This window comes from Juglans microcarpa x Juglans regia, chromosome 1D (assembly GCF_004785595.1).
Source record: "Juglans microcarpa x Juglans regia isolate MS1-56 chromosome 1D, Jm3101_v1.0, whole genome shotgun sequence".
Taxonomy (NCBI): Eukaryota; Viridiplantae; Streptophyta; class Magnoliopsida; order Fagales; family Juglandaceae; genus Juglans; species Juglans microcarpa x Juglans regia.
The window spans coordinates 29,503,934-29,576,022 of record NC_054594.1 but is presented as its reverse complement, the minus strand read 5'-3'; the positions used below and the strand labels follow the sequence as shown (position 1 = coordinate 29,576,022).

Genomic DNA, 72,089 nt, shown 5'->3' with positions numbered 1-72,089 from the left:
CCACCGCTTCCTCACTGCCGAAGACCGCGAAACAAATTGGGAGGAGCTGCTAGAGGATCGGAAGCTTAGAGAGGCTGTCGACAACCTCCATCTAACCAGTTAGCACTTTTTGCCTCCTTCAAGAAAGAGCTTGACCACAGAAGTTCTTCCGCCGAAGTCCTCACCATAGTTGAAGGGAAGAACCTCGTCCAAAGGGTCATGAGATGCAGACCACCAGCAGCTGCCACCTCTCCAGCTGTCATTTTCTACCACCGTCAAGCTTGCCAGCGTCGTCTGTCACTTGGGCGACGATACCTGACCACAACCGTTTTTTCTCTCAACTTATCCTTGTCATAGCAGCACACTATGAAGGTTGTGGAAACACAGGGAACACGATGGCGAGCACAGGGAGGGAACCAGCTCAACCACCCTCAGTTTGCCAAATTTTTCTTTCGCCGGGGTGAAGACTCTCTGCCACCGAGGTGCCAACGCTCGCCTTGGTAACTTCCTCGCCACCAGTGCTCACCACCCCGAAGATACAGCTAGCTCTACGCTAGTGCTAGCCCACAGAAGCTTCCTCGCTCACGGAGGCAATCCCGAGCAACTCACACAAAGAGCAATGTCGAACGGTGACAATTGATTTACAGCAACGTCCCTTGGCGAGAACCTCTCCACCAACACCTCACTAGATTCGCACAAGTACAGATCATATATCCCGATGGTTAGCTGCATACATGATGGGTAGCACCTTGGTGAGCGACAAGACTAGCTCATTAGGCGAGCAACCACACCCATGCCTCAGGTGAGCAACAAGACTAGCATCTTGGGCGAGCAACCAGACCAACTCCTGATCTAGGCGAGCAACAACTCACAAGCAAGACCATGCAAACGACGAGCAAAAGTGGCGAGCATCCAACCTCGGCGAGAAAGAGTTTGGATCAAAAGCAATTGATATGGCAATCAACCAAACCTGCAAAAAATAAAAGAGAGAGAAGAAGAAGAAGAAGAAGAAGAAGAAGACAACAAAGGAATAGTGGAGCGCAACAACAAAATTACTTCGGTTTGGCTCTTTCAAATTTGTTATGTTTACTAACGAAGTTGATTTTTTGAAAGACTTTTCCCATGAAGCTCTTCAAGGTTCCACGAGAAATTTGGCTGCTACATGTCGTGGGAACATACTTCACTAGAAGTGAATTGCATGGCTCGAAGCACCAACAATGAAGCGAATCTCGGGCTCTAATTCTGCATCTCAATTTATCTTCAACAAAATAGGTTGTTCAGTATCACGGGCATCGCTTGTGGGTCACCAAACTTTGCCACACTCAAGCGAGATAGCCAAAGTTTTCAAACCTCAAAACTTGTGGTTTGGATTATTTAACCTAATATGTTTGTTTTTGTTGGTACGATCAATCTCTAGTTGCCACCACATATTGCGGTCGCGCTTTGTCTCCCACCTCAAAGGGTTACACGGTTGAGGCACTCTCCCGCTACACCCATTGCCAAAGTTACATGGTTGAGGGCATCTCCAGCTACACTCACATCGCCAGGGTTACGCGGTCGAGGCACTCTCCCGCTAGCTTAATAAATTAAAGGTAAAATGGTAGAGGGATCTCCAGTTAACACCTTCTAGCCAAAAGGTGACATGGTCGAGGAATCTCCCACTAGCCTAATACTTAAAGGTTAAAATGGTCGAGAGATCTCTCGTTAACACCTTTTGGCCAAAAGGTGATGTGGTCGAGGGATCTCCCACTAGTCTAATACTTAAAAGTTAAAACGGTCGAGGGATCTTCCGTTAACACATTCTTGCCAAAAGGTGATGTGGTCGAGGGATCTCCCATTAGCCTAATACTTAAAGGTTAAAATGGTTGAGGGATCTCCCATTAATACATTCTTGCCAAAAGGTGACGTGGTCGAGGGATCTCCCGTTAACACTTTCTCGCCAAAAGGTTACGTGGTTGAGGGATCTCCCACTAGCCTAACACTTATAGGTTAAAACGGTCAAGGGATCTCCCGTTAACACCTTCTCCTACTGCACTTACATCCGAGTGTCTCATTCGGGAATGAGTCGACGAGCTCAGGAACCGCCTAAGATGGATCTAGGGGTTCAACGGGCACCCTGGCCACTTAAGCACCAGTTACTACAAACAAACTCTTATATCCACATCAAAAAGGAGAAACACCAACAAAAAAATATAGCATGGGACAAAATCCACTAAGGCCACCAAAAACGATCACTGAGCACGGAAATATACGCACTTTACTAACTATAAACATTCACATACAATCATTACACAAACGTTCTTACAAACAAAACTTCACAAAGGCCCATTCTCAAAGGCTATTATTACTAATTTTACAATTTCTTCTTGTGGATCACTCTTGGAGAACTCCATTGCATAATAGTGAAAAACTAACTAGTTGCCAGAATTCCTTTTTCTGCAAGTTACCTCCACCATAGTTGACTTGAAGATTCTCAAGGCCTTCCTGATAAACAAGTTAACCCTAAGAATCGAGGGCATCTGTTAGGGACCAAATTGACTGGGTCAAACCCTTTGGAAATCTATCACTAAGGGAAAAGATAAAACCAAGAGATAAGACAGGAAAGAGATAAGGCAAAGAAGTTGGCTCAAACTCCTAAAAGGATAAGGTATCACAAGTCAAGTTGGACTCTATTACTCCAAAGAAATAACCTCTATATAAGGAGTAGCTCCCCACAATTCTCTAGAGGGACTCTCCTGAGACTAAATTCTCCCATTATATTGAGCGATATGTGAGGCTATGAGATATTGTAAAATTATCACCTGATATAGTGGATTTTGCCCCCAACAACCCGTGGATGTAAACTTTTATGCCGAACCACGTAAATTCATATATCTCCCTTTATTTACTTTATTTGTTTATTTATTATTTATTTCATGGATGAACGCGAAGAGAATTGTATCAAAGCTTGAATCAGCAACGTGGGTCAGGGATGACTCTTTCTTCCTTTCCAATCTGTTATGCAATTTTTGGCATTAACAGGGAGAACTTGTTAACAACAATTAATGAATATAAAGTTTTTTGTTTCTTATAGTCTTAGGAAGGCCCAAAACAATCCATGTTGAGGTCAATATAATTAGGTACACATTAGGTATAGTGATGGTGTGGTTGTTCTCACTCAATAGTCTTAAAAGGTAAACACTATCACCATCACACATAAACTCGAGTGTGGAGGGATAAAATACCAAGCCCAAGATTAGGCCCAGCCCATCAGGCCATCACTAGGGACAAGAGAAGAAAGGTGTAGGAGACAAGAAGGGACATGGAGCATGCATATGTCAGGAAGTCAGAAAAGAAGTAGGAAAAGGAGGAGTCTAGACAAGTAAAGACTCTCAGACACGCAAGGGAGATCAGTCACATCAAGGTAGGCTGGAGTGCGTAGTGAAGGGTTAGATAAAAGCGAAGGACCTCTCAACTTCTACTCAACTCCTCTTCTTCAACCTTGGCAAGGAGAATTCCAGAGGGATTTTCTTCTTCAACAAGTAGATCTCTAGTTTTCTTTGTATAGTGAGATATGAGGGATCATGAGTGAATGTAAACAAATACATTATAGTGAAAACTCCCCTCCCCAATCCCCCGTGGATGTAGGCCTAGTGTCGAATCACGTAAATCTTTGTGTTCATCTCTCTTTACTTTCTTTGCACTTATGTTCTATCCACTGCCATGTACGTACGCGCCAACATCATACAACTGTACCGGAACACTGTCAGGGGCTCCGAACAACACTGATCGAGGCCCAAGTTGCCCCAGTAGGCCGAAAATGACTCTTTCTCCCATTCTGGTCTGTTGAGCGATTTTTCCCGCATCAACATCAAGATTCCCAAAGCAAGTTATACGTTCAAGACTACATATTGGTCAAGAGAAGGGATATATGGTTGAGAATGCACTTAATGGTGTCAAAGGGATGCACGTTGAACTGCTTGTGTCTGTGGAAATGTAGTGCTTCCTTTAGTACACTAGCTACGTTTGGATGTTGAGGTGATCTAGGATCACCTTACTAACCAAACATAACCTAAGTGATTGGAGTCATGATCATGGAGCTAAATCCTCTCACAAACATTGATGGAATGAGGGAATTTTGATTATTACCATATTGGCTCTTCCATTAAAGATTTTTATATTCATGAATGTACAAATTGTGAATTTACAATTATTTAAATATAAATGGTTTTCATGTAGGAAATTAGCATATAAAGTGCCCTCCTGGTTTTATTCTACTAATTTCTAAAAGAAAATGCTCTAATATTGATTATATTTTGTTGATTTTCAAATGAAAACATTCTCTTGATTTATGTTGTGATGATTAATGAATGACTTATTGATTGTTGTAAAATAATCTCCTACTAAATTTTGATAATTTGTTCTCTTATTTTTGATCTACTCAAGAGGAGTTAGAAGTCTCACACGGCTTAGGAACAAACTCATCCTGATCTTTATAAAGAGTTACCACACTCCTTTTTTTATTTTTATTTTTAATTTAGAAGAGTTAAAACCACATGTCCACGAGTGGCCCTGTCCAAATTTTATTCACTTAAGGTGGAGGAATATCGTGGAATCAACTTTACAATTGAAAAATTAAAAAATCAAACAATCCCAATCTATTTCTAAAAAAAAAAAAAAAAAAAATAACACTCAAAATAGAAAAGACTATACGTATGACCGAACACTCCTCATATAAGGACATCCTATCTTCTCCAATCTAATAATACCTTTAATAGCCAAAGGTAAGTCGGAAAATGAAAACCATAATCCATTGCAACCTTTTGTGCCACAACGAGCCAATCCATCTGTCACTGCATTGATCTCTCTATAAGCATGATTCATAGAAAATCTAAGTCCGTCAAGTAATTGCAAAATCTCATCCCAATAATCCTCCAAATACCACAGCCCACATCTCTTAGCCTGCATCCAGTTAATTAATAACATAAAATCCATTTCAGTTACCACACTCCTCCTATTAGGCCTTTTATGAGGGAAATGGGTGTCTCTATATGGTATCAGAGACAGGTTAACCTATGACCGATGATGGGCTCCTGCGACCTATCCACGATGATGGTACCGGAAATACCGGCCCACATGTGAGGGGGTGTGCTTAGATACCCCACATGACTTAGGAATAAACTCATCCTGATCTTTATAAGGAGTTACCTCACTCCTCCTATTAGGCATTTTATAGGAAGAAATGAGTGTCTCTATATTAAACTCTTACACTCAAATCCACTTATAATGAGGAAGAGTTAAAAATTTTTATTTATTTTATTATTTTTATGGGATATATACCTGTTTTATTTTGATGATTTGAGCATTACCCTAATAACTGTCCTGCCTTATTGGATGTTATAGTATAAGGTTTTGAATTAAATTATTCTGAATATTTGTATCTATTGTTAAAGGAAAACCCATGCTCTCTTTAGAAATGCTTTCCCAAATAAAATACTTCTTTACGCAAATGTGTAAAAATACTATTTTTTTTTTAGAAATTATTGTTTTGGAAAATAATATTAGAGAAAAGAGATTTTAAAAGAAAAGAAGGGGGCTCACATCACAAACTAATTCGATTAACTTCTATTTACTATTAAGACATGAGCTTATATTATGTATTAAATTGTGAACTTTTATAAGCATAGTTACAAGTGGAGGAACCATTCCTAAAATATTATCCTTAAGTTGTAATCAGTTTAGTTTTAAGCTGACTGATTAACCGAACTGAACCGGTCGGTTTTGTAATTTTATAATCGAAATTGATATGTTTATCAAGATCGAAATATTTATAGGAAAATTTGGTTTGGACTTTTATGTTAGACTGGTTAATTTTGTTACACAAATGTAGACTTTTTCTTGATCCAAATATCGATTTTTAGAGACAAAAAGTAGTATTTTTAGCCCAAAACAACGTGCATATATACTAGTTACTACATATTATATAAATTATATAAATTAAATTCCTTGATCTAGTTATGTTTAATAATATTAACTGCTACTAGATTTGAATTGGAAGAGTTTATGCAAGGTAATGATAAAAATAGTGATTCTGGTGCAGGTGAAGTTGTGAGATCAATAGAGCTAGATGGCAAAAACCTGGGAATAAAATTTATAAAGCTAATTGGGATGCTACTATTCACGTGGAGAATATGAAAATGGGGGACTGAAGTTGTAATAAGGGATATTGATGGGAAAATAATAGCCTCATTGTGTATGCCAAAATGTTTTTGTCAAAAGTGCAATACTTGCTGAATTTCATGCTTTCTAGAGGTCTTTGGTTTTCTGTACTGAGATAAGGTTAGATGATGTTATATTTGAAGGTGATGCTTGTTCAGTCATCAAAGATGTTCAGAAGCATAAAGAGAATTGGACATTGTATGGCCAGATGATTGAAGACATCAACTAGGTACTAAGTGGAAGACCAAGTTGGAGAAGTCATCAAATATTATAAAATTAAAATATTGTTATAATATAATTGTTTAATATAATTTTTATTTTGTGATTTGAAAATGTTAAATTATTTTTTGTATTTTATTTGAAAATTTAGAAAAGTTGTAATGATTAGGTAATGATTAAATAAAAAAATAAAAAAGTTGAAAAAATTGAAATTGAAATTGAAAATTGTTTATGTTTGTGGTGTTTGGATATTGAGATGAGATGTGATGCGATAAAATAAGATAAAATGTGTTATGGACGTGTTTCACACTGTCACACACGCAGTCACCTACAACCAAAGAGAGAAAAGGCTTAAGGGGTGTGTAGGAACGCCTCTAATACCTAAGTCAGGAAAGATAATAGAGATCTCTTAGTCAATAGAAGATGATGATGGTCATACCTGGGTGGCTATAAATAGAACCCACAATGCCTTTTATTTGGTGTTATAAACGCCTAATCTATCATTTGAAATTCAAGTGATGGAATAGCTATACAAACTTCCCTTGCCTTTGAAATTGTTAACAGATAACGACTTACCCAGGATTCTAGGGTGGTTATCACCATATCATCTCAATTGGCTGAATCCTCGACCCAACGCTTACCGAGCTAGGCTTGGGCTTAGGCCCACGATACGGTCCAACAGGCCCCTGAAATGGGAGGGGATTAAATCTCTTCCAGTTACCTCGCGAAGTCACATCACACATGACATGATGGGACTTATCATGATGGTGTCACTTCGTATTCTGGGTTTTTTCCCTTTGGCATTGCCCCTGTCAGAGTGTCGTTCCACTTTTGCGCCTCTTCCAATTTCCCTTTGTCGTTTTACGTTCAGTTACCTTTTTCCTCCAAACACTCCTTCATTTCTCCTCACTCCAACCCTTTTGGTACTCTTCTCTTCACCTCAGATACTCTACTTTCTTTACAGTTATCTTTCGAAATAATGACTTCTTCCAAATCTTCTTGCCCTTCATCCTCTCGAGTAGACAAGCCTTCACAACCCTGAGATCCTCCTCCTCCCTCTGAGGGGGTGGTCGCTAGTCCTCACTCTGCCTTTGAAGGCCATCGGTGGGTTCCGTTTGCAACCCACAACGAGCTATACTCTGCAAGGGATTGTTACGGGATCCTTGATTCTGTTGTTTTGGGCTTGCTTGAGCCGCGCCGTGGAGCCGTGGACATGAGAGATTTGTATACTTGGTTATGTTTTCAATGGGGCTTCATTTACCCTTCTTGGGTCTCGCTCTTGCCCAACTCGTACCTAATGCTTGGTGCATTTTGGTGGCTTGTTGCGTTCTTTGGCAATAGGTTCTGGAGCCCACATGTGATGAATCCCTCGATATAACTACCTGTGAGTTCCTCTCCCTGTGCAGTTTTAGGCTTTTGGATGGGAATCTTCATAGTTTTAGGGCTCACAATCGGTTGATTCAACTGGAACGCAAGTATTTCCACGCCAAAGACTGGCAAAGGAAATTTTTCTTTGTATATGGTGAAGGTTGGTAGTTTCCTGCAGATGAAGTGATGAACCAAGAGTTTCCTATCAGAGCCTCATGGAGCCCTGTTCCTAATGACTTTGGTTTTGAGATTATCCTCTTTGACCGAAAAGAGGCTCGCATCCATTTGGTACAGGTTTGGGTGGAGAAGAACAACAATTCCACCTGGTCGGATGTTAAGCTAACCCGTGCCAATATTGATAGATTTGTGATGACGCCCAGTGAGGCACATGTTTTGGTCGCCAATTTCTAGGTGCCCTTTCATTGTCCAGTGGTTCCAAGAGAGGTCTGTCATCGGCGGCGGAAGGCAAGAAGGCAAAAAAGGCTCACTTAGGAGCATCATCTTCTTCTAAGGTTGAAACAAAACCTTCAGACGAATTAAGTTCCACCATAGGTAGACCCTTGCCGCCACCCTTAGCGAGTGGTAGAAGAGACTAGAGATTCTCTCAAGAGTATGCAGCCAGTTCTCTTAACAAGATTATGGCTCAAGCTGAGGCCGATTTGCAGTTGGTGATAGAGGTTGAGTTTGCTCTATCACCTAGTGTTCCACTCAAGAGTGTTCCTTCGAATTCCCCCCATGTGACAACCCAGGCGGATGACTCTAGTTTGGATGAGGATGAGATCATCGCGACCTTAAATCTAGACTTCCTGGGAGCCCTTCCTATCACATTAAGCGGCTTCTCTTGTCCTTTTGATGCCTTCAGTGAGTCTTTTCAAGTTGAAGAGGCTAAGGGCCCTATCAACAGGGGTCACTCGTGCTGCATCTGGTTTGCCTGTCACCTCAACATTTTCCCTACTCTTTCCCCCATGGGATCCTTGGGGGTCGATCTAAGTGGGAGTAGGGTGTTAATCCCTTCTCCACCCTTCAGCGTTTCCCCATCATGGGTGGCAGGTCCTCTCCTATTTTCCCAGTTGACCATCCTCTCGTTGAGTCTTCTCGGGCGTCACCTGATCGAGAAAACATCGTGGCCCCTCTTGGTCATCAACCATCATCTTCTCAGGTAAATGCACCTACTAATTTTCCTCCTAGCTCTCCTAATCCTGCCATGGCTTCGTCCTTGCCCGTCCAGAGCTCTTTGCCTCTGGAAGGTTCGATACCTTTCACCGGTGTGTCCTTCTGATCCATTTATTTTTGTGGTTCATCAAGTTCTCTCACTGACGGTGCATCTCGACCCTCAAGTGCTTGTCGGGAGGAGGCCTTTCGCACCATTGTTCGTAATCTTTTTAGCATCCTGTCTCCAGTAAGTTTCTCCTGCATTTTCACCTTTTCATGGTCCCTACACACTTGATCCTGATTTAGTCGTGTTTCTAGGGGTGGATCGTCTTATGGCTGCTTTGGTTGACAACTGCTTGGACTTAGAAGAAGAAAACCAATCCATGTGTTCTTTTATTGGTCGTGCTCACAACGCTATTCTAGTCGCCAGAGTAGAGAGAGAGAGGAGATAGCCGAGGGGCTATCCCAGGTGGAATCTTACTCCCATCAACTTGAGGATCAAGTTGCATCCATGCGCGGGTAGGTTGATCTGCTCAAATCAGAGATGGCGCGCCCTTGGAAGAAGATAGTCAGCATCGTCGCGAAGTAGATGCTAGGGAAGCAGAACGGGATAGCCTACTTGCCCACCTTAGCTAGATGGAGAATGAGGCAAAGGCATTAAGGCAAAAGAATGCCGATTATGCCACTCGCCTGGTTGCTTCCAATGAGGGGCGCCGGGAGACGAACATTTGGCTGGGTATTACTGAGGGCAAGAAGGTCAAAGTGGAATAGGAGCTGGCGACAGCAAAGGCGGAGCTCAATGACCATGATCACCATTACTTGCAGCTGAGTGAGATCCTGGAGTCACCAAAAAATAGTTGTCAGAGTCAGAGTTGAAGGTAACCGAGTTGAATGTCGAGCTAGCTCGCTCTCAAGGTGAGGTTGCTCTCATTCTCCCTCAACTGACAGCCGCCTACTCCTTTCGGAGCCATGCCTAAGGCCTTGGATACAAGCTCAGGATCAAATAGCTGAGGGAATTCCTGCTCGCCAAGTCGGGGAAGGATCTTGGCACTATGAACTAGAAATCGATTTCAGCCAGCCCCTTTGCTTACCATGTTTTCGACTCCCTTGGGCGAGATACCTTGGGCGTAACTCTGGTGATGAGAGTGTAGTGACTAGTGAGAGGGTGCCTTGACTGTGTAATTCTAGCGATGAGAGTATAGCGGGAGTATGCCTCAACAGCGTAACTCTAGCGATGAGTGTAGCGGGAGGATGCCTCGACCGCATAACTTTGGCGATGAGAGTGTAGCGGGAGGGTGTCTCGACCGTATATCTCTTGGCGATGAGAGTGTAGCGGGAAAGTGCCTCGACCTTGTAACTTTGGTGATGAGTGTCGCAGGAGGATGCCTCAACCGCATAACTTTGAAGATGAGTGTCGCGAGAAGATGCCTTGACCGTGTAACTCTAGCAATGAGTGTAGTGGGAGGATGCATCGACTGCGTAACTCATAGAGATGAGTGTAGCGAGAGGGTGCTTCGGCCGTGTAAGTCTCGCAATGAGTGTAACGGGAGGATGCCTTGATCGCATAACTCTTTGCGATGAAGTGTAACGAGAGGATTGCTTGACCACGTAACTCTAGCGATGGAAGTGTAGCGGGACCACATAACACATGGCGATGAGAGTGTAGTGGGAGGGTGCCTCGACCACGTAACTTTGGCAATGAGTGCAGTGGGAGGATGCCTTGACAGCATAACTCTTTAAGATGAGAGTGTAGCGGGAGGATGTCTCGACCATGTAACTCTGGCAATGAGAGGGTAGCAAGAGGGTGCCTCGACCGCATAACTCTGGCAATGAGTGTAGTGGGAGGATGCCTTGATCGCGTAACTCTTTGCGATGAAAGTGTAGGGGGAGGATGTCTCAACTACGTAACTCTGGTGATAGGAGTGTAGCAGGAGGGTAGCTCGACCACGTAACTCTTGGCGATAAGAGTGTTGCGGGAGGGTGCCTCGACTGCATAACTCTTGACGATGAGAGTGTAGTGAGAGGGTGTCTCGACTATGTAACTCTAGCAATGAGTGTAGAGGGAGGATGTCTCGACCGGGTAACCATTGGCGATGAGTGTAGCGAGAAGATTTCTCGATCTCATAACTCTGGCAATGAGAGTGTAGAATAGTGAGACAACACTTTTTTGCAAATAAACAAGTTTATTCATTGTACCGATATTATTACAGCATGAATTAAACAAAATAATTTCTTAAGTGCTCGGCATTCCAAGGGTGAGGTAGCCCACGCCCTGTGGCGACCTTGAGATGATACGCTCCAGGGTGACGACAAGCTATCATGACATATGGTCCAAGTTTTCCTTCTTCTACTGTGGTTACTCTGATTTCTTTATGGACTAGGCCGCCCACCTTGAAGGACCTCGTTCTTACCCTCTTATTGAAGTATTGCTTCGTCTTCCTTTTGCAAGTTGCTACCCTAACTTCAGTGTCTATCCTCATCTCCTCCAACAAATCTAAATTTTCTTCCAACTTCTTGTTATTTGCCTCTCCTTCAAAATTTCTCATTCTATGGATTGGCAACCCAACCTCGACTGGTATTACTGTTTCTCTTCCATAGGCCAAGGCGAAAGGTGTTTCGCCAATTGAGGATTTTGCCATTGTTTTGTACACCCATAATATTCCTGAAAGTTCGTCCGCCCAAGTCCCATTTTTCTCGCCTACCTTCTTCTTCAATGTTCGCACAATAGTCTTGCTGGTTGCTTCAGCTTGTCCATTTGTTTGTGGATGCCCCAGAGACAAGTATTTTACCTTGATCTCCACCACCTACAAATAATGTTCGGAATGAAATTGTTTGCCATGGTCAGAGATAATGCTTTGCGGTATCCTGAACCTACATATTATTGCCTTCCACAAGAACTTAGTAACACTTTAGGTGGTCACCATTGACATCGTTTCGAATTTTGCCCATTTCGTGAAATTATCAATAGTGACAATGATAAACTTAGTTCCTCCCTTACTTGGAGGCATGGGGCTGACTAGATCTACACCCCACTGAGCAAACGGCCAAGGGGAGACAATTGATTTCAGCCTTTCAGGCATATTGCTCGAGATTGGTGCATGCAACTGGCACTGGACACATCTTTTGACAAATTCTCTGGCCTTTTTAGGGTGTTATGCCAATACTACCCTGCTCTCATGACCTTTATTGTGAGGGCTCTCCCCTTAGTGGTTTCTGCAGATTCTTTCATGCAGTTCCTCCATGACTCAGTTGGCCTCTTCTTTCAAAAGGCACCTTAATAGTGGCATCAAGAACCCTCATTCATATAATATCTTGTCCATCAGGGTGAAATGGGTAGCCCTGTTTTTTACCTTCCTTGCCTCTTCTCGAGGGGTGGGGAGGTTCCTAGTTTCTAGGTATTTGTCTATGTCATCCACTCACTCCAGTGTGCCTTTACCTACCTCCAGAATCTCAATTCCTATAGATGGAGTATTGATGGCTTGGGTGTTGACTTCCCACAGTAAAGCCTCTTCTTGCTTTGCTGAGTCTGCTCGTGCTAATTGGTTAGCTTTCTAGTTGTCAGACTACGGGATGCGCTCCATCAGGAAATACAAAAGGCGGTTACACCCCTCATGTACCTAATGGAGATATTTTATTAATTCTTCAGCCTTCATCAAATACTCATGTGTTACCTGGCCAAACACGACTTGCGAGTCTGCCCTCATTTCAACCTCCCTTCCTACCGAGGTCTCTGTTATAGCTAGCCCCGCAAGCACGACTTCATATTCAGCTTCGTTATTTGTCACTTTGAAGTTTAATCTTATTGCATGGTGCGTCTCTACCCCCTCATCTATTATCATATGCACGCATGTTCCTCCTCCTGTTCTACAAGATAATCCATCCACGTATACTTGCCACGACTTCCCATTAGGGGCTATTGGTACCTCTTCTTGAAAGTTCGTTAGCTTTGCTATGAAATCAGCCAGGATTTTCCCTTTTACTGTTGTTCTGGAAACGTAGCTGATGTCATACTTGCTAACTTCGATGGACCACTTGACTAGTCGGCCTGAGGTGTGGGGTTGTTGTAGCACCCTCTGCAAGGGTGCCACAACTCTTATGGGATGCACCTGAAAATAAGGTTGTAGTAGGCTTGCGACTATTACAATAGCAAAGGTGATCAATTCTATCTTTGGGTATCGCATTTTAGCTCCCCTTAGAGATTTGCTGATGTAATATATAGGCTTCTGCTCCTTTCCTTCCTCCTTTACCAATGCGGCTCAGCTGCGTAAATGCTTCCTCACATTTGGCGTCCCAATCCCAGACTTTCTTTAAGACCTCGAAGAAGGGAAGACACCTATCTGTTGAACGGGACACAAACCGGTTGAGAGCCTCTATCTTTCCTGCCAGCTTCTATACCTCATTCAGATTCGTGGGTGATTTCATTTTAATGATTGCTTGTAACTTTTGGGGTTTTACCTTGATAACCCTTTCTGACACCATGAATCCCCTTTGTGGGGGTTTCTTTAATGAATCCTACTACTAGCAGTCGGTCTACCTCTTCCGCAATCGGTTTGTACTTCTCGGAGCTAAAACTCATTTTCTTCTGTTTGATTGGTCATGCACCTGGGCTGACGTTCCACTGATGCTCTATAAATTCCTCGTCAATTCCGAGCATGTCTTTGTGACTCCACGCGAAGATATCCTTATGTTCGGTGAGGAGCTGTTTCAACTGTCACCTTTCTTCGCTCACCATCCTTGTCCCAATCTTTATGGTGCTCGCTGGTTCAGCTAGGTTGAGAATGACTAGTTCCAAAGGCTCATCGGCTTCTCCCTACTTCAAAGCATCTTTGTTGCTTATCTTTGCTTCAGTCATCAGTACTTTTAGCGGGGAGGGCGGGATCATCGAACCGCTTTCTCTTGACTGGAGCTCAACCGTCTTCACCTCTCTTTCTCCTTGCCTGAGTTATTGCACATAACACTCCTGGGCAAACACTTGTTCACCGCGAACTTCTCCTATCCCCGTTTTCGTGGGGAACTTCATTTTTAAATGATAGGTGGAGGTGGAGGTGATCGCCCTCAGGGCATTTAGTGTAGGCCGACCAACGATTGCATTGTACACCAATCGTGTTCTCACAATGAGAAAGTCTGTCATGATGGTGGAGATGTAGGGTTCTGTTCCTACCAATACTGGTAAGGTGATAGACCCCATGGGCTGCACTGCCTTTCCAGTAAGAAAACAGTTGGTGCTAGATACAGTTGGTGCAAACTTATTCCCATCTTTATAAACGCGTCCCAAAATAGAACGTTAGCTGAACTTCCATTACCAATTAGTATCCTTCATTTAATATAATTTGCTATTAACATCGTTACGACCAGTGTATCATCATGCAAGTAGACTACCCCCCACAATCATCGTTGTCAATAGCAGGCAAAACCTGTACCAGAGGCTGTTTCACCGGTCTCCCTACATTGTAGACTTCCTCGTATCTTGCCCACCTAGCATACACTCTTCGCTGGAGAAGGTGGGACCCCCCCACCCCCGCGTATCCCCCGGCAATTGTGTGTATCTCGCCCAAGGGCGGGTTCCCTCAGTTTGTGTCACTCCTAGGAGGTCGGTCTCGTGACTCTTGGGACCACCTCCCTCTTCTTGGTGAGCCTCCTCTCCTTGGGCTTTCGCTTCGTTGGCATTTCCGATCATGCCTCTTGTCACCTGGATGCTGTGATGGGGTGGTGTTTCAAGCAACAATGCGCTTAAGCTCGCCATTGTCTTTCATCTCTTCAATTTTTTTTTTCAATGTATGGCAGTCCTCAGTCCTATGTCCACTAACGTTGTGGTAAGTGCAAAACTACTGGATCTAACACCCCTGCTCTTCACCATGCCTAGTTTCTTGAGCTTTGTCTTAGGTATGCATGCTATAGTAATGCACATGAGGGCCATTGTGGCACCCCATGTGAGCCGTTGTTCCCGCCTTCCTTCGTGTTGGCCTCTTCTTCCTTTCGGCCGCCTTCTCAATCTCTCTTTGACTCCCCTTTCGGTGCTTGTCCCTCCTGTCGCTCTATTCCTGATCTCGTCGGTGCCATTAGGACTAGCGGCGTATCTTCAGCATTGACAAGATCGTCTGCCCTGTCCATGAACTCTCGTAGAGTGGAAGGGGTCTTACTTGCCAGTTCAGCCATGAAGGGGCTTCTTGGCCAAATTCCCCCAAGCAAAGCTGCCAATATGATCTTCTCATCTTGGTCGTCGGCCGTCATTCTTTTCCTATTGAACCATGCCAGATACGCCTTCAAGTTTTTGTCTTCCCTTTTTTTCATAGTTAGAAGGTATGATGCGGGCTTTCTTCGCCTACGACTCACCATGAACTGAGTTAGGAATTGTCAACCCAATTCTTCGAAACTATCGATGCAACTCGGCTATAGCGCTCAAAACCATCCTCAAGCCATTCTCTTCGGGGTCAAAGGGAAAGCTCTGTACGCAATTTCCCCAGGAAATCCATGAAGCATCATGTGAGCTTTAAAGGTCTTCAGGTGTTCCACAGGGTCTTTGGAAAGTCGTACATGTCTATCGCCGAGACTTTGAATTTTGGCAGGAGTGGCACCGCCATGATCTCTGCACTGTACGACAGATTGGTGTAGGTCAGTAACTGGTCAACTGAGGAAGATGCCCCTATCTTATGGGCTATTTCTTGGTACTTATCCATCAGGCTGTGCAGGTCGTGATGTGTAACACCTCACCTAATTACCCATTAGGATTAACCCTTAATCTTCCTTAAAATGAGCTTATAATGCTATATTATATTTTTGGGCTTTATATTTTTTTTTAACATAAGATTTATTATTTTAGTGAGTAAATTTGATTTGTTTTACCCATTAAATTATGGCACGAATGGGTGGTTTAGAAAGCGAGCCCTTAGTACTACTCTTAAGGTCCTAAACCTTTAGAATGTTATGGGCCAAGACTTAGAAGTCTTGAACCAAGCCTTATAAGAGTTCAAGTCTTTGTGGGCTAGCCTTAGAAAGATTTGGCCCAACTGTGAGGAAGGTATAAGGCCTTTTGGGCCTAACTTGGTTTGAGCTTTGACCCATGGCCCATTTATGATAAGGAAAGCATTTCAAGCTCCATCTTGATGGATCTTGAGGCCTCTCATGACCTCTTAAAATCCAGAACCAATGTCTCTCATCAACTCACACCCAAAGCCCAACAAGGCCCAAAGCCTGGTCTTGCATTTTCACACTTCTATTTGAAACCCACATACACCATACATTAGTTTTCTCAAGCCCATATTGTGCCCTGTGCCCTTGAGGATTTCTTTGGACCCAAATTGAGTTTTGAACTAGTGTTAAGAGCATTGATCAACTTCCACATGATTAGTGATATCTAAAACCATGTTTTAAGCTTAATTTCCTTTTTAATTATTTCTCACCCTTTTATCTGAAATTTTCTTGTTTTATTATCTAATTTCATCATTCTTATATCATACTAGAACCCTAAATAAATCTCCACACATGTCATTAAGGGTAATCACATGTCAAAACCTTAAATCCACACCAATCGGCACATGTGTGTCCTTGTGTGTAATGGACTGAACAGTCCTAGCCCAAACTTTTTGTGCCTTTTTCTCAAGGGCATTATTGTCCTTTGGCACCTCAAAAGACCCTTCTCAAGGCAGACTTACGGGTGGACAAAATTGGTTCCTACAACCAAACAAAAAATCCAAAACCAAATGCACCTAAACACTAGTTGGATGGAAACCGAATGCCTTGCATTTTGGTTTGATTTTCTACTCTCAAATGATCCACACCCTCACGCCACCTCCATCACCATCCAATTCCCAAGAGACCATCAAATGTTTATAGGAAATTCACCAAAAATTTTCCCGCAAAAAATTACACAAAACCAATGGCATCAAACCATCACCACTCGACAACACCCCTCCCTTCACCTTTTCCCTTTGAGCTGCCAATTCATCATCACTTGGAAGCCAATACCCCCACCTTCCACCACCTGAAAAAGCCTTCCAATAGTGAATCATGACCTGCATAAAACAACCATAAAGAGAGGACAAGATGGTGAGTCAAGGAAATGATCAAAACTGTCAAAGGATTTTAGCCTTGAACCCGACAACTACTATGCTTGATGTCATAAAACTTTTTTTCATTTTTTTTTTCTAATGATGCACCATGGCAACACTTGCACCCTTTCCTTGCATGGAAGCACCTAAAAATGAAGGAAGTCATTTGATTTGGGTCAATATTCACCTGCACAAGGTGATGCAACCAAGCTATAAATTTAAACTCCTTCACCACCGCCCGTCTTTGTGGTAGGTCTTTTTATAAAATATTTTGAGAAAGGACGACGGGAATTACTGTCCGATTTAAAACTTTTTGGTTCTTCCCAGGGTGCAAGACTCTATGTTTATAAAATAAAAATGTACTTATACAATAAAAGAGGTTTACAGCGGAAAACATCATTTTTAATAATAAAAAGGCCTCTCTTACATTTAAATGCTCGTGCCTAGACTTTCATGCTCTTCCCCATGAGCCGTGTCCGTCCCGACGCGTGCTTCATTTCCTTCCTGTGGGGGGGAGGAACATGCATAAAAACTAAAATGAGTCGAAGACTCGTAAGCATTACTTCATGCAATTAAAATATAATAACGTAGGTTTTCATTCATGCATTCATCATTCATACATACTATACTTACATGCATGCGTGCATACGTGCGTTCATTTGAAAACGTCACTGGACAGGGTTTTCCTTTCTTTTTGTAAAACGTGTCACCCGTCAGTGCCTTCATTTCTTAAAGTGCGTTCGTGCATTCATGCATACATACATACATATATACATTCTTTCTTTTCACTTTCATAGGCCAGTACACACTGTTACGCCCCGTGTGTTAGCGTTAGCAGCCCTATAGCCAATGGATTCGCCCGTGGCCACGGGTTGGAATCCCATTCCGTTAGGGTGCAGCACTGGGTGCACTACCAGTACTACTACCCGACATTGCAATCTGCCCATTCATTAGTACCCTTTCATTCATTCATGTGGCCGTTACGTATCTTCATACATTTCATGCTTTCATTCATTCTTTCATTCGTTCATGCCAGCTCTAAAGAGCTGGAGCTTTCATTCAGTTCTTTCTTTCATTTAACATGAGAAAACATTTCTTTTCATGAGAAAACGTCGTTTCGTGAGCATGGGCTTGAACGTCCTCTTTCATGATGTCCACGAGCATCACCTCGCGGCATTCATAAAAGTGTCAGTTTGTACCGTCCATAAAACATAAAGCACGGGCTCAAACTTCGCCTTTTACGGCATCCGTAAGCATCACCTTGAACATCGGCCTTCACGGCGTCCACGAGCATCACCTCGCGGCGCTCGCGACAGCATCGGTCCGTAGGATCCGTGAAGGTGTCGGCTCAAGCTAGTCTTTCGTGTATTTACATCAGTTCGTTTCTTTGAAAATACATACAATAGATACATTTTATAGTCATCCATTCGCATGCGTACAATTAATAACTTTGGGTGCGTAAAAAGGGGCTTTCATGGAGGGGCCGTACGTACTTATACATTTGAAAGCATAGCATCTTCTTTCGTAAGCATGTTCTTAAGGATAAAAGCTTTTCCTTTTCGTTTCGTAATTTCTAGAAAACTCTAGAAGGGCATGAACGTAATACTTACCTGGACTCCATGCTACTTTCATACCATGCAGTCCATTCATGCGCGTGTCAGCTGGCAACCTACATGCATACATAACCTTAACGACATTCTCTATCTAATGCATAAGCAACTGAACTAGAATAGAACTACACTATACTTGAAACACTATTATTCTATCTCGTGCACTTACGTGCCCTTTACTACGTTAAAACCTTCGGGGACCCATTGCGGTCACCGTATCTTCCAACTCAGGTCTTGCCTCGAGTGCTCATTCACTAAAGTGAACCCATGATTTACCTTAGGATTAAGACACTAAGACCTCTGTCTCATTCTTCTCATTAACCACGTTCTGATGTATGACTCAGACCAACTAAGTCACGCATCCCTTCCTTAGACAGTACACTCGTCACTATCTTCATGCATCTTAGCTCATACTAATCCTCATTCCCATCCATACAAGACACACGGTTCTATGCTAACTCTGAGGCTTAAGCACCGTGTAACTATGCTTAGGATAGATTACCCATTACATATGGTGAACCCATCCGGCACATGTGTTTCACCAGTTCACACATGTACCTTACCCATTTATCACCTAAGATCAGCATATAGCACGTTGATCACCTGCTTGTGTAAACAAGCACCATACTCCGATACCAACATTCTCTTAACCCAGCTAGCATGACTCTTCATGCTACCCGTCCCTTCGACAGTTCATCCTAACACTTAACATAACAAGACTTCGTTCACAACCATGCCTTGCGTCACGTCACATAGCTCGAGACTACTCTTAAGCTACACCGTGACCTTGTCATGTCACCTGACATCCTGTTACGTCACTTCTACGCCAACTTCTAACTCATCACGAGTACGGTTCCTCACGTACTCCCGTCATATCGTGACATCTTGTCACGTTCCCGTTACACCATTCCAAAGCTAACTCCTTATCCATCGTAAGCATGATTGTCAGTAACCACGTCACTTCGTGACGTTGCCCAGTCATGCTTCCGCTGCGTACTCTTATATTTGTTCTGCTACTTCACGCATACTCCTAGCCATAAGTCCATCATGGTGACACTTGTCACTTCAGACTACAGGCTGCACCATAACTACTTTGGGACACTGTTTCACAGTTCCCGACACTACTCATCACGTTTCACGCCCATCAACTACACAACCATCCTTATCTCTGCGACAAGTCATACGGAGTGTCGCTGCCTCGTGGAGTACACTCCACGTATACAACCTATCATCAATATGGCATATCCGCCATACTATGCATCACTCCACCACATGGAGTACAACTCCCTTCACATACTCCATTTACATGCACTACGCCACATCACTCTTATGACATACTCGCTGTATGGTGCATCTCTCCACCACATAGAGCACACTTCATGTGTATTCCATTCACACACCACGCCATACAGAGTACACTCTACGTGTACTCTTCCCATTCCACAATACGCCAGGAGAGTATATTCTACATACACTCTCTTTATCTCACACTACGCCACACAGAGTACACTCAGCATGTACTATTCCCACTCCACATACCACGACACCAATACAGTGCATGCCCCACAACTACACTGCACAGCACAACCATGCCATCATTACAACACAAACTCCACAACTGCATTACACAGCACAATCCACAACATTTCACACATACGCCCAACACTTCACAGTACATCACACCTCCATACTACACAGTCATTCCTCTAATACTAACAGCACAGTCCACAACCTAGTCCACTAATCAATATCTAACATAATTAAAAGGAATAGAGAGTTATACTATCGAGAGGATAACCCGTGCGTTGCTCGCTGCTCGTCACAGTCGATGACGTCGGAGAGGTCGTACCTGGTGGCTAACCCACGTACGTTGACTGTTTGGGCATTTGGATAGCTAAATGTGGTCTTGGAAGGGCTCGTGAAGGCCTTGTGATGGTGGCAAGGAGCGTAACATGGCGGATCTAGCCGTGTACAGTGGCGGTCAGTCACATGCAGTGACTGTCCATCACGTGCAGTGGTTACCCACCACATAAAGTGGTGTGGTTTGGGACCTTGGGCTTGGCTAAGGGAAATGCGGTGGAACTCGTGGTGGAGCCATGGTGGCTCACGGCGGCGGATCTGGCCACACAGTGGAGGAGAAGCCGTGTGAGAGTGAGAGAGAGTGTGCGTGCATGGATGACAGATCGGGGCCGTGGGTGGTTAGGTTGGCTTGGTGGTGGCCTGAGGAGGCTGAAGGTGGCGGTCATCTGCCGTGGGTGGTGGTGCACGGCGGTGGAGGAGTGCAAAGTCATGCGTGCGTGAGGAGTGTCTGTGCATGGAGGAGAGGCTATGGGCCTCGGGTCCAAGGGAGGAGGAAGGGGGAGGCAAGAGGAGTCTCACGGTGGTGCCTGGTGGCCGTGGGAGTCATGCACGGTGGAGAAATGGGTTTTTACTTGCCGTGGAAGGAGAGGGAGGGCTGCGTAACAGGGGCTGGCTTCGGTGGAGGATGATGGCCGGTGGCAGAGGAAGCTGCCGTGGAAGCGGTGGCGCTGGAGAGGAAGAGAGAGCGTGAGGGAGAGATACCGGGATGGGGGAGCTCGCTGGAGTGAGGTGGAGCTGGTGGTGCCGGCGGTGAGGGCTGCCAACGCACGGCAGCGCCGAGCTGAGGCATGGAGCATTCGGCAAGGGAGAGAGGGGTGCTGCGTGTTGTGCAAGCCGAGAGGGAGGAGAGAGAAAGGGGAGGGAAAAGTGAGGGAAAGAGAGAGGGGTCTGGGTATATAATCCAGTCCCTTCGTCTTGGGGGTCCTCAAAACAATCTAACGTTGAGATATTAAAATATTGATTTGAAAATACGTAAACGTTAACTTAATTAAAAACACTTAGAAGAATTAAGGTAAATATTATTTTATTTTAAGCTAACTTTAGTTTATAAAATAATATTTCTTCATCATTAATAAAATGATGAAGTCTTATTTAATATATTTAAAAGGATGAAACCATTTAATTTAATTAAAGCTTTCAACATACTTTAAATCCCAATAATATTTCAAATAACTAGAATCATTTTAATAATTAATTTATTAAAATGATCTCCGAAAATTATAATATTTTGGAGCTCTTCAAAATATTATAATTGTCTCTTTTAAAAACAAGTTTAACTCAATGATATTAAAAATACCTCATATAAATATTTCCAGTACATTTAAAACACTGGGCGTGCCTTAGAAGTCACCTAATATCTTGAGTCACATCATCATAGTTCGGCACACATAACGATGCTCGCAGTCGCCAGAAAGAATGGCAGACTGTTGCATAATTCCGTCATTAGAATTTGCTTACGTTAGAAAGGAGGAGCCTTACGTAAAAAAGAGAGAAGCTTACGTAAGAAGAAAGGAGCGGGGTTACACTGGTGGACCCACTATCATTCCACTCGGAATGATAGAAGTTATGCAGGACCCGACGAGGAAGGACCAGTGGATCCGTTTGATTGAAGAGAGCCGGATCTTTGCAAAAGATTAGACCTCATTTTGATTTTTATAACCCTAACCCTTTGTGCATTAGAATGCATGAAGCAGTTGATTTAGCCATAGAGACTTTTTATCGAGAATAATTGTACTAAAATTATGCTACCTTCTTATTTGAACTTATGATGGTTATGAATAATATTGGGATGTTTTAGCTTATTCTGACATAAGTTTTATTTAGTCATCTCTATTCTGTTACAGTTATTGCATACTGCTAGATACATGTATAAGATGTATTGCATATTAACTATCATAAACGGGGGTATGTAACCTTGTGTGTTTCGACGCTTCTAAGTCTCCGTTCCATCCCAAGCAGAGGTTGGGAGCGTCACAAGATGCATCTTCCTTGTCTCGTTTTCATAGGGAGGTCTGCATGTGCTCTGTGCTTCCGTCTCGACCCTGTCGGCCTGGCTAGGCGATGTATCTTCCCCTGACGGTCTATTCCTCACCTTGAGGACTTCATTTTCCTTTCGGAGTGATTTGACTTTGGTGGTGAGCTTTTTCATGATCTCCTCCATCTTTGCAAGTCTTCCTTCCATATTTCAGGACGATGTCTCTTAGTCTTTGGTCGTTTGGGATTGAGTGGTGGCGGACATGTAAAAAACACACTAGTTATAGGAAAATATCTCATAGACGGCGCCAACTGTTATGGACGTCTTCCACACTGCCACACATGCAACCAAATAGAGAAAAGGTTTGAGGGTGCGTGGGAGTGAACTAGGCCTGCAACCTGACCACTTTTCTTCGGGGCTGGAGCCGACTCGACCCGACCCAAACAGTGCAGGTCAAGTTAACAGTGCAGTTTTTTCTTTTTTTTCCTCCATAATTACGTACATCGGAGCTAAATACAAGTTAGGAACAACAAGCAAAAGAATAAAAGCAATGGGCATCCAGTGCTGCTACAATAAAACCAGTTAAATGCCTATTTCCTCTGTTTCCTAACGGACCAATGGTGATATTTCAATGTTAGACAAACTCCTGCAGCGTGCATATCTGGAGTGAGACTTTGAATCTCTATGTCATTTTTTACATTTGCAGTCCTAAACAATATACCTTTTAAAAAGTATATTTTGCCACTTATCAATAGAAAAAATCTATATTTTGCCAGCCTCTGGACCCTGTGACTAATGGATCCTTCTTCAGGTTTCTCAATCCAGAGGAAACAACATATATCAACATGAGAAATAAATGAAAGAAAATGGGTGTGCGATAAAGGGGAATAAAGAAAAGAAATTATCAAATAATAAAAAAATCTAATAAAAAAATGTACAAAAGCTATCTATTACAAAAACTATCTAAATTACAAAATATAAAAATAAACTGATAAGGATTAAGGAGCATCCAACGATCAAATTATAGCAGCTTCTCATCTCTTCCTCCATATCTGCCATTATTAAAAAGTCAACACCAAATCAATAATAACACATCAAATAATTCAAGTATGTTGGAATATACACCAAGACCTTCATGTATTATGCTTAGATGTAATAATGCAGATTAATTTAATGCAGGTGATGATTGCATTTCCATTGGACCCGGGTGTTCAAATGTTCATACAAGCATAACACTGAAAAAAGCAACAGGGGAGGATAGCACTTGCATTGAATTCATCTAACAAAAGAATTAAAAGAAAAATATACCCATAAACAATGTTGCATTTAGATTTCAAACTCAAAACATATATATGGGTCAGAAATTAAGATGGGGATGCCGTATTTTTTTTACAAACAAAGGGTTGCTCATATGGGTGGGATTAATTTAAAAGTAGAAGGATGGTATCCAAGGTTTAGCTTCATATTCCCCTGACTGTCTCTCCCCCACAAATAGAAAAACATCAATTATCTCAAGGTTAATGTTGTTCTGAACTATCGTTTTACATTTAATAAGATTGCATTGCATTTAGCGATCAATGGCCTTTAAGAGATCAATGGATGCAATTCTGGAGCCTAGCCACTTGAAATTGAACCAGAAAAACAGGGATGTGGTAAATACAAGGTGGAATGTTTCACGTTCTCAATTTTCGACATCTTCAAATAATCCTATTATTATGCATCAGGTTCCCAAGTCATGTCAAAAATTGACAGCCTAGTTTCAATAAAAAAAGTTTTGCTCTAACAAAGTTATAAAATACACATCAAAACGATACATCATACCTTTCCCAGCTTCACTGCATCTTTTATTCGAGTTTTGTCCTCATGATACTGTAAATAAATAACTAAAAATCTTAGTGATGAGTAACAATCTATTGAAAATGAGAACAATAAATTGTACCCATATCCACTTCTACCCCTTCTCAAAGATTGCTCATAATTCTCCAAATTCTGGGCAAGCCCCACTCAAAGAACCAACTCCGTGATTCTTCACAGCCACAGTAGAAAATAAAAGGTACCCGGAAAGAATAATAACCCAAAAAGCTCATAAACGTACAATAAAAAAAAGGTAACTACTAAGCCAAAATACAATCTGGTTCTCTCTTTACAAATATCGAAGACATTGAAGAAGCTTAGATCATCCCCAGACAAAAGAATATACAGGAATTCAGATCTATTGAGCCAAAATCTGATAAGGAAACATAGAGATCCCACATAATTTCGCGTAAAGGTGACATTTCACCCCAGTCGCCCAGAGAAAATAGCAATCGGCCCATTTTTTCCCATTTTTGTGCATGCAATCGGCCCCAAAGAAAAATAGCAACTCTCCCAAATGGCAAATATCATCAGGAAATATAACAAAAATCAATACAATGAAACGTTCGAGAGAGACAATGACTCAGAATGAAACATGGAGACAAAGTTAGACCTTAGAGAGAGAGAGAGAGAGAGAGAGAGAGAGATTACCAGAAATAACGAAAGCAAGCTTTTCTGTTTTACTTGAGGGACTGAAAAAAGAAGAAGAGAGAATCGAAACAGAGAGAACCGAGAGACAACCTTGAAACGAGGTAGTGGAACGGAGGCCTGGAAGCTCAAAGTTGAAGAACGATGATGCGACAGCGACGGAGAACGTTGACGGTGATGGAGAACGGCGACACTGACTAGGGTTTGCAATGGAGAGAAGACCTTTCGCCTTTCGGTTTTAATGGGTTTCAGAAGAGAGGACTTTCGGTTTCGACGGGTTCGACGGGTTGATAGTTTAAAACCCGCTATCAAACTTTGACTCGATGAGCCCGTTTTTATTCGGGTGGACTAAGTCAGTTTTGACGGACGGATCGGGTCCAAGGCCTTTTTTGCACAGCCTTAGAGTGAACACTTTTGATACCTAGGTCAGGAAAAATAATAGAGATCTCTTAGTCAGTATAAGATGATGATGGTCATACCTGGGTGGATATAAATAGAACCCGCAATGTCTTCTATTTAGTGTGATAACTGCCTAATCTATCACTTGAAATTCAAGTAATAGGATAGCTATACGAACTTTCCTTATCCTTTGAAATGATTAACAAATAACGACTTACCCAGGATTCTAAAGTCGTTATCAACATATCATCTCAATGGGCCGAATCCTCGACTTAGGGCTTATCGAGCTAGGCTTGGGCTTAGGCTCATGATATGGTCTAGTAGGCCTCCGAAAGGGGAGGGGATTAAATTCCTTCGTGGATGAGATGAGAGTATCTTGGTATCTAAACCAAGCCTAAGTTTAGATCAATATGTAAGCATACATAATAAGGTAAAAATTTTATGTTATAATTATTGTCTTTATAATATTTATCATATATTAGAGAATATAATACAATGATGATATAATATATGTTCATGTCCTTTTCGGTCCACTCATGCCTTTGATGATAACATAACCACAAGTGAATTTCCTCATTGGCACGAGCGGGAGGCTTTCAGATACTCTCCTTTTGTTTCATAGGCATCATTCATCAAAGTTTAAAGACGAGATTAAGGAAGGAATATAAATTAGAAGTCTTATATTTCAAAAGTTAAATACTTGAAGATGTTTATAAAGATAATTATACACTCGAATTCTCTCGATCAGTAAAGAAACAACGTAAGCAAAAAGAAAGAAAAAGCTAAAAACTGAGCACAACTCTAATGAGTAGATTCGTTTGGATTGTATGATGATCTCATCTCATCTCAATATCCAAACACTTTAAATACAAATATTTTTTCAATTTCAAATATTTAATTTTCTCATATATTCATTATCTAATCGTTACAATTTTTTCAAACTTCGAAACAACACATAAAAACAATTCGACTTTTACAAATTTCAAAATAAAATAATATTAAAAAATTATATTATAACAATATTATAATTTTATAATATTTTTATTCAACTTGTTCTTTTTCTTTTTTTAAAATTTCATAAAATATTTTAACTCAATCAATTTCACTATTATTAACAAATTTCTTATCTCAACTCGTCTCAATATCTAATTGAGTTCTAAATAAATCCCATTTTGATTAAGGTCTCGTTCACTTTTATAAAACTTTTCATCTCATTTCATTTCATCTAATTCAATCATTATAATTTTTTCAAATTTTTACACAAAAGAAAATAAACAATTTAACTTTTTTAAATCCAAAAATAAAAATATTTAAAAAAAATATTTTAATAATATTTTATTCAACTATCTCAATTCAACTCATTTCATCTTAAACCTAAATTATACATAAAATATATCTCAAAAGTGAAGTGCTATGTCTACCACAAGAATTAGGTAAGAAAAGTTTACAATTTGACGTTTCTCAACTGGGTACATTTCTTCCGGTGTAATGCTAGGTCTATAAAAAGAAATATAAAAATAATATTACAATCTAATAAATCTTATCAAAACTAGTTAATTTGTAAATAACTTTTATCCGACTTTTTATCGGGGAAATATTTCTGAAAATGTAAGTTTCTAAGTTCTAACCCAAACCAACTGTATAGACATCATATGCTTCAATGTCGTTGGTCCGTCCTACCATACTGACCGTCGGATCCCAGATTCTCCCACTCCTGCCTCTCCCCTCCGGATCTGTGTCCTCTCTGTTTACACCATCGATAACTTTCACTGTTGAAACTCAGCCCAACACACAGAGCCGCCCAAAGCTTCCGGTCCGTCCATTTATGTTTCAGAGTAAGCTTTCTTTTTATGAAAATTTAGTCTTTAAGTTTCACTTTTTTCCCACCAGGTTTATCGGATGTTTTTTTAATCTTTTCAGATATGTCTATTTTTTAGAAGTTTTCTTTAGATTTGTTAAGTTAGTCTATACATGTCGGAATTGAATAAGATTTCTTCTTATTCTCTTTGTTTTTTGGTAAGTGGGATTGAATCAGATTTCATACGATTTATGAACATGGAATATAAACTGGTGGTGAAAATTGAAATGAATCTGCAGAATATGGATGTGGGGGGATCTTCTTTGGTGAGCTGAAAATCCATACATTGTGAAACGGTTATATATAGATATTAAATCTTTAGTATTTTTGGAGCGTAATGGCTGGGATCGCTGGTGCACATGACCTTCTAGGCAGTGATGATGGGGTTTCTGATGAGGAAACCGTTGAAAACGCTGGAGAACTCGAAGCCACAGAAGATGGGCTATTGCAGCATTGTTATTTAAACAGTGTCTCGAATGATCATTTGAGTCTAATAGAACCTTCACGTGGAGATTTAACTGTGGAAAGCTTAGAACCATATATTGGGATGGCTTTTCCATCGTTGGATGATGCAAGGGATTTCTATTATGATTATGCCAAGCAGATGGGTTTCACCATAAGAACAAATCGGATCAGACACTCACTAAAGAACACGGCTATAATAGGGAGGGACTTTGTTTGTTCAAGAGAAGGATTCCGTGCTGCAAAGCATTCACTTAGAAAAGACAGGGTTCTTCCTCCGAAGCCAATTACGCGAGAAGGGTGCAAAGCGATGATCAGGCTGGCCGCAAGGGATGGAGGTAAATGGGTTGTTACCAAATTCGTGCGAGAGCACAACCACAAGCTGATGACTCATTGTAAATTTTCTGGTGAACTGCCTATCGTAAATATACTTAGTGAGGTATGCCTGATGACTGATATGCATATGGTATTATGAATCAATTTTAACTTATTCCAATTACATTATGGATTTATAGTTGCCTTAATTTGAAGTACCACAATTTAGCTGTTTTTTTTAATAAGAAACTCACGGCTTCAATTGGAAACTCTTTGAGATAATTACACCCTCTAGTGAGTGTCCAATTACAGAGCTTATTGCCTGTTACATTGTATGGGTGGTATCCATACTCCATAGAGCAGCAAGTAAAATATAGAGGATTTTTCTTAGGCTCCTTATAGTGGCCAAGTGTTAGGTTGAGTTCATATCTTTCACCTATAATCCTCAATATCATAACCATGTGAAAGCACATAAACCAAGGTTTTGATGGGATAATGAAGATGGTTTCTGTGGCCCCCTAAGATGGTCCAGTGTGGCTTACTCACCTACTTAATAGGGTCTTAGGGAGGAATGTCTTGGAGATTTTATTTGGAATCTACTGCTAATACGATACTCATGTAACAAATTCACAATTTTAGTCTGAATAATTGTGGCAGGGTGGCTTTTTAAAGTTTGATGGATGAGCATTTCTGTCAGTAAGCCACCTGTACAATTTCTATAGACTAATATTGGAAGACAAACTTTCTAAAATAAAATTTGTACCAGGGATAAAAATTACGGAAAACTTCCATCGTAGTGCATCATGATTGTTTGGTCCAATTCACTTCATTTTTACTCTCACTGATTTCTTTTATGTGGTTTATATTGTTTACCTCTCAGTTTGATTTAGCAGCTGCACTTCCATTAAATGGTTAACGTTATATCATGTGGACAGGCTGTAGTAAATTTTATCTCCAGTGTACAAATATAAGATGCAGGATGGCCTGCAATGAGTGAGATCTGTTGGTGTGAAATACAGGGATAAGAAAATATAGTAGCAGCTTTAGTTTTCTCTTGTCCCTCATTTAAAAGTGTAGAGCATACACCTTTTCACTATCACTGGAATATTCTGAAAGTTTTGGAGTATCCTATTAAGCATCTAAAAGTTGATATGTATAGACTGGCAAAAGCTGCTATTAGAAGAGATTGGAAACATATTAGGGCATGTGGAATGCCACAGCAAGGCAGCAGTTGAACTGTTCAGGTTTCATGTACAGTTGAGAGATCATCTCAGTAACTATCTTTGATGCAATGAAGATTAATTTGCAACTGTATTAGAAAAGAAACTGTAATTTACATCTGTATTCTAACCATTTAGGAATGATAAATAAGATGTATCCTTCTTGATTGATAGTTCCTTCCCTCCTAACCTAGCCACTAGCTCCATAGGGACATCTGATAAAATAAAATTTGAACAAAAAAATTTCTTCACTACAATAAAGCATTCAATTTCATTCCTTCTGAATGGCCCAGTTTACTCAATAACCCTACTTCTTGTGCCTTGAGATCTGAAACTAATACGAATCACAATTCCATCCACTTTTGCCTGAACCAAGCATGGGGGCTGCATAATTGTTGGTTTCTTAGCATTGAACAGTTCCTGGGGAAGAAGTGATTGGGAATAATCGACAATTAGTATAACAAAATACACAAGGCACTCAAAACCCATGTAATCTCGAGATTGTGATGTTGAGTTACATATCAATTGTTCAGTACAGATCCCTCGTTTTAAATGCTTATATATTCATATTCTCCTCTATTTACACATGTATGCTCTTTTACAGGGGCTAACCGCTCTAGTGTTAAACGTGTTTTGCAGGAAGAGAAGGATAAGAAGATCCAGGATCTACATGATGAGCTTCAGCATGAAAGAAAGCGATCTTCAGCATTCCGAGAACAGCTATGCTTGATTCTCAAAGATATTGACGAACATGCTCAATTTATGTCCTTGAGAGTTGAAGACATTGTTAATAGCATGAAAGAAATTGAACTCGGCAATACATAGTTTCAAGCATGAGTTTTTGAAATTTCGTACTGATCTTTTGTTTGTAATATGAAAGAAGAAATACATTGCTGGGGTCCTGGCAAACCGAAGAAAGGAAAAAGAAAAACATGTTGACTTCTCTAATGTTTTCCAATTCAGTGAGGTTCAGTTTGAATTGAATCAGGTAAAGCTGGCTGATGTTGAGCTTGGTTCTATTTTTTTTTCTCTTCCTTCGCTATACTTTTCAGTAGAATATAGTGACATATTTTCTTACTTTGGAGTTGACTCTTCAAGAAATTCCGGTAGAGGAAAGTGTCTTGAATGACAGCACATTCAGATTGTGACTTTGGAGGCATGATAATAACATCGATTTTGTATCTCTTTCTTGCTTTACACCGTTTGTCTGGCAAGATCGGTGCGAAGTATCTATGCAATTGACGAGAATTAAACTGATCTGGGTGCTTTCTCCACCTGCATTCGGGCTTGTAGAATCCTCAAAAACATTGAATCCGTGACATCACTAGTCTATGATACTTCTCTATACTACAGAAGTTAAACACAGAGTGTTTGTTAAAATGCCCCAGTGAAATCGTGAGAGCATTGAGAGTCTATTTGCATTATTTATATGATGCATTACATCAATACAAGAAGTATTGTACCGTTGGATACAAGAGCTATACAAGGAAATTTTACATGAATAAAGATTTGACAAAGTACGGGAATTAGCCGTTGCATGGATTGATGTTGCTAGGGGTGAGAATCGGCCGGTCCGGATTGGAAAAACCGACCAGACCAGCCACTTTGGTTTGGACCAAGATCGACCGGACCAGACCGAATGAATAAATAAAAAATATATATATTTTTTATAATTTATATATTAATTATATAATAATTGTATAATTTATAATTTTAACTAATACTAATATTTATACTTTTATAATAATAGTAATATTTATACTAATACTAATAGTCTAGACTCTAATATGGTATAAAAAAAAAATACTAATAGTCTAATATAGACTATAGTTATACTTATACTAATATAGTTATAACTTATGCTAAATCACTATAACTGATATTACTAATATATAGCTATACTATATTACTAATAGTCTAGTACTAATACTAATACTATTATATAGTTATACTAAATTACTAATCATAATAAGTTAATAACTAATCACTATAAGTCTATAGAGTATAACTACATATATTTAGTATCAATGTATTATTATATTCATTAATGCATTACTATTACTATTAAGAGTTATAGTATAAATTATAATATATGTATAATTTATAAATTTATAATAGTATGGATAATTAAATATTTTATGCTTATTTATAATAGTTTGTTAAGTATGTATCTTTTTCAATTATGGATGTAATATGTATGGATAATTAAATTATTTATGCTTATTGCTTCGTATACAAAATATTAAAAGTTGTATATGGCTCATTATGCATTAACATTTAACATACTTTAAGTTAGTAATCAAGTAATAATTAACATCATCAATATAATTATAACTAAACTAAATCACTATAGTCTATAACTATAATTATAAATTATAACTAAATTACTATAAGTCTATAAGTCTACTGTCTGTATATAGTATTAAATTATTAATATCACTATGAGTCTATGAGACTATGACCATATATTATTATATAGTATTAATATCACTATTAAATTATTAATATAGTATATAGTAATAATAGTATTAGTAATCATTTATATCAATGTATTATTATATAATATATAGTATTAGTATCAGTATATCATTATAATATATATATATATACACACTATAAGTCTATATGTAGTAGTAACAGTAATACTATAATAGTATAATATATAGTATTAGTATATATTAATATATTATAAGAGTTATAGGATTATAGCATAATATATGTATAATAGACTAATAGTATAGTATTAATATCACCATAACTATATATACCTAATAGGCTTATAGGCTAATACAATGATTTATTAATCATAGTATGTCTTTATACCATATTTAATTACATATACAAAATGTAAAAACTTAAAAGTTTAAAATATTGAAAAATTGAAAATTATCATAGATTCATAGAATCATAAATTATAATACATTGAGTCATTAACAATTTGACATACTATAAGTTAGTAACAAATTAACAATTAACATCATAAATATAATTATTATTAATTATTTTTTTAATGAGTTAATTAAATAATCCACATTAAATAGTTTGTTTAATTTTAATTTTGCTAATTAAAATAAATTTTTTAATTAATTTATGTGCCAAAAATATACAAGTAAAAAATACACATGTGAGCTGCCTTCCCAGAAACGGCGCCGTTTGGTATAAAATTGGACCTAAACGGCATAGTTTTTGTCACTGCAGGCAAAACAAATAATTGGGTTGCATGACTCAATTATTTTTTTTTCAATTTAACGTTTCTAAAACGGCGCCGTTTGGGTCCAATTTTGAACCAAACGGTGTCGTTTCGTTCTAACCCAGCATCTTCCCTGGCCCCCTCCCCCCGATTCATTTCTTCTTTTCATCACTTTTTCCCAATTCTTCGTGAGAAACCCTAAGCGCCGCGATCACCCCTCTTGCCCCTCCGTTCCCTCCGTTGCAACAGGCTCGCAGCTGATTAGTACCCTCTCTCTCTCTCTCTCTCACGACTCACAGTCGCAGCCCCTAAAGCCGATTGTTTTGAATCTTTGATCTTGAATCATTGGTGTATTTGTTATGTATTTTGTATTTGTTGAGAACTTGAATGTTGATGTATTTGTTGTTATGGTTTTTTATCTTGATGTATTTGTTTTGATCTTAAGTATTTTAATTTGTACTTGTATTTGTTGAATCTAAAAACCCCAATATAGAACAGTACTCTTACATATAATTCGTACTTGTATTTGTTTTGATTTTATTTTCACTACATGAGTATAATAGTTATGATCTCATCTGAACATAGCCATTGGAATTTATTCTTAAACATAATATAATAGTATAATAGTTTTGAACAGAGCCACTGGAATTTATTCTTGAACAGAGCCACTTTGTATCCTCAATTTATACTTTCATGTAAAATTACTTCATATGTTGGTAATTGAGTTAAATGGATTTCATTTGAACAAAGCCCAATGGAATTTATTTAGACACTGAATTTTCATTTATTTTGATCTCATTTGAACAGAGTCCAATGGAGTCTTCTACAAATAATGTGCAAGAGTCAACACAAGATATGCCTCCACCCCTACTCCCATCCAATGTAAGTAATAAATTGGTTGGTGAGTCACTAAGTGGTAGAGTTAGGTCAATAGTTTGGGATCACTTTACAAAAATACCAAAAGGTGACCCCACTAATCCTAGGGCTGCTTGTAATTATGGTCGTGCTTCATATGCATGTGATACGAAGATCGACTGTATGAAGTCCATGAAGTATCACATTAAGAAACAATGTAAGAAATGTCTGTTTAAGAAGACGGATAAGTCCCAGACGATTCTTAGTTGGAAGGTGGAGGGAGGAAGTGGTAGTGGAGGACTTGTGCCCATTTCATTTAGTGTTGAGGCTTGTCGACAAGCCATAGCAGAGATGATTATTTTTTATGAGTTACCATTTAGGCATGCTGAATGAGAGGGTTTCAGGAAGTTTATGCTTGTGGTTTGCCCTAAGTGGGTAGGGATTCCATCCCATATGACGGTTGCCAAGGACTATTTTACTTTATTTTTTTAAAGAAAAATAAAAGTTAAGAAATGCTCTACGAGGGTAGCGAATTTTCCTCACCACGGATACATGGACATCCGTGCAAAACCTAAACTATATATGCCTCACAACACATTTTATTGATGTTGACTGGAAATTACACAAGAGGATTCTTTCATTTTCTTTGGTTGAAAATCACAAGAGTGATACACTTGGTAAGGGTATAGAGGTGTGGTTGCATGATTGGGGACGACAAAAAATACTTGCACTCACTCTTGATAATGCAAGTTCTAATACTGGGGCCGTTTCTTTTTTGAAAAAAAAAAAACCAAGTATAAGAGAGACATGGTCTTGGAACATGAATTCTTGCATGTTTGATGTTGTGCCCACATTTTGAACTTAATTGTTCGTGAGGGGTTGAAAGAATATGATGAGTCTATTACGAAGGTGAAGGGTGTTGTGAAGTATGTTAAATCCTCTCCTCAAAGGTGGAGTATATTTAAGAAATGTGTGAGGTTGGAAGATATTTAATCCAAAAGCCAAGTTTGCCTAGATGTACCGACTAGGTAGAACTCCACCTATCTTATGTTGGAGAGAGCTTCAAAATTTTAAAAGGCTTTTGATTGATTGGAGGAAGAAGATTCGTGCTTCCTTAGTAGTATTGGAGATGACGATGTCGATGATGAAGATGTGGTGAATAGGAGAAAGTCAAAGAAGTTAGGACCTTCCAATGCATCTGATTGGGAGAAGGTAAAGTTGTTTGTAAGGTTTCTTTAATTATTTCATTATGCAACTTTACGCTTCTCGGGAGGTGAATATGTTACTTGCAATATTTTTTTCCTGGAGTTGGTTAGTATTAAAGATGCTATTAACATGGACTGTGAAGACTGAAACCTCATGGTGGGATTAATGGCCACAAATATGAAGAAAAAATTTGAAAAGTATTGGAAGAACTTAGAAAATCAAAATATATGGCTGTATGTTGGGGTTCTTCTTGATCCTCGCTACAAGATGCGATATCTTAATTTTGGGTTGGGACAAATGTATGCACATGATTAATAAAAAAAAATTGATTTCAGTTGGAGGGTGAGAAATGCATTTATCCGCATGTATGAGACATACAGGGAAAATGAAGGAGAGAGTTCTCCTCATAGTCAGTGCGCAAATTCTCCACATGAAGATATAGATCTTTTAGTTGACAAGATTGCGAGTAGAAAGGCACATTTGATAGTCCAATTTAAGCAACAGTTACAGTCAGAAGACAATTTGAAAAGTAACTCAGAGGTTGATAGATATCTAGCTAAAAGATGTGAAGATCAAGAGGATAATTTTGACCTTCTAAATTGGTGGAAGGTGAATTCAGTTAGATATCATGTACTTTCAAAGGTTGCACGTGATGTACTTGCAATACCGGTATCTACTGTAGCCTATAAATCTACATTTAGCAATACAGGTCGTGTACTTGACCCTTTCTGAAATAGTTTAAATTCAATGAGTGTTGAGGGTCTCGTATGTGCATAAAACTGGCTTCATTCTTCTTCTACTCTAATAAGTCTTAGGACTTTAGTGGATGAAGTGGAGGAATTTGAGAAGCACTTGGATATGGGTATGTAATGCATTTACTTTTGATATCTTTTGTGGTTTATTTTGTTTTATCTTCTATATTATATAACTTTATTTAACTTGTTTTGTTTTAAATTTTTATGGATAAAACTTGTTAGGAATTTTGTTGATTCTGTGGAGGCATCAAATACAATGCCTACCGGCCCTACACCCAATACTGATTAAAAACTAAAGAGGTGAGAAGATTGTTGGTTATGGTTTTTTAATCATGATTAATTGTTGACTAGTAGAAGAAATAAAGACTAGTATGAAACTTGATTGGGAAATGGTGATTGTTCAAGTAGATTTTTCTATTAGACTTGGAAGTTTTGGCAATCAGTGAAACTTCCATTAAAAGAACCTTAAATCCTTATGATCTTATTCCTTCTTCAATTAAGATATTATGGGGATTCAATTAATTACTTGTCAGCCATACAAAATTATATTATCTATTGTTGTCTTGGTAATTAATTGGAAAATAAAATATATTATAACTGGATATATATATATATATATATAATATAATATATATACACTACGAAATGCATGCCCCCTAGCTAGCTTGGCATATATATTAAGAAGTACTTTTAACACTCAAAGTGCTGATCCACAGTATAAATTAATCAAGCATTAGTTCAGACTTCAGATTTATATAAAAATTGGATGCATATATTGCATGATCTCATTAATTGTTTCTTTTTGTTTTATTACAAGCTGACATCATCTCATGTATTCGCTTATTTACTTTTATTTTGTATAGAACCATAAATAATAAAAGGCTGTATTTTTCCATAAGTTCATAACAACCCAGTTTTTACATGCATAAGTGCATAAGTTCATAATAGTTTTAACCTCTTGTTTTTTTATAGGTAAACTATAAACATTGAAGACTTAAGTGATGAAGACTTGGAGTAGGTTGTCATTGTGCAGATGTGTTCTTACAGTGATGGAGTAGGGTTGCAGACTGTAATGCATTGTTATTTGTTTCTTTAATATGACTAATGTAGTAATGTTTAACTAATGTTTTTTATATTTGTATTAATATGACTTTTTGGTTTATATATATTTGTGTTTTGTATTGATGTAAATATGAGAGGCTGAGACAGTGAGAGCTCTGTATTGATGTAATAATGTAAATATGCCTTTATTTTTTCTTCTTTTTTTATTCGGAATTTGAAATTTGGATAAATTAGATGATTAGTTATTTGTTATTAGTTATTAGAGTTTTTACTAATTAGGGAATGTTTTAAATTTCTTTATCTCTATTTTTTTAATTTTATTACTATAATTGATAATCTTGTTTCGGTTGTTTGGATGGATATAGAAAATTTATATTATTTTGTAGTAAATCCTTTTATTAAAGTTTATTGTATATAGACAATTTTCTTTCTATAATTATTTTTATTTTCCTTCCAAATTCTTTTTTGGTATTTTTGGACTTAAAATTAGATAAAATGTTAGTGGGCCGAAAAGTTAAAATGACTTTTGGGTTGAAAATTATAGGATTTAGGATTGGGCTATTGGCCCATTTGGCCCGAATGGACCAAACGAGACCGGACCAGACCGAAAGGGACGGGACCTGTTCCAATGCCTATCCAGTCCGGTCCAGGGTGGAAAAACCTTGGACCGAATAGGTCCGGTCCGGTCTGGTCCCCAAAATCTACAGGAGACCGACCGGACCGGACTCGACCGAGATCACCCCTAGATGTTGCAATATGGAGTGATGTAGCCGTTGTGACTGCTGTCCTGGGTGATGGGTATGCTCTTGGTAAGTTTCATTTTGTGCACAAATCTGGTGTTGTGTTATCATGGTTAGTATGAAGTTCTGGAAGATTGTTAGTCTATTTACTACTTTTATTACAATGCTTAATATACGCAATCCATTCTCTGTGGCGAGACAGGTAGCAATTATTCACGTTTGCTAAGGCATTACTACCGCACGAAATAATTATCACAACCATAGTTCTTTGTTCTCAAGAAACCAAAAACAATAATCATTAAAAAACCATAATATTGTCTTCCATACAGTTACAGAAGTGCAATGCGTCCAGTGAGACTATCAGAATCAGTTTCGAGTAAGGAGTGGTGTAATTCATGGGAAAATTGTTTGTAATATCTATCTAAGAAAAGATCTTTATTTTGTGGAAGTGGTACCGGAACGTGGGTTCTTCTTGGATCATTAATCAAATCAATAGCATAAACAACTGGGAAAAATAACACAAAGCAATAGGAGAAAAACAACCAAACCAAACCCAAATGTCCAATACATAACAAAACTCACATATAAAACACAGTCACGTTCTTTGGTGATATGGTTTCACTTTCCCATTACCTTCTCACTCCCTTTCCTTCCCTTTCCGGGAAAAAAAAAAAAAATCTATATTAGACACTGTGTCCGACATGTGCTCACAGTCCAATGCCCATCCATGCCTTCAATTGATCGGAATGTGGGATAAATGCATATTCCCGGCAAGAACGAATAGAATGATGGCACGTGCGCACAATGTACAAAGCAGAGGAGTACATAAAATTTCCAAATAGACCCCCTCAAACCCAAATGTTAACAGTGTTATCCCAATGCACTAAACCCACCACCCTTCATCATTTGCTTAAACTCCTTATAATTTACCATACCATCTCCATCCACATCCACCTTCATTATCATTTTCTTGCAATCCTCCAAGGCCCTACCTTGTTTAAGCCCAAGAGAGGTTAGAACCGACCTTAATTCATCGACGGTGATAAATCCGTCACCATTTTGATCAAACACTTTAAAAGCATCCTTCATGTCCTCCTCCTCATCTCGCTCCTCGATTATCGTTTGGTACAATTCTCCAAATTCATCAATATCCACGCAACCATCTCCATTGACGTCAATTTTCTCGATCATTTGGGTTAACTCCTTATCTGGGATAAAGATACCCAAGTTATCCAACGAGTCATTCAATTCTTTTTTTGAGATACGTCCATCTCCATTTCGATCGAACAATTGGAACACACGCTTTAGCTCTACAGGATCCATTATCTTCTCAATACGAGAAGATAATACAAGTGGTGGTAAAGATGACAATAACAACGATGTTGTCAATATTTTGTTAATAACAAGAACCTTGACGACAAAAGAGAGGACGAGAAAATCAAGGAGTTTGAGGAAAGGAAGAAAATGGTTAGCAAAATAGTTGGGGAAACGAAAGAAAGAGAGAGAGATTGTGCGGTGGGATGTTGTTTGCCTCTTGGTATTGTTGAGAAAAGCCTGGAGAGAAATTTGGGGTACTTAAATAGGGAGGAAGAGAGAGAAGTGGGAGGACATTGGATCCATGTTAGAGCAATTGAATTGATGATGTTGTTGGGACTTTAGAGCTGTCCTTTTGTGGCATTTTTTCACGCGGTATTAGATGGTATTATTACAATTAAAAATCTTACAAATTTCAAAGTGCAAAAGACGCGTAGCTATAATTGTCATTGCTGCTTAGGCCGGGTGTCACCTTTTAAGTGCAACTAAAACAATTGCACAAATGAAAATGTTAGGTTGTCTGTCTAAGTTGTCCCCCTCAAGTGTACTGTTAGAATAGTTTTTAAGATGTTTAAAACAAGAAAAAATATTCTCATTAGTGACTATACATTATTACATATTTCACACTCTATGACAAATATCTTCACATTTTATGAAAAAAAAAAAGACTGTAAGTGTAAGGTATGAAAGTAAATAATGACTGATAAGTAGAATTTCTCTTGAAATAATTACTAATAATAAATTTGTGTATATTTTTTTAATATTTTAAAAAAATAAAAATACATTAACGAGAGAATAGAGCAATTTGAGGAACTGAGTAACAGCATCTTTGTACAAACATATGATTGGGTTGGAAAATGTCTCCGAAATTGTTGTTCGAGAGAGGGAAATGTCATTAATTCTACAATTTTAAAATAAGAAGACGCGTCTTTATAATTGTAGCTGTTGGAGAAAGTGGTGGCCCAGCTGCAACCAAACAAAGCAAAATTATATAGAAAATTAAAATGGTGAGAAAGAGACATTTGACCGTTGATAACGGATCTGTATTTTGGAAAAAGAGTTAAATAGAAGAAAGTAACGTTGGGGATTGAGTCGCGCCAAATAAAGAGGCCGGCCGTAGTGACCGTTGGATGTTCTCAACGGCTACTTCTGCTTTGACTTCTGGGGTGGCGACACGTAGGAGCGGTGGCCACGAGCATTGGTTGCCAGGTGGATTGATGGCAAGCTACTTTCGGTGGTGTTTGGTCATTTGATGCTGATCCGCTGAATCTTTGGACGGACGATTCCAAGAACCATATATAGCCTCTGTGTTTCGGCTGAATTACAAGTCGCTCTCTACAATGATCTCTACAATGGTTTGGAGCTTTGGATAGCAAATGATTACGCCAAAAGTTTATAAAAGGAATTTAAATAATATAACAAGAAAAAAAAAAATATTTTAGCTACAAAATAATTTTACAAAAACTAAACTATAAACTAATATATTAAAAGTTTATTTGACTTGATTGACATAAACTCTCAGTCTCTAAAATGAAAGTCTTAGATTCGAAACCCAATATATATATAAATTAACATGGTTTAATATGATACATCATATTATAAAATTATTTTTTCTTATAAAATATATCTAATATATCACATGAACTCACAATAGTTTACAAGTTTATTTTTGTAAAAATTTTTTACGAGTATAATACTTTTGTTTTAGATAAGAATTTAAAGAAGCCGTTGGAAATAATATAAAGAGAGGTTTTTAGCAGGGTCATCTTCATTGGTGGCTAGAAGTCTTAATTTAAATTTTTAAAATAAGAACACAAGGATCAATAAGTAATTATGCATTAACATAGTTAAATAGAAATGAGATAGAAGCCTAATATATAAGTCATAGCAACAGTTGGAGATCAAGCTACTTGTGCTTAGCTACTCCCTTCTCTCTTGTATAATTTAGTTAGCACTAAAATAGATATTGTTGGACTAATTAAGCTGCAAAAGAGACAAGTAAGGTCGCTTTCACACATTTGAATTACAGCTGGCCATTGGATTAGTAAACATTATCTGTCTGCATCTGCTCCATCGTGAGCTGGTAATTGGTATCTTTCTCTTAGCGCTCGTGCGCACGCACATTACAATGGAATCTAGCATCTACTTCGGCCTTGAATCACGGAGGCACGCACACCAAAGCTAGTAGGCGATAACAGAGATGTCAACGGCCACCTTGCTTGCATACAGTTACTTAATTTAATTGTCCCTGTAGTCAAAAGGGTATTACAGGAATAATAAACGCATGGTTTGGCTTGCAAACTTTTTATGGGTTTGCTATATATCCACACGAGTAATTAAAGAGGGAAAGAGAATTACTAAATGCCTCCACAATAGCTAGATCTGTTAGAAATGCAATGGGAATGGGGAACCTCTTGCCATTAACACACCTAGCTTGATTTCGTTGACTTAAAAATTTATGTTTACTACAAGAAGTAAAGATCTTGTTGTCTAGGGCAACCTTTAAATGGATCTTTTGAGTAAGGTTTATAAATTGATCACGAAGATTAGTTGGTCATGCGGCCTGGGGCAAAAGGGAGAGTCTTGTAAGACCATGATCACGAAGATATAGCGGTCAAGGGCCCATTATGGTTTTTGGTGGGAGAAGCTTTCGAGCCTAATTTAGCTTATGGAGCAATAAAGTAATTAAAACAAAAACAAATACATTAGAAGAGATGTGGTTTCTAATGTGAGGACTCCGCCGAAACAAGGGAAGCGATCTCCTCCCAAAGATGAAGGATTGGCGAAGAAGAGGCAACTGGGTGGGCAACATATAACCGAAATGAAAGTAAGGCGAGCAACATATTGTAGAAAACCTAGCTAATAAGGTCCAGCAATGGGTGATCAAGGACTTTTCACCCTATGCCATTTGGGAAAATACTATACAAGGGCGAGAATGAAGAGCTGAAGAGACTAGTAGTTTTGAAAAAGGACGTCTCATAGTACAAGGACGAGCAATGGTAAAGAACTAGACCGATAAAAGGGTGAGAGCTCTCCAAGATAACATAGAGGTACTTAAAGATGGCAAGTGTCGTACATAGAAGCCCATACTCTAGAAGAGTTGTCATGTCTGGAGTGAGCTCGCAGAAAAAAGATTACGAACCTGCAAGCCATATTGTCTGATCATAGAGGTATGGTTTAGCACCACATGGAAGACAGACTACAAGATTTGACCAAAGGCAAACTATAGAGGACGTGCATGCCTAGGAACTATCAGTCTCTACCATTTTGTAAGGCCAGAGGACAAATGGATGGATGAGATCAAAATCTGGAGTCGTACGGACGTTAGAGATACGAGTGACAGTTCTCCAATTTAAAATGCTTTGAATAAAAGTCAAAATCTCACTTTTGTGGTTGTTAAGTGTTTGCCCTTGCATCCAATCAGGGTTTTCAAGAAAGCAAGTGATTTCAAAGAGTGCGATGGAAGGAGCAGCATTAGCGATACCATAGTAAAAGAAATATTGTTCAAGTAGGTTAGCTCCAACAACCATACTGAAAATGTGGGGTAAATGTTGTGAGTATGTCATAAAAAGTTAGGCTTTGCATATTTGTAACTTACCCATTTTCTACATGAAAAATAATATATTTTCTTCACTATATTTATTAATTATCTTTATGATGTGATTTTGAGATGATGAAATTGAATGATGCGGGCTGATGATATTGCGGGTTGATGATGGGTTGAGGAGTCCCCCTGCCATTCATACAGCATGTTGCCACGAGTTTCAAATGGGTAGAATGAGTCTACTTGATGATCATAGTGGAACGTTTTCGTATTGACCTCACTTGATAACACGAGTAGAGAGATTCTCCAGGTTGTTCATGCATGGTGTTTTTGAGTCAATTGACCATGTATAGAGATTCCCTACGTTGATCATGTGTGTTGTCTTCAAGTGTGTTGACCGGTTTGAGTATTTTTTCGAGTCGGTTGGTTTGGTTTCAATGAATGAGCTCATGTGTTGGCCAGGTAGAGTGAGTCCCTGAGTCAAACGGTTGGAGCGATTTCCTGCTATGATTTATATGATGAGATATTGTGAACTTTATGAGATTGGACAAGAGGGTGATTCCTCGCATTGATAATTATATGCATACATAAGTTTGTTGAGAGGGTGATTTCTTGTCATACTTATATATTTGGGTTTTATTCAGAAGGTGATTCCTCACCATGACCCTTGAATACATGATTAAGTTTGCTGAGAAGGTGATTCCTCGCCATACATAAATATATGTTTTCACTTATTCACTTACATGAAATTGTGCATGCATATTCATCGTCATTGTCTCTCATTAATAGTACTTTCATGGGTTTTAATCTACTGAGATTTTTTAAAAGTCTCACTGCAGTGGTCCCACCTCTGGTTTCATTTACCGGAGCTGTAAAGCTTGATGCAGATGTAGCTCAAGCGGAGTTCCTTGAGGAAAAAGGACTGATCTCGCCCAAGTTGTAGATACAGAACCTTGTCTACAATATTAGATATTTATATTTGTTAAGATGTATATTTTAATTAGGCGATGAACCATGTTTGGTTCGCTGTATTTAGATGTAAGTGATGACCTGCTGAACTAATGACGATATAAAATTTAATTTGGAAAAAAATTAACAATGAAATATGTATATTATTATTATTATTATTATTAATGGACGAGCTTCCTATTGATATAAACCTCTAGTATAATTAGTATTAGTCTCTAACTAATCATTTACTTATTACGCTGCGACTTATTTTACTTATCGCATACTCAGATTATGAGCCTAGACCTAACAAGCATAATTGAGGTGTTGCTGACCGGCTGATATCCCTAGCACCACGGATCCTTTCTAGACTCTTTACAGAGAAACAGAGTGCCACACCCAACAAACCCCCAAAGCAATAGACCCAGTGATAGAAATTAAAACAACAACAAATTGGGAAATGGACCAAATAAATAATCTGGTCTCATAAATGGTATTCATCAAGGTAGTTTTTGGAGCAATACATTGGTCATATTGTTTTAAAACGTCTATTATGAGAGAGTCACGCAATAGGAAGATGCATTGAATCTAGCTACTACACTAAGACAATGCTTGAGTATCTTCTGATGGGCACTAAGATGGACCTAGTCTTAAAGATCCTTTGCAAGTTTCAGATGGACTAATTACAAGGTCAAAAGCCAAAAGATCAATGAGGCAATGCAAGGATTAGTGCAATCCACTTGGGATGAAGCTAGCAAGACTCCAACACTCAAGATGGGCTATAGAGAAGGAGATCCAGTTTTGATCCACTTGATACAAGCTATGGAAGACATGAGCTAGAGTTATTGTTTGGATCTTGTTTAATTTATTAAAATGAGTTATTTTATTAGTTATAGGAATTAGTCTAGAATAATGGGGCTTGAGAATGTTTGATCTACATATGTTTTATGTTTTATGAACTAGGGTTCCAGGAGAAGTTTTTAAGGGTAGTTTAGGTGTTGTTTTAATTTGCAGTTAGAGTTTCATTTGGGAAGGCCTTGTATTTCGTCCAAGGGTATTTTGAGAAAGGATTTTACGTTAACCTAGAGTTTTTAGGGGATTGAGATATGTAAGTTACTGTAGCCAAGTACTGTAGTCGCGACATTATTCACTCAGGAGTATTTTTGGAAGATGAGTATTTATTTTGGTTAGGGTTTTAATTAGGTTTTAGTTTAAATACTCTTTGTAGCCTTATTTTAATTAGTTTTATGAAATTTGATGAATTTATTTATTGTGAGTTGAGTTTATCTCCCCTTGTTCTTGAATGAACTTTTGAATTTATCAAAGGCAAATCGCATTCTTCTTTATAATTTAGGTTCTTGAGGCAAGTTTTTTAATGGGTCTAGATTTTCATATAATCTAGGTTTTTTAAACGAGTTCCTCAATGGGTCTAAACTTTTCATTGGCTTATTTTGGCTTTCCTGGGTGAATTTTCAAATAGATTGTGGGTTCAAGGAATTTCATTCCCACGGATTCATATCATCTTCAATCCTATATCCTTTGAATTATCGTATAGAGGTGGGTAGGCAAATGCCACTACTTGACTGAAGAGAGCATTGATGTACTCTCAAAAAGTGTAAAAAGCTTGATCCAGTGGTAGATTGAGCTCTCAAAACACCTAAAAACCAAAAAAACATATATATGCTTTTTGGATGGGTGTGAGAGGGGTTGAAAAAGGTATACGGCGGCCAGAAGTGTAGGCGAGTGTGGCTCACTCATCGTACAAAGAAAAGATATGAATGGTGTGCTTCACGATCTTGGTTGGAGTAACAAATGGGTAACCAAAAAAAGAGTACCAAATGGGGTGGTGCATGGGAAATAGTGAAGGCTAGGGAGGATCAAAACTAAAAAGAACTACAAGTTATGGGAAAACCAAAAATACAAGAAATACTTTAATAGAGTGGTCGGTTGGATATGAGCTAACCAATAAGGTGTTTAGATTGGTTTATTGGTTTATTTGGTTGGTTTATTGTATTGGTTTTTATTTTTTTATATTTTTTATTTTTAAATGGTTTTGATGCTTGGGATGATTTTAGTGAATATTTGTAAATCTTAAGTGTCCAGCTTGTTATCACGGTATTCCTCCGTCATAAGTGAGGGCAATAAATAAAATTGGGGATATCTTCTCTAAAAAAAAAATTGAGTAAATTCCTCTCTCTACCCTGATGAAGTTCAGGAAAAGGTAACCAATGGAGCTTTCTCTTTCTTGAGAGCTCTCTCAGCTAGGAAAGGCTTGGGGGAGGGGGGAGGAAATGTGATGCAAGGGTCTTGTCTTATAGAATTGCTCCCCTGATCAGATTTGTTACCCAGTGACGCAGTAGATTATATTGAGCAATAGAGAATTAATGTTGAAGTAGAGCGTGTCAATAAACCACATTACATAATCATGATTGACTTTCCCTTGAAGACATGGATTGAGCCCAATTCTCGACCTTGCTTGTGACTTTGTCTTCTTAGTAGAGGTGTTAAACAATCGTGAAAATTGATCAAAATGAACCTAGTCGACCGGTTCAGTCCAATTCTATATAAGATTCACGGTTGGATTGGTTACACAAAACCAAACTATCTTATCCCATCTCATCATTACAATTTTCTCAAACTCCTACACAAAATATAATAAACAATTCAACTTTTTCAAATTTCAAAACAAAATTAATATTATAATAATATTTTATTCAATTTTCAACAAAACATCTCATCTGAACTGCGTAACTATATGAGGCCTCAATCTATTTCAGTTTCTAATTTTAGGATTTTATAATATTTTTGTTCGTAACTTTGAGTCTTTTTACACCGGATCTAACTGAACCGAACATAATATACCACATAAGTTTTTAAATATTTTTTAAAAGATAATAATTATAGCATAAAAATTTGAACTTTATTATTTTTGCTTACCTATTAATATAAACTTATTCCTATGCATGAATATTAATATTAAGTCATTAGTTTGCTACTACATTTATAATATATTAGTATTATAACTAAGTTATATAGCATCATGGTATATATTGTACGTACAACATGTATAAACCAATCCAAATCGATTGAAATTGAACCATTCAGTTTTACTACTATATCAACTGGTTTCTATTTCTAATACCGGTTGGACTAGTTTGCCAATTTGCTAAAAAACCGACTGAACTGAAATGATTTCAACCCTACTTCTTAGCTTGGGAAGTTCTCTTATTTGGGCTTCCTATTGGTTCGGGTCCTACTCGGAGGTATATGCTTGGATTTGACACCCTTTAACCCAATATTAGGTTTCCTAATTTTTTATTTTATTTTTATACATGGGGAGGGAGATTTGATCCTTAGTTCTCTTAGAGAGAAACCAAGATGTTGCCAATTGGTCCAAAGGACCTCAGTTTCCTAAATCTAATTTATTGACAACTAGCACTTGGAAATGAGTATTGCTACTCAACCGCCTACTGTTCAGCAACCTCCACACACCGATTTTTTTTTTAATCAAAACGTTTCATTTGAAAATACCCCCCCCCATATTACATCTCCCCCCCTCCCCCCATATTACATCCCGATTTCTCCCCTCGCCCCCAACACGATTTCAAATTTCAAGCCGGATTCTGCGTCGTCCTTCCTACCACCTATTACTCGTCCTGCATTGTTTTGTTTTTTCACAAAAATATTAGTTTTGTCTCTCTATTTTTATCATTTTGTGTGTTTTTGTGTTTAATAGATATGTGAGTCTGTGTTTTTTTTTTATCTGTATTTTTGTGGAGTTTTGTGGGGGTGTTGTGTTCTGTTTTGGGAGGTTTGTGGGATTTTGGGAGGTATTTTATTATGTTTTGTGGAGCATTTTATTTTGTTTTGTGGGGTTTTTTGTTCTATGGGAGTTTTGTGGGATTTTGTAGGACTTTTTGTTCTGTTTTGTGGGAGTGTTGTATTCTATTTTGGGGGTTTGTGGGGTTTATTTGTTCTGTTTTGTGTTATTTTTTACACAGAGAAAGGCACGAGGCTACCTAGCTAGCTAGCTTATGTCTTTAATTGGTGAAATCTTGTGAAGGTTTTTTTTTTTTTGGGAAACTGCTAGGAATCACCTATTGGTTGGTTTATCAATTATTGGGGTTGGAGAAAAAAAAGTACAATATACAATAAAAGACAAATAATAAACAGAAAGAAAATAAACCCCATGAAGTTTGGTTGACCTTGGATGCATGGCGAGGGGTGGGGTAGGGTTGGGATAAGTGTTTGTTGTTTGTACAAAATAGGTTAATGGTATATTTTCTGAATTTTCTCTTTGGTTGCTTTTCGTGAGAAAATGAATGACAATCATGATTTTGATTGATCCATCTATCATTTCAGTGCTGTGGCCTCTATGATTTTAACATCTTCCTACACTTTATGTTTGCGTGTGCAGTTGAAGAGGTGAATATTAGTCACCTGTAATCAAATTTGAGTTAAATAGCGTGATGGGCGATGGAGAATATAAAAGGTCACCCATGCCTTTGACATCGATTTCACCAAATCAGGTATGATACACATTATTAGTTGAAAATGTTGTTAATATTTTACATTACAACATTAAGTTAATGCATTTTTTACACTTTGTTATAAGGATACCATGATTCGCTAATTCCACACCGCCCGCCATATATGCTACCATAAAATACATATCCAAATTCATATTCATATTCATATTCTTGAAGTAGCTAGGTAGACATATTTTTTTTTTATTAAATATTTTTTAGTTGCATGCTCTATAATGGGGTCTTTCTAACACAGTTGGTAATTGCAGCAACTGCAATTCCACCATTTCGACCAACTATGCCTAACCCTCATTCGAGTAATCCGGAGGATTTGAGACTTGTTGAAGATATGATAAAGGTAGGTAGTATGTTTTTATGTTCAAGAAATGTTTTCTTGTACATGCGTGCATCCGATTTGTTCTAACCTAGTGGGTATTTGCAGCATCCAACGATGCCACCATGCGGACCAACTATGCCCTACCCACACTGCCCAAATCATTCATCAACTATGATAGTTAGTGCTGAAAGTGAAAAGCATGTTGGAGATATGTCACAACTGAACGATCAATATTTTTGTCATATTCTTTTAGCCGAGCCGGATGCGGAGGGGACAAATGAAGTATCACAAGATGATGAAAGAGTTGAGCCTCCAAAATTTGGGATGATGTTTACAACTGATAAAGATGTTTTAGTCTATTACAAACGATATGTGAAGCAAGAGGGCTTCAGTGTTATCACAAAAAGGACGAAGGGAGAGGTAGATGAGAGTGCGAAGTATGTAACGATTGGATGTGCACGTGGTGGTAGGTACTATCCTAGCCACAACAATTTATCAAAGCCACGACCAACAATTAAAATGGATTGTAAGGCGAAGATAAATGCTCACTTGGCGAATGGGGGTATGGATCTTGACCACCGTTGATCTTGTACATAATCACGATACTATGAGCCCACAAAAGTCTAGATTTTTTAGATCTCACAAATATTTAGATGAATATAATCAGAGGATGCTCGACTTGAATGACAGAGCGAGTATTAGGATGAATAAGGATTTTCAAGCACTTGTGACTGATGCTGGGGGGGGGGGTTTGAGAAGTTAGAATTACAAGAGAAAGATTGTCAGAATTTTATTGAGAAAGCTAGACATTTGAGACTAGGTAAAAGAGGTCGTGAAGTATTGAATGACTACTATAAGAGAATGAGGGTGATGAATGATGGCTTTGTGTCAATCATGGATGTGGGTGATGAATTTAGAGTCAGGAATGTGTTCTGCACTGACGCACGAAGTCGAGTGGCATACGAGTATTTTGGATATGCGATCACGTTCGATATGATGTACCTCACAAATAGGTGCGGGATGCCGTTTGCTCCCTTCGTTGGTGTCAACCATCATGGACAATCCATACTATTAGGGGCAGGTTTGATTCCAAGCGAGGATACAAGTACTTTTGTTTGGTTGTTTGAAGCATGGCTAGAGTGATGAATGGACGGGCACTTAAAGCAACCATAACAGACCAAGATCGGGCAATGAAGAATGCTATTGTCATTGTTTTCCCGAATAGCCGCCATAGATATTGTGTGGCATATTATGCGGAAACTGCCTGAGAAATTTGGATCACACGTGGCATACGATACAAGGTTGAAGACTACTATTCAAAGTGTACTCTATGATACACAGAGTTGCAAAGAATTTGAGAAGTGGGGCAATTAGTTCATAAGTATAACCCTACTGATAATGCATAGTTGCAGGGGTTGTATAACGAGAGGTCATTTTGGATACCAGTTTACTTGAAGGATGTATTCTGGGCTAGTATGAGCACTACACGGCAGTCTGAGAGCATGAATGCATTTTGTGACGGGTTTGTGCATTCCGTCATGACACTAAAGGAATTTGTCCATCAGTTTGACAATGCTTTAAGGAAGAAGGTGAAGGTGGAGACGACTGCTGATTTCCATTCTTGCAACCAAATGATACGATGTGTGTCCTCATTCAAGATTGAGAAGCAGTTTCAATCATTGTACACGAATGCAAAATTTAAAGAGGTCCAACGAGAGGTTTGGGGGATGATTATGTGTAACCCTGCACTCGTTAGTACACAAGGTTGCATTTCCACATTTGATGTTTTCAAAGAAATTTCCACCTCCGATGAACATGTAAAAATTGTCAAGTTTTCAGTTTATTATAATGAAGATGAGTGCGAAGTTAAATGCACATGTGCCCTATTTGAGATGAGAGGGATTGTTTATAAGCATGCATTTAGAGTCTGCTGGATGAAGTACATCCATGAGCTGCCAGAGAAATATGTATTGGATTGATAGAGAAAAGACTTAAAGAGGAGATACACATTGGTGAAGAGTAGCTATGATGACTTGAGGGCCAATGTAGATGCATGACGGTATGACCTTGTGGTTAAAAGATGTCTGAGATTGGTGATGCGTGTATCCCCAAGTGATGAACATGTGAATGCATTCTTACACCATTTGGATGACTTTGAGCACAAGTTTGCAAGATTACAACTTGAGTCCGATTCAACCAAGGTAAAAGAGAACACAGTCGCAGACAATGATAAGAAAATATTAATCCCTCATGTAGTTCGGGGGAAAAGGAAGCCGCCAACAAAAAGAAAGGTACCGCCAATGGAGAAGGCTATAACGAAGAGAAAAAACAAAAAAGTATTATGTTTTATTTATGTACTTTGTGTAAATATTAGTTTATCTACATGTTACTTTCTGACGATAAATTTTTTTGTCAATTTAGACTCGCAGGAAAATCTTTGACGACAAAGTACAATATAGTGACCCCCCCGAATCACAAGTAGGTGGTAGTCTTGACGAGACTATTATCCCAACCCAATGTAGTACTCTATCACAACCAACGCCATCGTGCATGCCCCATGGGAGGTAGTGCAAAACACTGGTCGTGTTTTTTTAGCAACAATTAGTTTAGATGGATTACTAGAAGGGGTGTTTGTAAATAGTTGAATAGGGTATGGAAAAATATTTTTGGTGTGGTTTCCATTCTAGAAGGGGTGTGAAAATGATTATAAAATGATTGAATGGGGTATGCAAATTATTTTTGTTGTGACTTACTAGAGCTGGTATGGAAATGATTGTAAAAAAAAATTGTTGTAAATTTTGTTTTGAACTGGTATGGGAAATATTGTAAATATTTTTTAGTTGATCATATATGAAAATTGTAAATACAAGTTATGGTGCAGTGGTAGTGTGTGTAATGGAATTCCTCCAAGTTATGGTGCAGTGGTAATTTTTTTGTTGTAGTTTTTATCACATTTTCTCTTACACATTAATATTTCTATTAGCAAAGTGGAGCCTAAAAAAATATCTAATGTTGCGGGATTTGTTATTGTAACCCCTATGTTTCCATCTGGTATGGGTTTGCCATGAGAGGGTGATGTAAATAAAACTCTGAAATGAAGAACTCAATTATTATTTGACTTTTCTTGAACAATACCTAAAGTATATTGAATGTATTGATGATATATTTTAATTGTTTTCTCATTTAATTGTTGTGTACAATTCTTAACTTGTTTTTAAAAAAGAGAAGGAAAACATTATAGCAAAGGAAGCTTCAATTTTCAACATGCATCACTTAATTGAATTTGAGAAGTTGGCAGTCTAGTAGTATTTTGCATGTGCAGATTTTGCTGCCATGTTTAGTGCAGTAAAGCCAAGATTTCTACAAGTATTTAGCGCCTTTTTTTGCACTATGAACAGTAATGAACAGATTGAGAAGATTGAACAGAACTACATTTTCATAGATTTCTGCAAGGCTACGTTTTAACAACATCATCCTTCGTGTACTTTAGAAATGATCTATTTGCTATCCACAGCTACATTTTCAAAATAGATTAGATTACACTTAATACTATCCACGGAACTATCCACAACTACATTTTCAGTACAGATTAGATTACATTTAAAACTATCCTCATACATTCTTCAGTTCGATTCAACCAAAAACTATTACAAGAGATATGATCTAGTAGAAATATAACAATTTCCAAGCACCCCTATTCTCTACGATCTACCTTTGAAGTTTCTGTTCTTGCTTATGAATCTCTTTCTCTCTCTATTAGTTTATCTTTAGTTTTTTTAACTTCATACTCGCGTAGCAATAAATCATCCTCCCTCTTCCGAACAACATTCTTTCTTTAAAATATTTCCCTCTACTAAGTGCAATATATCTGCCCATATAAAAAATTTACATCTTGCATCTCCCTGCATAGAATTCAAAATTTTCAAGTTTCAAATATAATGCCTTGCCTAATAAACAGTCACAAAAATGGCTAACAAAAATGCTAACAAATATGCCAATCTTGTACACAATGTTTTGCCTAATAATATGCTAACAAAACTGCCAACAATATGCAATGGCTAACAATATGCTAAAAAATTCTAATACATTATATTTCTGCACATCCACACAACTTAAGCACAAAAAGAAAAAAGAAAAAAGAAAAAAAAAAAACTTAGCCAAAATCTACACAACCAAACTGTCCTTATGAACCTTTCCTTACAATACACAACCAAACACTGTTGCCAATACTAATCCTATTACAACCAGAAACAAAAGAAACAATACACAACCAAACACTACTGCCAATACACTTCTACAAACATCACAACAGAAACAAAAGAAGGTCCATTCAACGCAGCAACTCCATTCCATCCATCCATTCAACACAACATTCATTCATTGCATTTTCCACATTACAAAAATTTCCCAACCAGGTTCATAACAACTTCACAATTAGTTTACTACAATAAACTTAGACAAAATCTACAAAACACAGTATTTAATGCAACAACTCCATTCAACTCAACAATTCCATTCAACTCCGCAACTCCATTCCATCTATCCATTCAACACAACATTTATTCATTACATTCATTACATTTTCCACATTACAACAATTTCCCAAACAGGTTCATAACAACTTCACAATCAGTGTACTACAATAAACTTAGACAAAATCTACAAAAACAGTGAACATTCGTACACAAAAAAAATTACCTCAACCGATAATTTTCTCCATCATTTCCTCAATCGGACACCAAAATGTAAAAAAAAAAAAGAAGAGAGAGAGAGAGAGAAATACAGAGAAAAAAATGACCAAAACCCATAGAGAGGGCGAGAGATTGAGACAGACAGAGAGGGACTCACCATAGCACCGAATCTATGTCTGCGATGTTTCAGGGGTGACGGGTTTCAGGGGTGCTAGCTGGGTGAGATGGGTTGCAGGAGAGAGGTCGTGGGCGAGAGAGAAGAAGAAGGGTTGAGGGAGAGGTTAGAGTGAGAGAATGGGTGAGGTCTGGTTGGGAAATTTTGCAGAGAGACCTGGGCGAAGCCACGAAAGTCCCGATTCTGAGAAGAAGAAGAGAAGAAGAAGGGTTGGAGAGAAGAGAGAGGCCTGGGCGTCGAGTCTGAGAACACAATGGAAGAAGGGTTGAGGGCATCGAGTCTGAGAAGAAAAAGAAGAAGGTAGAAGGGTTTGAGAAATGAAAGAGGTCGGGGGAGAGAATTGAGTGGAAGAACCGATGGATGGGGGAACCGGGTTTGCCACGTGTGGGTGGTGTGTGTTAATGAACCGGGGGTTGAATGGTTTTTTCCCTTGGAAATAGGGCTGTCAATCATGTCAGGTTATTTGGGCTCGTGTCAATTTCAAGTCAAGCTGGACCCAATATAAATAACTAACGAGTCAAACCCCTCGAATTGAATGTGGCACGATTATTTAACGGGTTATCCCTACACTACTTGTTTTTTTAAAAAAAGTATTGACAATATTTTCATCATTGCTACTTACTAGTATTATACAAAAAGACAAAGGCTGTACAAGAAGAATTTAACAAAATATTTAAAGCAGAAGCTATATTTTTCAATTTAAGATTCAAATTTCTAGTTAAAATTACATGGTGGGTCAATCGTGTCACGGGTTAACCTGATAGACTATCAACCTAAATAACTTGAAATGATCCGAATGACCATTTCCTTTGGACTAATCAAGCTAATTGGGTCAACCCGTGAATCCGTGGATTAACCTGACATGGCCCGATTAACAATCGGGTCAAACTTGAGTCAAACCAAATTGAACAAAATTCGATTATTACATGTTGGTTATGTCAAAAATTGACAACCTCACTTGGAAGTGGGGTTCACTATAACCTTGCATTCAGCCACTACATTCACAAAGATTTTAATTATAAACAAATTATAGAACAATTAAAAAAGACATAATAATTTCTACTTTAATTATTTCACGTTCATTTTTTTATCTAACTGCTTTCTGTATCTACTAGTTGCACATAATAGATTCATTTCATTACTCTCTACTTTCTCTTTTAGTTATGATTTCAAAAATAATAATTTCATGTACTAGTTAGAGTCAAATGTGATAAGAGTGTTCATGCTAGAGAAAATTACTAGTATTTTCGTCAATTATACAAATGATTACTCTATATTTAGCTATTTATGAATCGTTCACCAAACTCATAAGCCTGATCTAAAAGCTAGAACAAATATGGGGATGTCACATCTTCCTAGTCAACGCTGGCAGATAACTTAATAATTTAGAGAACCCTTCCACGAAGCTTCTATTGTAATCGACTAGTCCCAAGAAATTTCTAACCTCGTGTATCGTGGTAGGACGTTGCCAATCTACCACTGTTTCAATCTTGCTTGAGTCCATTGTGACTATTTCTTTGGATAGCACATGACCAAGAAATTTAACTTCCTCTAGTCAAAACTCAAACTTGTTGAGTTTAGTGAATAGATGTTGTTCCTTGAGCTTTCCTAACACCATCCTCAGGTGGTTCTCATGATTCTCAACATTCTTAGAATATACTAGAATATTATCTATGAACACCACCACAAACATATCCAAGAATGGCATGAACACCCTGTTCATAATATCCATGAATGCTTCAGGGGTATTGGTTAACTCAAATGGCATCACTATAAACTCAAAATGGCCATACCTCTTTCAAAATGTTGTTTTTGGTATGTCGTCATCCTTAATCCTCAACTGGTAATAACCGGATCTAAGATCACTATTAGAAAATTCCACATGTCCTTGCAATTGGTCAAACAAGTTATCTATCCTTAGTATGGGGTATCTATTCTTTATAGTCATCTTATTCAACTCCCGATAATCTATGCACATACTAAGGGTCTCATTCTTCTTTCTAACAAACAACACTGGCTCCCCAAGGCGATGTACTCGGCCTAATGAACTCATTTGTTAACAATTCCTGCAATTGACTCTTCAACTCTTTCAACTTAATTGGGTTCATCCTATATGGTGTCTTATATACTGGAATTGTCCTAGGTTCCAACTTGATAAAAAAAAAAAACTCAACTTTTCTAGGAGGTGGTAATCCTAGTAATTCTCCGAACACTTCTGGGAACTCCCTTACTACTACTGGTATACTTTATACCTCCTTAGGCTCTTTCTCCTTAAACACCAAATGCACTAAATATGCTTAAGCCTTTTTTACAATCATTCTTAGCATTGTTCGTAATTTACTTAGGGGTTGCAATTCGTGTGTGAAGCCCAAATTCTGAAGTTTAAGTGGGTATTTCTTTTTAGTGTGTGTGAGTGTGTGCAGCGGGCCCAACTCTTGTGGGAGCCCATGTTGTAAATTTGAAGCCCAGTCCCTCACCCCTTGAAAAACGGCACCGTTTGATGTTTGAGGGCTAAAAACCCTAATTCCCTTATTTCCATCTTTTCTTCTCTCCCCCACCCATCTCTCTGTGTGCCACACCCTCATCCTCTACAACCCATGACCCTACAGCACTACCTATGCCCACCTTAAGCTTGCCTCCACATGTCAATCGATGCTCAACTCTCTCTACACCTTCCTGTCACTATTTGCTTCCCCAATCTGTGCCGCCCATCTCTCTCTGTCTCCCTGTCATTTTTTATTCATGAACCTACGCACTGCCGCTGTGCTCCAGCCGATTTTGTGCCATACGTTGTAAGGCTTGGACCCTTTTCCATCGCCTCACCCACCGTCCAACGTCCCCAATCATAGCCGAGGGCTGCTTTTGTCGTGGATAGGCCTCTCGACCTATAAATAGGTCGAGCCTCCACCCCTCTCGAACCCATCCATCCATAGCCCTTCTCTACATCTCAGTCTTAGCTTTTGCCTCTCCAAATCTCTCGTTCTCCCTCTTGGCCTCCTTTCCTGTTCGTCTTAAAAATTTTCTCTTAGGGTTCCAATGCCGTCGTCGCTATGATCCCTGAAGGTCATCTGACCACCCACCACCTCCTCCTTATTTCACAGCCTCACCCTTTTCATATCCCATCTTTTGATTTTGGCTTTTCTCTCTCCAAGGGTTTTTGCCGCCACCAACCACTACGGGCTTCTCTCTTTCCGACCCTCTATTCTCACTAGATTTTTCCTTATCTCGTTCCTCATTCTGACACCACAGTCACAGCCCAGATCAGCCACTATTCACGATGCTCACCGCTGCCCTCCTTCGTTGTGCTCCTCCCCTTCGGACACCGCTATAGTAAGCCCTTCTACCTCTCGCCTTGCCATTTTTTTTCTGGCTTGAAATCAAATCTGAGTTTGAAATATGTTATTCTGTGCAGTGCATGTGCAAGCACACAAGCACTGATTTTTAGGAACAACCACGATTGGCAACATAGGACTCAGCACGCTGCGATCATCCATAAATTTTACCTTCGCAATAGTAAGTGGTCCTCGAGCTAAACTTTAAAATGCTCATTGTTGGAAGATTTGTGAATATCTGTTGTGCAGTCTTGTTGGGAAATGTAGAGCCGAGGTCGTGGTTGTGAAGCATTGGGAACAAATTGTAGTTAGAACATTTTATGAATTAGTGGGAACGAATGTAGTTGAGAAATTGCAAAATTGTGAATCTATGAAATTGTGTTATTTTGATTTAATTAATAATTATTGTCATGCCATGTCCATAGGGGAGACCATGTCATGCACCATGGTCTCCCCTATGGACTATCCGCACACTCTAGCTCCTTTCGTCACACTCTGGCTCCCTTCGTCACACTACGGGTAGCTAAAAAATCACTCTTTAATTGTGTTTATGCTCAAGTATAGAAAATTGGTGGTTTTGGTGTCAAAAAGATTATTCTTTGGGTGCGTGTGTATCACAACCCCAAACCAAAATAGGGCATTATCTTAGTGAAGCTCATCTGGTTACTTGGGAGTGTGTAAAACTGAGTGATATCTTTTGGGTTGTCGCCGAGCGACAAAAGGCTCGGGCGAGATGTTAAGGCTATCGGGTTGACTCCATTGCCTTTCTGCTGGCAGAGGCTAGAGGATGTATGGTCACGTATGCGTCAGGCGCGGAGTTGGGCATTGTTCGTTACAAAGTCACATGCACGGTCATTTCTCGTACTGTAACGAAGGGAGTCAGAGTGTGCAAATGGTCCTTAGGGGAGACAATGGTGCATACCTTAATCAAATGGTTATTTTTAGTAATAAAAACGTGATTTTCGAGTGCATAGTGTTTGGTGTGAAATTGGGAAATGTACTTGTGACTGTGTAAATTTGTAAACGTTATAATTCTTTGAATTTTCCATTTGTGCATGACTTCATATTTTTCTCACATACTTGTATTTTGGGTGCTAGTTTTGGTTTCACTTATTGAGATTTTGTAAAAATCTCACTGTGGTGTCTCCACCTACGGTTTCGCAAAATTGTAGACTGTGATGCAGAGAATGGTTATAAGCTTGGAGGTTCAGCTTCGCGCGAGAAGTGAAGACTTGGGGGCCCTTTTTCCCCTTTGTTAAGTGTTGATTAGTTGGTTTAATTTTAAATTGGATGACTATATTATTTAAATGCCAGAGTTTGGAAAACCTGTGGCTTATGGATATTTGTTTGGTGATGTAGTTTTAAATTTTTGGTACTGTTAGATTATGACTTTCCTTTATTTTTCTGTTGCAAATTAACTGCACACTATTTGTGATGCCCCTAACCTTCATTGGGGATGTAACAGATACTTAGAGTGATGGAAAATGCAACACAAGGTTATATATCCATATACATGACAGTTAATATGCAATGCATCCTACAAATGCAACTAACAATTTGCAATAATCGCAGCGAAAAGTAAGCGTGAAAATGAACTTATGCCAAAATAACTAAAACCATCCCAATAATATTGATTAAACCATAAGCTCAAATCATCAGGTAGCTTAATCTTAGTACAAAATACCAAGTTTCTAAAACAAATCTAAACCAGCTAATTTATGCACTCTATGGAATGAAGGGTCAGGTCTAGAAATATCAAAATAAGATCAAATCTCCTGTCGATGTCCAGTTCCTCCTCAATCCTCTTGATCCACTGGTCCATTGAGTCCATCTGCATCTACAATTTCTTTCATTTTGAATGAAATGATAGTAGGTCTACAAAGGATGAGATTTACTTGAAATCTCAATAAGTTAGACAACTAACGTACACAAAGATAGACTATGTATGAAGAATGATAAACATGAAATGCATGCAATGCAGAAAAACTGTATTCGTCTCTCATTCAGATTTCTCAAGAAAAAATGATTTTGATGCACATTTTCTTATAGAGAACATAATTTCACTTCCGTCATAAAAAACTTATTCTTTCATCACATAAAATCATAGAACTAACAAAATATATGATATCATCACAGTTCTCCATATGCAGTGTGAGTACCAGTCAGTGATCGTAGTACAACTCATGTTAAAACTATGTTTTCTGCAGACTTATTCTTAGTGCATTGGTATTTGGTAATATAACATAAAATTGTAAAAATCATAATATATACACCCACCAGCATTATGTGTCGTAACGTATGACTTCACTCCAGCGTTATTTAAAGAGAAACCATTCGAAGCCTTTTGACTATGCTTCATCAACCCGGAGGTTACCACTCTATATTTAATCACTATAGAATGGACATAAGAGTTCCACTAGGATACTTCTCCATCCTAGTCTTTAGGGTTGTGATAAAATAAGTTTTCATGCAATACTTTTAAAAGATAATTTTCATGATATGCATGTATTTGACACATTTCAAAAATGATAGTTGTATGCAAAAAGAAAAAAATGGAACATAAGTTATGACATTTCATGCTCAAAATGACAGTTATAAAATGAATGTGATATTTATTAATAAATCATAAATAATCATCAAAGTATAAGTTAGACAACAACTTACAGACTGTTGAATTTGGAAGTGAGGTCGTGGTTGTGATAAAGATTGTACTAAGTTAGAATCTATACTAGCTCAAGGAAAAATTAAATTTTCGAGATAAAGGAAAAATTACGAAAATACCCCTAAACTTCCAAATATTGCTACTAATGCAAATGCCCTCCAATCTCAACCAAAATTCATGGTCCTCATATCTTGCACATTCTAAGACTGTCTATGCCTTAGAAATTAAAGTGATCTTAGCCTTTTCATCCTCAATTCGTGGCATGCTCTCTAGTTGATGCCTATATGAAATTTTTTACTATTGATCTTCATGAATGCATGAATGACAAATCCTTCCAATAAAATATGATCACTATAAATCCTCAATGATGAAATAAAAGCTTAACTTTGAGCAAGTTCATCCCAATACTTAATCATGCCTAATAAAATCCTTAAATTCTAACTAAACCTCAAGTAATGCACGATATGACCTTTCTATCAATGACATGCTAGAATTAAATCATGTATTCTTCTTATCCCAATCAGAAGATTTTCTAAATGCTCATATTTCAAGCCTAAATAAAATAAGTAAATTTCCTCAAATGAAGCATGATTAAAAGTCAAACCATACATGCTTTGATGATAAACACAAGATAGAGATTAAAACCTATTATGGCATGTTTCTAACCTCAAACTAAACCTTTAAAAATTATTCTGACATACTTGAATCATAGCATGAATTATCAAGGCATGCCATATCTAGTATTTTCACCAGATATGGGTGGAGTGAAGTTTATGTAGGCTCCAAGGGGTGTGGGTGGCATTGGCAAGGTGGCCTCCCATTGGGGGGTTTGGGTGGTGGTGATGATGTCGCCTAGCCTAGATCCTCCTTGCGTGGTTGGCTCACTTGGTGATCATTGCACCTTAGAGTAGGCTGAAATGGCTATGGGGAGAGGGGCTTGCCGTGTGGTTGTGGTGAAATGGTGGTGCAATTAATGCAAAGGCTTAAGGGTTAGTGGTGCCATCGAGTATGGAAAATCACAAGGCAAAACTTTTTGTCTTATTCATTTGGACTACCTTCTTGGCATTTGTGGCTAGTTTAAAGCATACTTGAGTATCCTCTTTAGGTGGTAGACAGTGGGGATTGGGTGGTGAAGTGGTGATCAAATAAAATCAAATAAATGAGAAATTTTCATGGATGGTTGCCGAAAATTCAAGGGCATTTTCAGATTGGACAAAAATTTTGGGGTTTTACCTAGGATTTTCGAAAATCAAGCTTGGTAGGAAATTTCATGAATAAATTAAAGGGCCAATGACTGAAATGTCCTTGATAAAAATGGTATAAAAAATATTCGAGCTAGAGGCACATTAGTCCGTTGCACACAAAAGTACACGTGGGTGCCGATTGGTATGGTTTTAAGGTTTGACATGTCATTGCCCTAAATGACATATGTAAGGGTTTATCTAAAATTCTAATATGATCTAAGAGTAGTGGAAATGGATGACCAAACAAGGAAATTTTAGAACAAAAGGATGAGAAATGATAAAAATAAAAATCAAGCTTAAAACATGGTTTCAAGATCACTAATCATATGGTGATCGATCAATGCTCTTAACCAAGATTCTGAACTTAATTTAATTCTTTCTAAAGCTTTTAGGGTCATGGACTACTCTAATGAGCTAGTCTTCTAAATTAATCTATAGGGATAAATAGGCAGGATGTTACATCCTCCCCCCTTAAAACAAGATTTCGTCCTTGAACTCGGAGTCCTAGCAATCAAGACATACAACAAACACAAAGTCAAGCATGACTCACCAACTGTACTATGATGTTGGGCTCGATGGGGGTCTGTCAGGATCCTCATCAGAAACCTCGTCCTGTGAATGATAGTAATACTCATCGTCATCAGGATCATAAAAAGCATTAACATGCTCCTCATGAAATCTCCACTACCTAATCTTGTCACTCTCCAGCCAAGGATCTCCCTCCTCACGGAATCATGAGCAACTCAGTGAAGAGTCAAAAAGGTCTGACGAGTCGAGAGGTGGGGAGTCAAGACTAGGCAACTCCTACTCAGCCTAGCGCTGCTCAGCAGCTCAGCTTGACTATGGCTAATCAAGTATAGCCGGAGAGGTAATCCTAATATGTCATCTAAACCAAGACACTGTAGACTCATCCATCCACTTAATGGGATCAAGGGGCTGACGCTCCTTGTGCAGTCGTGGTCAAGGATGTAAGTCCTATGGTACTCCAATCTCTCCAGAGTCTCCCTCATATGCTCAAGCCATCTACGTCTCCTCTTAGCTATAAGTCTCCGAAGTCGACTGGGGGTCAAATATCCTCATTGTGCAACTCTGTTAGTTTCGGCCATGGCGTAACTGTAAATGATGAAAGAAGTTGCGGGTCATAAGATAGAAATGGAATGTATGCCATGCGTGCATGAATGGATGCAATGCCTTGATGATGTCATGCAAGTTCACAAGCCAAACAAATAAGGGTATTTGTTTCTCATATCGACTTCCTTCTCCCAAGTTGCTTCTTCGACATCGTGATTTCGCCACAGAACCTTAACTAGAGGAATTTTCTAATTCCGGAGTTTCTTATCCCTCCAATTTGTGATTTGAACAAGAATTTCTTCATAAGTTAGGTCGGGTTGGAGCAAAATATCCCTCGTATCTACAATTGTTGGTGTCTGTTTCTCAAAGCTCTTCTTGAGGGAACATACGTGGAAGATGTTGTGAATTCCCTAAAATTCAGTGGGAAGATCCAGTCCATAAGCAGCAGCTTCTACTTTTTTTAGTATCTCATAGGGTCTTACGTATCTTGCTTCCCCTTCTTCTCAAACCGAAATACTCCTTTCATGGGCGATACTTTAAGATAAACCTAATCGCCAACTCCAAACTCAAGGTTCCTTCCTCAACATTTAGTAAAGCTCTTTTGCTTATCTTAGGCAGCCTTCATCATTTCCTTTGTCAACTAGATTTGATCCTCCATTTCCTGAAAAATTTCAATACCAAGAATTTTTCCTTCTCATACTTCATCCTAGTACAAAGGAGATATGCATTTCCTTCCGTATAAAGCTTCATAAGGTACCATCTGGATGGTAGCCTGAAAACTATTATTGTATGCAAACTCCATGACTGGCAAGAGCTTTTTCCAATTGCCCTTTTCTAGTAATACACATGCCGTTAACATGTCTTACAATGTTTGAATTGTCCTCTCCGTTTTCCCATCAGTCTGAGGGGTGATAGGCACTACTAAATTTCAACTTGGTGCGTAAAGCGTCCTGAAGGGCTTACCAGAAACGAGAGGTGAAACACGTATCCTTACCAAATACAATCATTTTCAGAACTCCATGTAGTCGCACTATTTCTGATATAGAAAATCGAGTTAGTCGCTCTAACATGCCGGAATTCTTTACTGGTAGAAAATGAGTACTCTTAGTTAGGCGATCAACTGTAACCCAAATAGAATTATTTTTTGCTGAGGACCTTAGAAATCTGACTACAAAGTCCATAGATATATCCTCTCATTTCCATTCTGGGATTGGGAGTGGCTGCAATTCTCCAACGGGTCGTTGATGCTCAGTCTTAACTATTCTACAAACAGCGCATCTATCAAAATACTCCACTACATCTTTCTTTAAGCCTTCCCACCAAAAGTGTTTTTTTTAAATCCCGATACATCATTGTGCTTCCTAGATGAGCCGTGTATGGGGTTTGATGTGCTTCCCTTAGTATTTTATCCTTGATCTTTGGATCTGCTGGAATTACCTTCCAGTTTTGGTAATACAGCAACCCATCATCCCTAAAGGTGAATCCTTTTGGCCCTTCCTTCCTTTCTACTTTCTACCTAACTTCTGCCTATTTGGGATCTTTCATTTGCCGCTTTTTTACTTCTTCCCACATAACAGGTACAATCTCTTGTACTGTGGCGAGAGATGCGTCTGGATGAAGATCCTTAATCGGTAAGTTCCTCAAGTTGTGCAGAAGTGATCCTTCTTCCAAATCGATATCGTCATTCCTCAACTTTTGACTTAACGCATCGACTACTATGTTAGCCTTACCAAGGTGATACTTGATTTCACACCGGTAGTCGCTAATCGTTTCTAACCACATTCTCTGCCTCATATTTAAATTCTGCTGACTAAACAAGTATTTGAGGCTCTTGTAATCCATGTAGATCTCACAGGTTGCACCATACAAGTAGTGCCTCCAAATCTTTAAGAGTGGCACTATAGCCAACGAAAAATTGTCTCAAAGGATGTCCCGAATAGTGCATTTCACTTTTTCATTTTTCTTTTCTTTTCTTTCATGTATTTTTTTAATCATCATAAACATTTTCAAAAAAAAAATACAACATCATTAAAAAACATTTCCTTCATAATTAAGTCAAAATATAAAAATATAAAAATATAAAAACCTTTCGGGAGAAATGTTCAGGACTCATTTTCGGGATCCCAAGCATTTCTCAATCTTTAAAGCAAAAACTACGGTGGCTAGCTCCAAGTCATGAGTGGGGTAATTTTGTTCGCGATTCTTCAGTTGTCGTGAGGTGTAGGCAACAACTCACTCATCTTGCATAAGTAAGCATCCAAGTCCTAATTTGAATGCATCGCTAAATACAACGTAAGGCCTATGGGGTTCAGGAAGAGCTAATATTGGCGCGGTTGTGAGTCTTTCCTTAAGTTCCAAGAAACTCCACTCACACTTCTCTATCCAAATGTACTTAGTGATTTTCTTTGTTAGGGTAGTAAGGGGTCCTGATAGCTTGAAGAATCCCTTTATGAAACATCGATAGGAGCCTGCTAATCTTAGGAAACTTTGGATCTCATGCACACTAGTCGGAAGCTTCCAACCTACCACAACTTTGACCTTGCAAAGGTCAACTGATACTCCTTGACTTGAGATTATGTGACCTAAAAATTTCACCCCCTTAAGCCAACATTCACACTTACTAACTTTGGCGTACAACCTATGTTCTTTTAGCATTTCCAAAGCCAAACAGAGATGTGTATGTGCTCTCCTTCGCTCCTAGAGTAGATTAGTATGTTGTCAATGAATACGGCTGCAAAGCTATCTAGATAGGGTCTGAACACTCAGTTCATCGTATACATAAATGCAGCAGGGGCAATAGTTAGACCAAAGGGCATGACCAAAAATTCGTAGTGCCCATATCTAGTTCGAAACGCTGTTTTAGGAATATCATGTTACCTAATCTTGAGCTGATAATACCCAGACCTTTAGTCTATCTTTGAGAACACTGATGCTCCTTGTAATTAGTCTAATAGATCATTGATATGTGGTAATGGATACTTGTTCTTAGGGGGTAAAAATTAATTGGAAAACTGGAAAATCGGTTTGGATTGGCCCAAACCGGTGGAATCGGTCCGGTTTTGGATAGGTCCGGTTCGGGACCTGTTCCTTTAGTTCCAAAACTGGTCGAAACTGGTATGGTTCCAGTTCTACACTTTTTAGGACCGGACCGGACCGGTTCACTATATTATATATTTTAAATTAATTTTTTTAATATTATATATAATTTTTATAAATAATATATATAACAATATAAATTATAATTTTATATAATATAATGTTATTATAATTTATAACATAAAATTTTAATGTTAAACATGAAAATTTATTTGATCATATGCTTTAAACATAAAATATATATATTAATAACCTAATAAATTCTCAACATATTCATTTTCATAAATACATAATACATTAGTATATTAATTGCGTTTCGCTTTAATTAATTAGTATACATTAGTATACTAATGTATATTAATTCTATTTTATGTCCTAATACTAATACTAATAATATTAGTAATCTACTTTAAGTCTATATATAAAGAACTATATAAATCATTATAGTATTAGTAGTTATACTAATACTATATCACTATATGATACTATAGTGATATAGTTATATTGATAGTTATACTAATACTATTATATAGTTATACTAAATTAAAATCACTATAACAAATACTAATAAATAGTTATACTAATCGGTAATCACTATAACTTTAACTAATATTTATACTAATACTAATATTGTTATACTAAATCACTATAATATCACTATGACCATATATTATTATATAGTATTAATATCACTATTAGTATAGTATATAGTATTAATAATTTAGTACCAATGTATTATTATATAATATATAATATATATTCCATAATTTATAACATATGGTATTAGTATCACTATATCATTATAATATATATATATATATATATAATATATGTAGACGTAACACTACAATAATATAATATATAGTATTAGTATATATTAATATATTATAAGAGTTATAGCATAATATATGTATAATAGTATAGTTAACTTAATATGTTAGTATTAATATAATTATTATTATAGTATATAGTATTACTATTACTATTAGTATTGGTATAGTCTATAGTTATTTAATATTATATAGTTATTTAATAGTGATATATTTATATTGATAGTTATACTAATACTATTATATAGTTATACTAAATTAAAATCACTATAACTTTAACTAATATTTATACTAATACTAATATATAGTTATACTAATAATAATATTATTATATAGTCATACTAATCTCTGATTCACTACAATTAAATCACTATAACTATATATAATATTAATATCACTATTAGTATAGTATACAGTATTAGTAATAATTTAGTATCAATGTATTATTATGACCAAAGGCGTGTCCCAGATATAAAATAATAAGGTATTAGTAGAATATAATGTATTATTAAGAATTAAAGGCGGTAAGACCGGCCATATGCATGATAGCAAAGTAGGCAGGCGGTATAACCGACCATATGCATGAGGAAAATTAAAGAAAAGAGATATGAAATAAACTTCTTCATTAAAAATATAATACTTACAAGGAGATTAATTCTCAAAGGAGTTGGGAGCTGAAGAGATGAGGGAATGATGATTGAAGATTTACAAAGAGAGGAGGACAGGACTTGGACTGGAGAGGTTTGGGCGAGAGAGGAAGGGATATCAGATTAGAATTCTGAATGCCCTTCTTGCCTCGTGAACCCCCCTTATATAGACACTAAAACAGTAACTTTAATAATACATGAATAGTACCGGCCGTTATAATAACAGTATTAGCCGATGCTAAAGACAAACACAGTACCGGCCGACATTAAAGACAAGAACAGTGTCAGCCGACGCTAAAAACAAACATAGTACATAACACGTAATCTAGTACAGAATTATTTGTCGCTTTGCTGGGCAATAATCTGTCGCGAATAACTTTTTAGAGGGATAATATCTGCATGTCATGCTGGCTAGTCAGATAATAATTTTTTTGTAGTCACAAATTCTGAGGATCATAATTTGCTAATTCCAGTTCAAACGGGTCTTGAGAATCTATCAGTTGTACCGGATGGTAAGGTGAATAATTTTGAGAAGGAGATGCAGCTTGGTTGCCTTGAAATTGAGAGGCCTGTTGAGAAGGAGAGGCCTGATGGGCTGGTGATAATGCGGGTTGCTGTGGTGGAGTTAATCTGGGTTGTGCTTCTTCTTCATCGTCACTGTTTGATATTTGTGACATTACTTCAGCTAATTTTTTCAAATCCTTTTTGTTTGTAATGGATGCCAATTGTGCTTGGAATCTGCTTCGCTGGACTAGGACTTTCGGAGCTTTGGTAACTTTTGAAAACATCTTCAGTACATGATCATAATTGTATTTTTCCCACCATTTGATGGAAACTTGACGGGCTAGGAACATAATGGTTTTGAGAGAGGGATGAGGTTTGATAACGTATTCCCATTTCATAATCCAATTTAATTTTGTTTTGAGAAAGAAGAGCAAGAGGGGTGAGCAATGGTTTAATGCTGGTGGGCTGTCATTCTGTGAGATGAAATTTTGGAGACTTTCCTGAAGGGGAAGAGGAAGGAGAAGAGGTTCAGGTCCATAATATTCCCACTATAGTGAGAACCATTTCGGGAGTGTTTTAATTTCCTGTAGTTTATCAAAATGAAGGAACCATGAATGACGCAAATTTTTGTTTTGTTTTAAAAACATTTTTGTCCATACTTGCTGGTAATCGTAATAATCATAATAAGGAGGATCATAGGGATGAGAGAATTTTCTTGTCAAGTAGGGATTTTTTCCCCATTGTTCCAGGGTGAGAACTTGCTTAATAGTGACTTTATGAAAGGCAATAATTGGAGACGCTGGTGGAGAAGGTTGAGTTTGAAGGGAACAAGGAATTTCTGAGAGAATAATTGAGTCAGTATCTACTAATATAAATTCATAAAAATGCTGGGTTTTCTTAATGTTTTGTGGAACATAATGCCAGTCAGGTAGGAGAAAGGCATCAAGTAATTTCTGAGGGTCAGACAGACGTTGTATTTCAGATTCAATAGGAAAGACCGGATGCCAATGAGATTTGATAATAATAGGAGATGAAGAAGGTTGAGATAATAATGGAGGATTAATAATTTGGGAAGGAGAATGAGGAGAAACAGCTTTGGAATAGGTTGGTAATTTTGGAGAGGCTAATGGTGAAAATGGATTGTAAGAGGGTCTAATATTTTGTGGTAATGATCCCAATACCGTATAAGGTCTTGGAGTTGCAGAAGGACAAGGTGAAGGATAGGGAGGATATGGCGGCCGTGCATATGAAGATTTGGACTTTATTTTGGACTTTGAAGATGACATGATTTTCCCTATAAGAATTCTCGGGATAGAAAATCAGGAAGAGAATTAGATTCTCCTTTAATATGCTCAATATCAAAATCAAAAATACTTAATATAGCTTGCCATCTGGCAAATATTTGTTTGGCAGCCAGGTTTTTCACATCTTTAATTAAAACTTCCTTGGCTGATTTGCAATCTATTCTAAGCAAAAACTTTTGATTCAACAAATCATCTTGAAATTTAGAAATACATAATACAATAGCTAAAATTTCTTTTTTAATAGTACTATAATTCTTTTGAGTAGGATTCCAACATCCTGAATGGAATCGAACTATTTGTTCCGAGTTGGATGATAATTTTTGTTTCATAATTCCTCCATAACCTATATCAGAGGCATCTGTTTCAACAATTTTAAAAGTATGAGGAGATGGAAGCCCTAAGCATGGTAATTTCTTAATATGAGCTTTAATCTGTTTTATAATACTAGTATGTTTTTCTGTCCAAGGAGGTGGATCCTTTTTTAATCTTTTAAATAATGGTTTGCATAATGGTCTGAGAGATTGGTAAAAATCTGCAACATAGTTGAGACTTCCTAGAAATCTCTGTAATTGATTTTTATCTTTTATTTCATCTGGAAATTTATCAGCAAATTCTATTGCTCTACTAATTGGTGTAATAGTTCCTTGATAAATTTCATGTCCAAGGAATCTAATTTTCTCTTGGAATAGTTTTATTTTTTATGAGGAGACAACTAATCCATTTTGTTTGATAACTTGAACAAAGATATTTAAATGTTTCCAATGTTGTTCAATAGATGAAGAAAATATTAATACATCATCTATATATACTATTGAAAAATAAGTGAATGGAGTAAAGATTTCGTTCATAATATTTTGAAATTCACTAGGGGCGTTTTTTAATCCAAATGGCATAACATTCCATTCAAAATGTCCAAAGGGGACTGTGAAAGCTGTTTTATACCGATCTTTTTCAGCGATTTGGATTTGCCAAAACTCACTTTTCATGTCGAATTTTGAAAATATTGTAGCATTATATAATCGGGATAATAAATCTTTTTTATTAGGAATTGGGTATCTAATCCATTGTAATACCTTATTTAAAGGTTTATAATTTATTACTAAACGAGGAACTCCTCTTTCTAATTCTGCCTGTTTTTGGACATAAAAGGCAGCACAACTCCATGGTGATTTACTTTTCCTTATTAATCCTTTTGTTTTTAAATCATTAATTTCTTTTTTACAATATTCTAGTAATTCGTTATTCATTTGGATAGGTCTAGCCTTAGTTGGAATGTTTTTCTCAGAAAATTCTTTTTCATAGGGTAATTCAACTATGTGTTGTTTTCTATTCCAGAAGGCATTGGGTAGGTTAGCACATATTTCATTTTCAATTGTAATTTTGAAATTATCAATTTTTTGGGTTAATAATGGGTCTTTTAACTGTTCTCGAATTCTTTTATATTTTAATTCTTGTTTTAAGAAGTTTATTTGGTTTTCCTTTCTTCTAATTTTATTTTTTGTTAAGAAATTAATTTCTCTGGTTAATGAAATTTTCTTTAAAGAGTTAATTTCTTTTGGTACTGGGGGGAATATGAACTTAAATTGTATTTCTTGTCCAAGTATTTTAGTAGAGATTCCTTCTTCTGTTACAGAGAAAGGGTAAAGTAGTGCAAGAAAGGGATTTCCTAAGATTACTTTGGTATTAATATTTTTTACTAAGATGAATGTTGTTTTAAAGCAAAGTCCATTATTACATATATGTGCATTGGATAATTTATAATTTATATTTAATTTTGTTCCATTGGCTTGAGATAATGTTTCTCTTGTTTTTTCAAAATATTTAGAAGGTATTAATCCCTCTTGTATATAATTTAAGTCTGCTCCTGTATCTAATAGAGCAATTGTAGTAAAAGAGAATTCTTGATTAATTGAAACTGTTACTTCAACATACCATTTTTGAAAATTTATCTTATTAAGAATATTAATGAAATTGTCCGTTTCATCTAATGTTGAACATTCTCCTTATTCAATATTATGTTTTTCTTCATGGAAGTTTTTCCCATTTTTCTCTATTTTTAATAATATAATTTCTTGTAATAGTTGTTCGTTTGAAACTTCTAATTTAAGATTGGATGTTTTTAATTTCTAATTTCCTGTTTTATCTCATTGATTTCTTGTTGTATATCTTGAATCGTAATTTTCTGTTTGTCAGTTTTAAATCTACTTATTATTTCTGAAAAATTGTAAGGTGTTGAGAATGAAGTTATTGCAGTATTTTGATTATTAAATGTATCTTTTAATTTTTCTAAATAATCTTTTCTTTCTTGAGGGTTGTTGATTTTATCTATTAATTCTAATATAATGTCTTCTTGTTTTGAAAGTACATTAATGGTTTTGTTACAAATACAATTATCCTTACTTAGACAATTACAGATATGTACTTCATCTTCTTCTAATTCACTATCGGAAGATTGTTCTGAAAAGCTTGATTCTTTTAATTGATAAATTTCTTCTTCTTCTGAAGAACTAACCTCATCTTCACTTGATTTTATTATAAAAATGTCTATTAATTTATCTTTTAATGTTTCGGGTATATCTAATTCATTAATTTGTTGTTTAACTTTACAGTTTGATTTGTAATGTCCTATTTTTCCGCATTTATAACAAACAATCTGCTTTTTCTTTTTATTAGTCTTTTTAGGATTTTTTAGTGGCTTATTATATATTTTTTTTCTTTTGTCTTTTTATAAGGTTTTCTGTATTTTCATTTTTTATTGGAATAATTGTTATAAACTCTTTTTCCCTTTTTGTGTCTTCTTGAGGGGGCTAATAAAGGAGTGTAACCAAATTGTTCACAAAAAGTACCTAATTCTTTTCTAGCAAACTTCTTTTCTTTCTCCATTTGCTTTTTTAATCTTAAATCATTGCACATAGTTAATCCAGTTCTATTAATCTTACTTATTATATCACCATATGTAAGATTATGAAAATCAATAGTACCGTCTGATCTTAATAATGATTCTCGTACCTTTTGGGCGAAGTAATATGGAAGTCCGACTATGAACTTTTCCTTCCAGTATGGCTGTTGACAATCATTTCTGATCATAACTTTAGTTAGAAATACATCTTTATACCAACGGAAATCAGATAATTGAGGGCATTTAAGATTAATCAATAAATCACTAGTTCTTTCTTTAAATTGAACGGGATCACCTACAAAGTGTTTAGTTAATGCATATATTAATGTATTGACAGCATCTTCTAGGGGTAAATCATTTTCCGTTTTAATTATTTGCATATTTTCATCATATTTATAGGCTGTTAATATACGTGACCTTTCATCATATGAAAGATAATGATCCCACCAACCCTTTAGTTGGCCAGTAAATCCTGTAACAATAATGTGTGCTACCTGATGATCAGTTTTTCTGTTACTTTTATAGACGTTGGCTACCATAATCATTTCTTGAAAATGATTTAGTATTTCGTATTCAGATAATCCGTCTATATTCCATTCGTATAATACATCTGGTGCGAAGGCTGATCTTACTATATGTTCTCTTTCCTCGAATTGCATATCCGGTGGAGTAGGTCTCGGATATCAATTACGAGTAATAGAGACATGATGTTTTGAATCTCTAGCCGAAAAGTTATTAACATGATCTCCTCTAATCTTATCTGTAAATCTAGATTTTTAAATTGGTTTTCAATATTACTAATTTCAGAGTCAGATATTACGGGTGAGTCTATTTTGCTTAATACATTAATATGCGGTTGTTTTGAGGTGGTGGCAGTGTTGCTAATAGTTAATTTTTCTAATTTACTAGATATCTGTTCCAATAAATCATTTTTGTTTTTGGAAAATATTGATTTTAAATGGGATGGAATTTCGTGGGGAACAAATAAGGGAGTTTCTTCTATTTCTTTAATAGTGGGTTTTATAGGAAATATTTGGGTTTCAATCCTTTCTAATTGCTTACCCATGATTTTTAAATATAAATTAGTATAATTGTTTTGTTGTATTATATTATCAAGGTTTTTTTTTCAGTATTTGCAATATTATGTTTTTTTATTGGTGTAGCCAGAATTTGAGTATTCCTTTGATTGTACTTGATGGCTTCAAAAGGGGGATATTCTTCATAAATAATTTGGTTATTTTCTCCTTTAATCCATTGATTAGTAGTCCTGTTTATGGTAGATAATTGGTTTGATTTATATATCTCAAACCATGTAAAGAAAGGAATATTGATCTGTATTTTCTCTAAATCTTCGTAATATCTTTCTTGAATATAATCTCTTTCTATTTTTGTAAAGGTTGAGAAAAATATTATTCTTTTGTGACTATTTTCTTTTTTCATATAATCTTGTTTGAGATATTCTTTGTTAATTTTAAATTCTTCTTTATTCAGGGTATATATTTGGGCATCATCTCCAACTACTTGAGAATACGTTGGAGAAGAGGGTTCTTTTTCAGGATTTTGGGAGGTAGGTGCTCTATCAGGATTCCTAATAGCATATACTGGTGTATCAATAATGTTTCCAGGAATGATCCCTCGAATCTGGGTGTCAAGATTTTGGGATCTAGTATCAAAAGATCTGGTGTCAAAATTTTGAGATTTATTTCTAGAAATTGATGTAAGAATAGATCTGGGTGTATGATAACTGGAAGGTGCTGGAGAGGAATAATGTGAGAAAGATCTTCTGAAAGGCTGAAATGCTAATTGAACCGTCCTATCCGTTTTTTGATCTATATATTCGAGATTATCTTTAGAATTATTTTCTATTTTGGGTGTTGGAGTGATATTTTCTAATTGCCATTCATTAGGAAGTGTGACTTGATTCCAATTGATTTGTTTAGGAATTTGTATACTAGAATTTTGTGTGCTAGATTGTAATAATAATGTATATCC

General features: G+C 37.4%; 3 protein-coding genes and 1 long non-coding RNA gene across 5 annotated transcripts; 2 read left to right on the top strand and 2 right to left on the bottom strand.

Annotated features, from left to right (window-relative positions):
• Positions 1-26,939: 26,939 nt before the first annotated feature.
• Positions 26,940-45,944, top strand: LOC121268612 (protein FAR1-RELATED SEQUENCE 7-like). 2 transcript variants are annotated; one of them, XM_041172947.1, is made up of 6 exons: positions 26,941-27,145; positions 27,408-28,069; positions 29,805-30,011; positions 37,230-37,236; positions 45,116-45,127; positions 45,934-45,944. In XM_041172947.1, the coding sequence occupies exons 2-3, from the start codon at positions 27,506-27,508 to the stop codon at positions 29,988-29,990; spliced, it is 750 nt and encodes a 249-aa protein (XP_041028881.1). In that variant the 5' UTR covers positions 26,941-27,145; positions 27,408-27,505; the 3' UTR covers positions 29,991-30,011; positions 37,230-37,236; positions 45,116-45,127; positions 45,934-45,944. The 2 variants fall into 2 exon arrangements, with proteins under 2 accessions (XP_041028872.1, XP_041028881.1); XM_041172938.1 differs by lacking the exons at positions 37,230-37,236; positions 45,116-45,127; positions 45,934-45,944 and having other exon boundaries at positions 26,940-27,145; positions 29,805-30,184.
• Positions 37,504-38,598, bottom strand: LOC121268624 (calmodulin-like protein 3). The gene has a single exon (XM_041172959.1). It carries the CDS (start codon positions 38,294-38,296, stop codon positions 37,844-37,846), a length of 453 nt encoding a protein of 150 aa, XP_041028893.1. The 5' UTR covers positions 38,297-38,598; the 3' UTR covers positions 37,504-37,843.
• A 2,559-nt stretch (positions 45,945-48,503) lies between the features above and the next one.
• Positions 48,504-49,621, top strand: LOC121246418 (protein FAR-RED ELONGATED HYPOCOTYL 3-like). Its single transcript, XM_041144574.1, has 3 exons — positions 48,504-48,747; positions 48,868-48,965; positions 49,055-49,621. Exons 1-3 carry the CDS (start codon positions 48,504-48,506, stop codon positions 49,619-49,621), a joined length of 909 nt encoding a protein of 302 aa, XP_041000508.1.
• Positions 49,622-51,465: 1,844 nt separating this feature from the next.
• On the bottom strand, positions 51,466-60,444 carry LOC121250143. Its single transcript, XR_005937721.1, has 3 exons — positions 60,435-60,444; positions 53,605-53,606; positions 51,466-51,919 (listed from the first exon to the last, which is right to left on the bottom strand). It is a non-coding gene; the product is annotated as an uncharacterized LOC121250143 (long non-coding RNA).
• Positions 60,445-72,089: the final 11,645 nt, after the last annotated feature.

Coding starts and splice junctions, on each gene's coding strand:
- LOC121268612 (XM_041172947.1), top strand. CDS start 27,506: ATGGCTGGGATCGCTGGTGCACATGACCTTCTAGGCAGTGATGATGGG. Junction 28,070..29,804: donor TCGTAAATATACTTAGTGAG/GTATGCCTGATG, acceptor CGTGTTTTGCAG/GAAGAGAAGGATAAGAAGAT.
- LOC121268624 (XM_041172959.1), bottom strand. CDS start 38,296: ATGGATCCTGTAGAGCTAAAGCGTGTGTTCCAATTGTTCGATCGAAAT.
- LOC121246418 (XM_041144574.1), top strand. CDS start 48,504: ATGAGGGTGATGAATGATGGCTTTGTGTCAATCATGGATGTGGGTGAT. Junction 48,748..48,867: donor GATTCCAAGCGAGGATACAA/GTACTTTTGTTT, acceptor TTTCCCGAATAG/CCGCCATAGATATTGTGTGG. Junction 48,966..49,054: donor TGAAGACTACTATTCAAAGT/GTACTCTATGAT, acceptor GCATAGTTGCAG/GGGTTGTATAACGAGAGGTC.